The sequence below is a fragment of the Ambystoma mexicanum genome, chromosome 13, assembly GCF_040938575.1.
Source record: "Ambystoma mexicanum isolate Mex_15411 chromosome 13, UKY_AmexF1_1, whole genome shotgun sequence".
NCBI classification, from domain to species: domain Eukaryota; kingdom Metazoa; phylum Chordata; class Amphibia; order Caudata; family Ambystomatidae; genus Ambystoma; species Ambystoma mexicanum.
The window spans coordinates 25928329-26000417 of NC_090938.1; the positions used below are offsets into that span (position 1 = coordinate 25928329).

Genomic DNA, 72089 nt, shown 5'->3' on the forward strand with positions numbered 1-72089 from the left:
GCAGGGAGCAACGAGAGCAGATATATCAGGAGGAACAAGAGAAAAAAGAACGGGCAGAAGAACAAAGAAAGTACGACAATAGACAGAGAGCGATAGAAGAAAAGAATAGAAAGGGAAGAAAGAGGAGGAAGAAGCACAAAGATTAAGAGATTAAAGATTACTGAGACAAAGGGAGGAAGATCAAAGAAGGGAAGGAGTAAGGAGAGGAGAAGAACAAAGGCAAGAGGAAGAAAGAGTTAGAAGGGATGCAAGAAAGCCAAGAGAAGTAGATGAAGAAATAGAACAGAAAAGGAGACAGCAAGGTCTTGATGCCAGTCTAATTCCTAAAGAACAATTGAGGCCGAGCCCAGAAATACAAAGGGACAGAGTGGAAGGCATTCTTCCGATAAAGGAAGTCTGCCAGCAGCATCTAGAGTAGCATTAGAAGAAGAAAGGTTTGATGCAAAAACATTGGAGAAAGGATCAGTAAGGTCTATCAACAGTTAAGGTGATGTAGTGAGTTTGGAACTTGAGGGAACGGTGATCGATCCCCAGTACCTCAATCACAAAGTCTTGCAGAAGTGTTCTCCTGTGTGTCATTACCAAGGGAAAGCTGTGTTGGAGCGGAGCAGTCTCGTCTTTTTATTCTGCTGGTTTGTGCCATGGAGGAGCGGACACTGCACATTTAAGAAGGCAGGCCCTAAAAAGCTACGTGCTACGCGAAGCATAGCGAAGTGTTGCAGAAGTGTTCTGCTCTGTGTCATTACCAAGGGAAAGCTGTGTTGGAGCGGAGCATTCTCGCATTTGTATCCTGCTGGTTTGTGCCATAGAGGAGTGGACACTGCACATTTAAGAAGGCAGGCCTTTAAAAGCTATGTGCTACACAAAGCATAGCGAAGTGTTGCAGAAGTGTTCTGCTCTGTGTCATTACCATGGGACAGCTGTGTGGGAGCGGAGCATTTTCGTCTATTTATCCTGCTGGTTTGTGCCGTGGAGGAGCGGATACTGCACCTTTAAGAAGGCAGGCCTTAAAAAAGCTACGTGCTATGCAAAGGGTAGCAAAGTGTTGCAGAAGTGTTCTGCTGGGGTCCGCGGTGGAAGCCAGCCAACACCCAGTAAGTCTTGCATCATTCTATCTAACAGAGCTCCCTTGTTAAGAACTGTAGACTGCTCTCCGTCGATCTTAGACTGTGTGCAGCGACTGCTCGTTGATTGGCATGAACCGTTGGGTTGAATGCGGGCACTAGTTGCCTTTGAGCCCCAATGTGAGTGAAACTAGTGTGCAGATTTCAGTCCTAGAGGACCTTTTGTAATTTGCTTTATTGCCATATCAACATCTCGCCAGCCTAGGGGTTCACCATGTTCATCGTGATCGCAGCCAATTGTGGAATATTCCCATCATATAACGCTGCACCGCGCTCCCAACGCGCTAAAGAATGAACAACTTCAGAAGTACAACCCTGAAAGACGAGTTCAAAGCTCCTGAAACGGAATATCAAATCTATTCCAACAGAGGCCGACACATGGAACCAGTCAATTCTACTTGCTTAGCTTGTTATGAGACTCATATTCAAATTGATAAATATGGAATGGACAAAGAGGGCACCTCAGGTATGGCAACAGTTGCCTCAGCCATGGAAACTGAAGAATTACTAAGACTGCGTGCTATCCCAACTCATTTAGTCAAAAATATTCTAAATCAGAATTTAGAATATACTGTTACTACTTCAACTATGAAGCGTCATATTAACAAAAAACAAGATCTCGTAGCGTAAATGCTTTAGAGAATCTGTCATGGGCAGCAAGCTCAATTCAGCAAAAACAACAGAAACATCTTGATATAAATATTTCACATATGTGTGAAAACACATTCGGTGAACTACATGAGATCTCTGATCACATTCAAGATATTACTCAAGATGCGTAAACTAATCGATATGAAGATGGCATATTTTCTCCTCCTGTGACAACCACGCCATTGTGATGCAAATCAGGTCTAGGTCAGACAATTGGCAAGAGAAGAGGAAGTCCGAACCCTTGTCTCAGCAATAAACCAACTGAGATAATTACAAATACCGTAGCACACAGACCTCAAGATCCTACTCTCTCAGCTCTGAGCTTTGTGCTCAATTCATTGGTAAACGTTTTTGGATCCTTGAAAGAAGAAATGGCAAATTAAAACTTGCGAGCCATGGGAAAATACAGTGGCATTATTTTATCACATTTTATGTCAGGGATTGACTGAGCCAGTACAGAGTCAGATGAAAAAACATGTAGGGATGGAAACGGAGCCATGGGCTCAGATACAGCTGTCAATAGTACACCATTGTCAGTTATTACAAGAGAAAAACAAAAAGAAAGATGAGAATAGAAAAATAGAGGAAGCCAAATCAGTCCAGAAAAAATTGTCAAATGTGCCATAGAAGTGGCGGTATTGATATGATATGATATGGCATTTGTAACGCGCCTATACACAAGTTTTTCGAAGCGCGACGAGGCATGGGGGGGAACACGGGGAGACTGACAACAATCCTACTAGGCCAGGTGTCATTCAGATTGCGCAAGTGCAAGGGTAGAAGGGAAGTGAAAAGTGCAGGGTGCGAGGGAGAGAGGAAAGTGCAGTACAGGGTTAATAGCATACAGGATAAATAACAAGGGCCAGCTAGTGGCAAGTGTGAGGTAAGTGCAGACAACTGCTGGGAAGGGGGGCTGTAGGGATACAGGCACAGTCCCGCAGTGCAGGGGGTGCCAGGGAGGCAGTGCAGGGGAGAGTGGCTGGGCAAAGGACCGAGAACGGTGAGTGGTCCAGTTGCAGATTCAGTGCAGTTTCAGTAACTTTAGCAGGGGAGAGAAAGCGGAGGCGAAGAGGAAGGTTTTGAGGTGCTTCCGGAACCAGAGATGGTTCTCCTCAAGTTTCAGGGAGGCAGGAAGGCTGTTCCAGAGGGAGGCCCCTGCAGCAGAGAGAGATCTGCCCCCAACTTGTTGTTTGGAGAAGCGGCTGACCCTGAGGGAGTTGGAGGCGGATGAGCGAAGAGCTCGAGAAGGGAGATATTTAGGAAGAGAGAGTTGAAGGTATTTTGGCCCAAGGCCCCAGAAGGCCTTGTGGACAATGCAGAGGGTTTTGAACTTGATCCTCGCAGTCACTGGGAGCCAGTGTAGTGATTTCAGTCCTGGAGAGATACGGTCCCTGGGCTTGAGGCCAAGGACAAGTCTCGCAGTCCTGTTCTGGATGAGTTGCAAAGGGCGGAGAGTAGAGACAGGCAGATTTAGATAGAGGCTGTTACAGTAGTCCAGCTTCGAGAGAACCAGGGCTCTAGAGACAGTGAACCTCTGGGGGAAGGAGAGGAAAGGAAGGATACCTTTGAGGAGGTGTAGCTGGTAGTGTGACTTCTTAGAGACGTCGGATATTTGAGGAGAGAAGGAGAGTGTGGAGTCAAAGATGACCCCGAGGTTTTTTGCCTTGCATATAGGAGCAGGAAGAGGGCCAAGAGAGGCCGGCCAGAGAGCTGCAGGGAAGGAGGGAGTGGGCGTGCCGATGAGTAGAATCTCAGTCTTACTGGCATTAAGGCAGAGGTCATTGGTGGCACACCAGTCCTGGATAACAGAAAGACAGTCGGAGATGAGGGAAGGAGAAGAGGAGGCTGAGGGTAGCCTGAAAATGAGCTGGGTATCATCCACATAGCACTGAAAGTTGGGGCAGAGAGCGGCGATGCGGTGGGCGAGAAGTGCCAGATACTGGTTGAAAAGCCAGGGAGAGAGGTTAGATCCCTGGGGGACACCACAGTAGAGAAAAAGATGTCAGAGAGGACGGACCCCCGTTGGACCTGGGAGGGTCGATTGGAGAGGAAAGAGGTCAGCCATGCCAGAGCCTGACCAATGATACCCAGGTTATCACGGAGACGATTGAGCAGGATGGTATGGTTGACAGTATCAAAGGCAGAAGAGAGATCAAGCAAAATAAGAACACATGGAGTGTTGGAGTCAAGGTTCGAGAGCAGGTCCTCACGGATGTTCAGGAGAGCAGTTTCCGTGCTTCTGGCAGCTCTGAAGCCAGACTGATGGTCATGAAGACTACCAACAGATTCAGCATGGAGATTAAGCTGGGAGATGGCCAGTTTCTCCAGGAGCTTGACCTGTTTTGACGAGACTTTCATAGATCGGACTTGTCTCGAAACCTCGTCAGCAGAAAAAAGGGGAAAGGCAGAGAAGGGGAGAGGAGGCGTGGCTGCAGAAGGGCCAGAGGAAGAGCAGGGAATAGAGGAGGGGAGGTGATAGGAGGAGAGTGAGGACAGGATGTCCTGAGTTTTTGAAATGAAGTGAGAGGCCATGCAGAGGGCCTGGGAGGGGACAGGAGCGGTAGAGACTGCAGCAGGATTGGCCAGCTCCATGCAGATTTTAAAGAGTTCGGCCAAATTGTTAGATGTCGCAGAGATGCGGGCTTGGATGAGGGCTCTCTTCTTGGAGAGAACGGAGAGCCGGTATTGCCTTTGGAGCAGGCGACAGGCCAGTTTGTCAGAGGATGAACATGAAACACGCCATTTCCTCTCTGCCACCCTGCACTTGCGTTTAAGGGTGACGAGATCCGAGTCATACCAGGAGTTACATTTGGCTTTGGGCTTCAGGTGGATTCTCATGACAGGGGCAAGAATATCAAGAGTATCAGATATAGCAGAGTGGAGAGTGGAGAGGGCTGTGTCAGGGGGGGAGTCAGCCAAAGGGGGAAGAAGGGGCAAGAAAGTGGCAACGAAAGCCTCAACTGACACGCGCTTCATGGGCCGGATGACCGAGAAGGAAGGTGGCAGTGATGAGGGTGGCTTAGCTTGTGGGGTAGGGAGGGTGAGGTGGGAGGATAGGAGAAAGTGATCACTCCAGGAGAGAGGAGTGGAGAGAGGGACAGAGAGGGGAAGGTCAGAGGAGATCAGAGCATCAAGAGTGTGCCCTGCAGAATGAGTCGGCACAGACGGGAGAATAGAGAGTGAGAGAGAGTCGCAGAGGTCGCGAAAGAGTCCAGAGGGGTTACAGGAGGTATGCAGGTGGATGTTGAAGTCTCCAAGAAGGAGGAGCTGAGTGGTTGAGGACAGGAGTGAGGAGGAGAGGTCCGCCCACTCAGAGAGGAAGGAGGAAATTTGACCAGGTGGCCGATAGATAAGAGCCAAAGTAAGGGAATGGCTAGCAGAGAGAGAGAGTCGGCAGACAAGACATACAAAAGACGAGTAGATCTGCGTGGGAGTAACAGTGGCAGGAATCCACTCAGGGAAGATAAGGGCCACACCCCCCAGCACGGTTGGGCCTGGGCACTGAGAGGATCTTGTAACCGTCAGGTAAGAGTGTGTCAAAGCTGGTGACAGAGCTGGCCGTGAACCATGTCTCAGTGAGACCGAGTACGTCAAGGTCCAGTTCCTCAAGAAGGCGGCAGATATCAGAGGAATGTTTGACGGCAGAGCGAGAGTTAAGTGTGTCAATGTGGAAAAGGTTGCCATCTTTGAAGGACTTCCAGGGAGGAGTACAGATCAGAGGTACGCCCTGCAGAGGTGAAGAGGGAGAGCGAGAGGGGGCAGGGAGGAAGGGTGGAGGCAAGGTAGCTGAGGAAAGAGGAGGGGGGACAGCAGGAGAGGACAGGAAGTTGATGAGGCACGGGAAGCGCCTATCAAAGAGGTGAAGGTTGGCCTGAAGAACGGGTCCATTAGCATAGACATTAATGATGGCCTTAGAGGAGTGGAAGGAGGCCAAGAGGACATCCCAACGGGATGACAAGCAGAGAAGGATTGGGAATGCAGGAAGCAATGGGTGCATCGCAGGTGAAGAATCTGCGCCCGATGGATCAAGGTGGATGTGGGTTTACACCATGAGGCAGAGTTATAGGCTATAGAGGAAGAGGAGGAGGATTTCAAAATAATGAAGGTGGGTTTCAAGGTACGCAGAATGAGAACCAGAGTACTCAAGGAGGATATAACCAAGGAGGGACTAATAGGAGAGGTCCTCCAGTATGTTGGAATTGTGGAATGACAGGACATATTGCACGCGTATGTTGGAGCCAAGAGAAATTACAGAATGGACAGTTCTCAAGAGGCGGGACAGCTTATCCTCCACCATTCAGCACACAGACCAGAGAAGGTTTTGCCCAGGATCACCTATTTTATCAGACACAAGCACCGGAAGTACAACAGGTTCCACAGCAGGGACAAGTATAAATGAATACGCTACAAGGGCAGTCGTAACAAGCTCCTATGCAGACACAGCAATATGCAAACACACGACAAGTATTGACACCCAGAATAGGCGGTGTCACTGTGGTAGGAGGAAATCCTTTCACAGGGACGTTGATAAACCTGTATACATAATAGGGCAGCACACAGGGTGACCTGATGTGTTCAGTACTATCATTGACACCAGACCCCCAAGTGGAACAAAGGGTCGATGTGACGATAGGAGGCACATCTTTTTCTTTTCTTGTAGACACTTTGGCAAACTCGTTTGTGTATAGAAGAGGGAAAATATCCAATGTGAGGTATTGCCATGAATGCTCAAGGGTTCTCTGGAGCTAGAAGTCGAGGTCCTTTTACTGATAAATCACCAGTCTCCATAGGAGAATGTGACATGTCCGTTCCATTGTTATATTCACAACAGACACCAGTTATTATTTTGAGAAGAGATTTAATGACTAAACGTAACATGACAATTTCATTTACTGACCAAGGAATAGTGTGCTCCATGCCAGGAATACACTATATAAACGTGGGAGAGTTCATACTGGTGTTTACAGGACAAGTGGCTTTGGGAGGTGTTCCGGTAGATCCAGAGATTTTTCTATATGGAGTGAGCATTTTACTGACATGGCTATCTGGCCTGGTGGGAAAGCTTGTGAGAATATCTGATGAGTTTCTGGGTAGACCACAAATACCTATGGATGAGGAAGGTGGACAGACTATTCCTATAGAGTTAGAAGCAGCCATAGTATGAAGGGAAATGTCAATGCTCAAAGGAATAGATGATCAGGGTAGACCATGGAGAACAGTGATAGCTCTTGGGGAGGGGTACAGATTGACTGACATAACTGATGATGATATGTTCAGGGAAGACCGAGGTGATGATGAAGTGGTGTTCTTCATGAGCATTACATACTGGATAAGGATAGAGAAAAGGGAAGTCCCACAGCAAATGGCGATAATGCGGCAAAGATCAGCATTTTTTCAGCAGGATCTTGAAAACGTACCAAGTGCCTTATGGACCACAGACCCTAATGACATAGGTTTATTGAAGGGGATAGGAGAGGTTAAAATAAAGCTTAAGCCAGGAGTGATTTTACCTCGAGCAAAACAGTACCCCATGTCTTGAGAAGCTGATGCAGGTATATTTCAGACTATTTCTGATGAATCAGAGGATTCTTGTGTCATCAGAATTATTGGGCCTCATTACGACCCTGGTGGTAGGGGGTTAACGGCACGGGGATGTAAACAACGGGCCTGTCATTAACAGGCCCGTTGTTAGCATCCTCCCTATTCCAATTGAGCCCTATAGGGGATCAAATGGGAATGGGGATGTACCGGGTCCGGATTCCCTGAATGGGGAAATACCGGGCCCTCCAAGCTCTGAATGGCCCGGTATTTCCTGATTCAAGGAACCCGGACCCAAGTTTGGGGGTAGCCATGCCCTTGTTAAGGGCATGGCTACCTCCAAACTCGTAATGAGGCCCATTGTGTTATACCGCAGTGTATCCAATTAAGAAATCTAAACGGGGGTCGTTGAGATTTATCCTAGATATCAGACCTCTTAACCAGATTGTAGATGCAGAGTTTCCTTTAGTTCCTAACCCGGCAACAATATTATGCAGTTTCCCAGTAGAAGCACAATATTTTACGGTGATCAATTTGAAAAATGCTTTTTTCTCAATCCCTTTGCACAAGGACTCAGAAGACTTGACCTAATTTACATTTCACCAAACAAGACTGAAACATAATAGGCTGCCTCAAGGGTAGTCTGAGCAACCATCAATATTTAACAGAGACCTACACACGGAACTTGGTAATATTGATGTGAAAAGTGCAGTGATACAATCGGTAGATGACATCTTGATTTGCAGCACCACAGAAGATGAGTGTAGACTGGATTAGGTTCAGTTGATGACTATTCTAGCAGACAAGGAACATAAAGTAGACAGGGAGAAGCTACAATATTGCAAAGAAGATGTGTTATGTATATAGGTCAGTTGATTTTGCATGAAGCAAAGAAAGTGACACCTGAGAGAGGTGAGGCAATTATGAAAATCTCAAAACCAAACACAGTGAGACAGATGCAACAGTTTTTAGGTTTATGAAACTATGCTAGAGCCTGGGTGTTAGATTATAGCACATATACAAGGACACTTCTGCAAGCATAAAAGAGAGCGCAAGTTGGTAAACCAAAACTAGAATGGACTGAAGAAATGGAGGAAGGATTTGAAGAGTTGAAAAAAGCAATTTGTACAGCTCCTGCTTTAGGAATTCCCAATTATGCTGATGAATTTTATTTGTTTTCACACATAAATGGGACCGTCATGACAGCAGTGCTTACACAGAGAACTACATTGGGGTAGAAACCTTTAGCATATTACAGTGGAGTTTTAGACCCAGTTATGAGAGGAGACTTCCTTTGCGAACAATCTTTGGCAGCTGCTGCGTTGCAATCGAGAAGTCTATAAGTATTGCCATGGGCTGCTCTATGACCCTCTTCGTGGAGCATGTTCATTTGCCATTTTAGAGAGACCCAAGGGAACATTGACATCCCAAAGAACTTCAGCTTATGAGATAATGATTTCTAACGCAGCGATTAAAATCGTAAAATGTAAAATAGTGAACCCTGCCACATTTATAGTCGAAACAGTAGAAGAAAGCAATCATGTGCATGACTGAGCTAATTATGTTGAATTTTATGATGATATACCCCGTGTAAAAGAGAATGCTTTGGTGGGAGGTGAGATTCTCTTTATTGATGGTTCTTCAAAAATTGATCAGACTAGTTAGGAAAGGCATTCAGGCGCAGCAGTGATAAGACAGAAAATTTGAAGTAGTGGCGGGTGCAAGGCTACCATCTAATTTTTCAGCGCAAGCAGCAGAATTAGTAGCGCTTATTGTCGCACTTGAGAAACATGAAGGGCAGGAAGTGACAGTGTACAATGACTCCGCCTAAGTGACATCAACCGTACATGCAGGATTGTCATGTTGGAAAAGGAGGGGCTATATCCGCACAGATGGCTCTCCGGTGCAGCATGCATCCTTTTGTTTTTTAATTCTTTATTGGGTTTTTAGATAACATTACAAACAAACAAACTAACACTTCATAAACAAACATAAACAAAAAACAAGGCTGGCTGTCGGCCCCAAGCGTGGGTATTCCTCCGCCTGTTCCGTCTTTGAGTAAGCAAGGAATCTCTTTGCTTTAAACTGTTTCTTTCCCCGCAGTGGTTTTGAAAGTGTCTTAGTTCATGGCCACCCATGCTTGGAGGTCTGACCTATGTTTTTCCCTTTACCGCTCCTCCTCACCTCCCGACTCTTCCTCTCCACTCTCCTCCCTGTTTTCGAATAAGCTCTGCATCAGTGAGTTCCATGCCATTATTTTTGTCCTGTTTCCCCTTCACCTTTCTGTACTGCCCTCATCCACACTGCCGTTTCAGTCATCACCCATTTCTGAAAATCTGCCCACCATGAGTCTATACTCGGGCCCTCTCTCGATTTCCAAGCCATTGCTATCTGCCGTTGGACTAGTATGCATATCAGGTCTTTCATTTTTGTGAGGTGTGACCTATTTTTACCTCCTCTTGGGAAGAGGCCCAGCAGGTACATTTCAGGATTTTCCGCTTGTATTTGGAGTCCACTTCCCGCCACTTTGCTTCTGATTCCATCCCAAAAGACCTGTATCACTGGGCAGGTCCAGAACATGTGTATCATGTCTGCGTCCTCTTCCAGGCAGCGGGGCAATGTGCGGGGATCTCCCAGCTTCATCCTATTCATTCTCTTAGGTGTGAGGTACACCCTATGTGTAGTGTATAATTGTGCTTGCTTGAACCTTACAGTAGAAGAAAGCAATCATGTGCATGACTGTGCTAATTATGATCCTTTTTTGGGGTATCTCAGCGCCCTAGCCCATTCATGATCACTGAGGGGTCTTCCTAGTTCGTCCTCCCATCTCCCTCTTGTTTGTAGGACTTGTGAATTCTTGGATTTTAGCAACTGTTCGTATAGCCTGGAGGTTGTGTCCCCCTTCCGATATATCGTACCATGCATCTAGTTCTCCTGTGTCCTCTTGTTCTGGCCACTCCGGCCACCTCTTCTTCTCCTGTGTCCTCTTGTTCTGGCCACTCCGGCCACCTCTTCTTGATTGTCAGCATCATTCTATTCTATAGGAGGAATTGGCCTTCGTGTATGTCATATTCTTCCACCATATCTCGGAACTCCGCCCATTGTTCTTCCCTCCTCAAAACTCCTATTTGCGCTATTCCTTTGGCTTCCCAGTGGGATCTATACATTGCTAGTGTATTTGTGTCCTTCCTATTATTCCCGCAAGTGGAATCTGCGGCGAGCAAGGGTCTTTGGTCCCCTGGAGTCTCCATGCCCTCGACCAGAGCTCTGTTGCTAACCTAAGCATGTTGGGTAGGGGCTTGAGCAGAGGTTTGCCTATCCATGGGATTTCCCATAGGTAAAAGGATCTCAGTGCTGGTTGGAAGAGTATTTTGTCTATTGATTCATCTTCTCCCAGTCATTTAACTACGTATTGGAGTTGACCTGCCAGGTAGTATCTTTCGAAGTCCGGTACTCTGATGCCCCCCTCCTCGTGGTCCCTCTGCAATGTTGTCATGGCAATTTTACACCTTCCCCCTCCCCATAGGAACCTCTGTGTCATTGTATTCAACTTCATGAAGAAAGCTCTGGGTATGGCATGGGGAATGTTCGTAAAATAGTATAATAGCCGTGGGAGTACTACCATTTTCAGGATGGCCGTCCTCCCTATCATCCCCAATGGGAGTGTCTCCCAGAAACCCATGGCCTTTTGTATTATATCTAGGGCTGCCTGTGTATTAGATTTGTGTGACTCCGCAGTGTTGTGGTGTATCTCTATTCCCAGATATCGGAAAGAGCCCTGAGCCCAAGCTAGACCCATATCTGGGAGTCTGTCTCGGGGGACCTGTTTTAAGTCAGCCAAGGGGAATAAGACCGATTTCTCTCTATTGATGGCTATCCCTGAAAGTCTGGCGTTTGCGTCCGCCGCCTCCAGTAGGTAGGCTAGGTTGGCGCGTGGATTTTCTACGAAAAGAAGGATGTCATCTGCGTACAGCGAGATCTGATGGACCACCCCGTCTATGTCTATCCCTGTGTCCCCATACTCTGCCCGGAGGAAGACCGCCCACGGCTCCAAGGCCAGTATGTACAACATCGGTGACAGTGGCAGCCTTCTTTGGTTCCCCTGTATATCCTCCAAGCTTTTGAAATGTGCCTTCCCATTTTTACTCTCGCTCTAGGGTCCCTGTACAGCAGTCTAATCCATCTGAGAAATCCCTCCCCCAAGCCAAAGTGGGCGAGGACGTTCAGCAACCACTTCCAACTCACAGAATCAAAGGTCTTAATGGCGTCTAATGACACTACTGCGCATTCCCCTCACCTCTGATTCGTCTGTTCTATCACATAGTGTAATCTGTGGAGTTTCCAGGACGTGTTTCGCCCTGGGACGTAGCCCGTTTGGTCTGAGTGGATCAACGTGGCTATAACCGATTTCAGATGGTTCGCTAGAACCGTTGTAAGTATTTTGGTGTCTTGGTTGATGAGGGAGATCAGCCTATATGACGTGCATTCTAGTGGGGATTTCCCTGGCTTTAGGATCGGGACTATTATCGTTTCCGACATGCTATTTGGCAATTGTACTTCCTCCTGTGTCTCTTGATATGTTTCTAGCAGTTTTGGGGCAACAGTACTTTTGTATGTCTTTTAGAACTCCCCTGGGAGCCCATCCGGGCCCAGGGTTTTACCCGAGGGGAGCTCAGAGATCACCATTTCAATTTCCTGTACGGTAATTGGGGCGTCCAATAGTTGGCCCTGGTCTGCTGTTAGCTTCGGTAACCTAATCTCTGCTAGGGTGTCTGGGATGTCTTCCGGCTCCACTTCCGGATTAGGAGCATAATGCCGCTCATAGAAGCCGGTGAACAGGTTTTTTATATCTTCCTGATTCCTGACCTCTGTTCCTGTATCATCATGTAATACTGCTATGGGGTCCCTCATGTTTTCCTGTTTGTTAAACCACGCTAGTAGTCTACTGGGTTTATCCCCTTCTGCGTGCAATCTCTGTAAGTATTTCCCATAATTCAGCTTCCCCAGTTTCTCCCAGAGTACTATGCATCTCGTTCTTAGCTCCAGTAGTTCCCTGGGTTCCCGCCACGCCCTTTCCGCCTTTCGTTCCTCTGTTTTAACCTCCCTTTCTATTTCGTCCTGCTCAGCCACGATTGCACCCTTCAACCCTGCCGTTTTCCCAATTGCCGTCCCCCTTATCACTACTTTGAAGGCGTCCCACAGCGTGGCATTGTTCTCCACGCTCCCCTCATTTTGTTCAAAGTAATCTTCTATCACCTCCTGCAGATATGCCTCAAATTCGCTCTCTCCTAGTGCTTCTGGGCCGAGGCGCCATGTTGGTATTGGGGTTTTTCTGTGTGTGTACGCCCATGTTGCCAGTATCGGGCGTGATCTGAAAGTGTACGTGCTTTAATGTCAATTACCGTGAATTCTATCAGAGAGTCACTGCCAGTGAATAGGTAATCTATTCGTGTAAATACCCCGTGGGGTGCGCTATAATGTGTGTACCCTCTCCCATCTCCATGTACCTGCCTCCAGACGTCCACCAACTGGCAGGGGGTGCTGGCTTCCTGTGCTTGTCACCCGACTTGTCGAGAAGCGGATTCAAGGTGCAGTTAAAGTCTCCGGCCCAGATGAACGTGGATCCCCTGTACTGAGCCAGTTTGGGTGCTAGATTCCTGAAAAAAACGGTGGCGTCGTGGTTTGGGGCGTAGGTGTTGATCAAACATATTTCCCTGCTTTCAAGCATCCCGTGCACCAGCACCATTCTCCCCTCCTGGTCACTTTCCTGCTTTATTAGCTGGAACGGTACTCCCGGTGCAATCCATATTAATGCTCCCCTTGCATAGTTCGAGTATGTTGTGCTGTATACTTGTCCTCCCCATTTCTTGTTCACCCTGGCCTGTTAATCCGCGCAGCATGCATCCTTATTGGATAGGCTCATTAAGGCACTACAACTCCCAGTGGCCATAGCAGTCATTAAATGCGCAGCGCATACCAAGCAAACAGATTTTATCTCTTGCGGGAATGAAGCCACAGATGAAGAAGCTAAAAGGGTTGCATATTCCCCAGAAATGTTGAGTTTTGACACTAAGATTATTACAGAAAATTTAGTTACAACAATGCTAGTTCAAGAGGGGTTTAATAAATTGTCGATAACCCAATTAATAGAGATTCAAGGAAGTGCACCACAGGAAGAGCAAGAATTATGGAAATGAAGGGGGTGTTCTTTATCCCCACAGAAGCATTATGGTGACAGGACAGCACTGGAAACCCAGCGATGCCAGTAACATTATTAAAAGTTGCGCTTCAACAGCTGCATTACGCCGCGCATGTTACTCGGGAAATTCTTGCTGCCGGTATTGCAGAAGACTGGTTCATTCCTAATTTGTTGGAACACATTGCACTATTTATGGTGAACTGCATCATGTGTCAAAAGGTTACTGCTGGGCAAACAGTGAGAATGATTAGCGGAGTAATACCTCGACCAAATGGACAGTTTCAGTATTTACATGTTGATATGCTGCAGACATGTAATGAATTTAGCCATATATTAGTGGCGGTGTGCCCCTTCTCTAGGTAGATCGAGGCAGGTCCATGTACACACCATGATGCCACTTAAGCAGCAATGTTTTTATTGTGCAATGTATTCCCGAGGTGGGATGTGTGTGAGGTGCTAAGATCTGATAATGGGTCGCATTTGGTCAATGAGCTATTTGAGTAAATAGGGCTTCTATGAAACATAAAGCACACATTTTCTTCTGCTTGTCACCCGCAAGCAAGCAGGATATGTGAGAGACTCAATGGCCACCTCAATGAAAGGATTTCCAAGATCAAATTGACTTTGAAAAAGGGGTGGCTGTATTGCCTACCCCTAGCCTTAAATGCCCTTCGGAATCCGCCAGGATAAGACCACCACCTCATCCAGCACGAGCTAGTTGCAGGGCGTTGAATCCGCCAGGATAAGACCACCACCTCATCCAGCACGAGCTAGTTGCAGGGCGTTGAATGAGAACGCCCCTTACATCTCCTTCTAGGAGTAGAAGTGATGCTAAAACTTTAGGTGATGAGCTGCATGATTATTTGACATGTATGACCTCTAGTATTTCTTTCATTTCAGATCAAGTCAAGCGCCAGGGGGGTCGGTCTAAGAACACAGAAGAAGATCATTCGGCAACCAATCCAAGCAAACTATTACCATCACATAAGTTATATGTTAGGGAACTAGTGGTAATTACATTTTTTTTACCAGGAAGTAGCATGAGCCACATTTTCATTGCCCTTTTATTATTGAAGAAGTGTCGCCTTCCGCTGCCAAGGTACAAGGAAGAAGAGCGTGGCTGCACCTGGGTGATGTGAAGATTTATGAAGGCGAGACCTTCCCTCCCGCCGTTGCTGAGCCAGAAGCAAGACAAGAAGAAGAATTTCAGCTTGTGCAGACCCGATAGAGGACTGAGAAGAAGGACAACAACACAATGAGTGTTTAATGCATTCTTTATTTGGACTGGAATTCAATAAGACACTCTTATTAGATATCCTTAGATATTCTAGCAGAGAGTGAAAAGACTTGCAGAGAATTCCAGGAATTTTAAAATGAGCCTTTAGAAATAGAGATTGAAGCAGAAAATAATGCATCAGAGTTATGCCTAAATGTCCGTTTTTGATCAGAAATTGGAAACGAGATCCGTATCCAGATTCATTTCGTGGAGAATATCTGTTTTAAGTGATCAAACATATGGTACCTGCCGATAGTGACGTTTATTAGCTTGTACTTGCTGTCTTTGTGTTTATACTAGAGTCATAACCTGCTCTTGTTAGAAGAGACGTTAATATTCACACTTTCTTGCAGGATCCTAAAAATAGTCCAGTGATAAGAAGACTCATTGCTATAATTGAACACATTTTACAGTTGCAAATATAAAGAAACTCGATGATTGTATTAAAAATGAATAATGAAGAGAGTGGCATGGTGATAGAGAATGAACAAATTCAACAAGTAGTAGTGTTGCGCGAGAGATGGATGTCCAGATTCTTATGTATAATATATATTTGCATGATTGTTCTCATTGTCTTTTTGTTCCTCATCTTTCATAGTCTCTATCATCTTATCACTTACACTGAAGGAGAAGTCTCTATGGTTCTCCCTACTGTGAAAATGACTTTTTACCTACTCTAGGAATTCTGGGAGACACAAAAGAGATGCAGAGGAAGACAGTGAAGGGACAAATACCTATCTAGATAACAGAGCTCACCAGGGGAATAACATGTGGTACCAACACATGAGAAAAGTGGGGGGACAGTGTCTAAGGAGGGTTGCTGTGTCTGCTCTCTCATCCCCTATGCCATGAATACAGTACGAACTTTCATTGCCAAAGAGGTTCCAGAGCACAATGCAAAGTGCCTCAGTCATCTTGCAAGATGTACAACTCGAGGACAATTTCAAGGAAGTTGGGCAACCTTGCAAGATCGAAATGGTTGTTTCCATACCAGGATGACTATATCAAAAGGCTACAAATGGAAAAGGAGCCTACATGGAAGAGCAAGATGCTGGTATATCCTGCTGCTGGACAGGATGAGGTGATAATTGAAGAAATTAAGAGAATGAATTGCTCTGATGTGACAGAAATAGCAGGATCACCTGGATGTTGGGAACAAACTCAATTATTGATCTATGGATGAGGAATTCCAAGAAGGGATGGGAAGAAGGAATGATGACCTGTGTAGCTCATCTGCTGAAAACGGATTACGTACAAGAGGTGCAGAAAGTGAATGATGTGTGTTTAAAGTCATGGGCCAAACACTCCAAATTACTGACATGGGTAGAAGACGAGACAGGCCCAGAAGTTATAATTCCATTGGTTAATGCGACATTGTGCTTCCAAAAGACACAGGAAGAATCACTTGGGATATAACAAAGAATGCAAAACCACAATTGATGTTCCTAGGATGGGAGACAGAACAGTTGTCCTTATGGATTGATATTGGGCTTGTGAATCTAGAGCTTATATGAGGTTGTCCAAGGATTGGGGCGGAGTATGTTCTTTGGTGCTCATCCATGTTCCAGCATTAGAAATTCCTCAAAGTGACCTGAACATTGGTGAATTTCCAAAGGTGGATGCCCATTTGAGAAAGATCACTTGAACTTCTTCATCGGACAAAAAGAGAGAATTATTCCAAAGCCAAATCAATAACAGTATATGACTCAATTCCTCAGGAACACCGGTTGTTCAGCAAGACTGCCACAATATTGACGACTATGTTCATGCCTGGAGTCCAAACAGTGGCAAGTGCCAAGTGGCTACAGATCACAAGATGGGAGCTTCTGCAGACAATTAATGCTATCATAAAGGGAAGAGCTGAGAGCCATACGATTGATGACCCTCCAGAAGCGATATGCCATTGATATTAATGCAGCAATGGAAGGAGGAGTTTGTGCCAAAATCGGACCATCATGTTGCACATTCACATCTTCTCATGATGAACAAAGTGGGACCTTGACAGAGGCCATAACGTTGTTGACAGACCTGCATAACAAGATGGAAGTTTAGACAGATGACATTGAAGATAATAGTTGGTTTGCCTCCCTGTTCTCGTGGATTCGGCAGTGGTTGGCAAATATATTCAAAATTCTTTGAGCAATATTAGTGTTGGTGATGTTCGGATTCTGTGTAATCAGGATAGTGATTGCCAAATGCAAGAAAACGGCAATAAAGGTGGTAGGAATGAAGATCATGATCGATGTCAAACCTGAACATAACACCAACGAGCTGACTGATAAAGCTGTCAGAAAATATATACAGGCTAGCAGCATAGCACCAGAGGGAACGAAGTTCCTGTATCCAAAGAATCACAAGAAGTATGTGTCCCACATATAGATGGGTTTATTGTACCCTGAATGGACCATGTAACTACATGACCTAGAGTGTAGATGAACATGTCAAGTCAGCAGGCACCCTGAGGGGGGTGATGAAGGTATGGACACCAAAGACACACTTCTTCAAGAGGGGGGAGTGTAGAGGAGCAGCTGCATGCCTCTGTAGGAAATGTCGTCCGCTACCTCCTATATGTTGTCAGCCTGAGATTGTGCCGTGTTTGACACCAACAGTTGTGCCAATACTGCAGCGTATATTCGAAAGAAGGTACCCATTGAGAAAACCCTATCGAATGTATCTCTGACAGGACGATTATCTGAAGGAGGAACTCCCTAAAGGAATATTTTTTAAAAAGCAAAGAAAGAAGTCTGTGATGTCATAAGAGAGTATGAACGACATCTTAGGATATTGTCTGAAGAGAATGTTTGGATCCTTTCAGAAACTAATGACAAAGTAAAGAGTCAAGTGAACTTTTGAATATGAAAAAAAAGATTACACGTGCACGAAGTGCTGCAGAGAATCAACAGTTCAATAATTGAACAGACGCTGAAACGCAAGGTATTCTAAGTCATCATAGAAGCTGGCTAAATGCTGTGAATAGAATGCAGGCGGAGCCGCCATTGAATGGATCTGGACATGGGTATGATGAATTTTAGTAAGCCAGGACCCATGAAGAGGGAAGAGAAAAACTATGTTGCAGCAAGAGTACGCTAAAATTGTGGAGCTGCATGGCAAGGTTGTCTGGCCTGGAGTCAAGACCGAAGCAGCCATGGTCAGCTATCTATTCTGGAAAGGAGCGAACGTACAAAGGATGAATCATCCCTTGTTAAGGTGCAAAGAAAGAACACCAAGAGTACCAAGTTTAATTCATTTATGACATTTAAAAGTTGCAAAATGGACCAAATTCTGGTCCCCTGTCACGTGAGCCAAGGAAGAAAATAGAGTTTGACCTCGGAGTGCCTGCACTCCCATGTATTCTCAGAGACAAGGATACTTTGCAAGCCCAAGTTCAAAGACAATCTTCATGGCAGAAGGCATGTTCAATGAGAGATGCTGGGCTAACTGGGTGGGGAGGTAGGGTCAGGCCCATCTCCTTGCACCTGGGTATGGGCTTGCATGCTGCTAAGTGAACCGAATGTACCAGAATGGCACAAGTGTGCCAACCAATTGTACAGTTCCATATAACATAGGACTTTATAGTTTGAGAACCCAATAAGAAACTGTACACCTAATGTTTTTTAAAATGACATGTTTTAGAGGTAGGCATATGTAGTCCACTTGACAGTGGGCAGCCAATTGCAATCCCAGTTCCTACATATAGTTTACTTAGATGTTACCCTTAAGCCTATCCCATTCTCCAGTAGGTTTTTCATTATTTACCACGTAGTATGACGTCACTTCTGACAGATTTTTAGTATAAAGTCTTTGTTGTGTGAAAAGATTGCTGAGAGAAATCAAGCGTATGTCTGTTGATGTTCGTTGTAACTCCCTGTTTTAAATAATTGTCAATAAAACAGTACTTTGCCATCTTCCTGAGTGGGTTCATTTGTTTGGGTTTGGGGTTATTCTGTGAACCCACCCATTACATGCACGTTCCTGAAGGGCCATAAGCTCACTGGTATCTCCCACTGTTCCCTAGGAGATGTTTAGGGGAGGAATCTTGGTTACCTCTTGGAACTCCTGGCCTTCCTTCAAAGGCAGAAACTGTAAGGTAGACTGTAACTTCAGCTCAGGTCCAAATGAGTCCTTCTTCTTACTCCTTTCAAAGTCTTCAGATTATTTGCTAAGTGAGGGGATCAGACCTCTTTTAAAGCCACATGGGCCCCAGTGATTGGTGCTAAGCCTAACTTTATGAACCAATCCTGGGTCCCTGTCAACAATCTTCTGTTATGCTTGAGGTCAGGACCAGAGTACTCTGCAACAGGACAGACAAGGGGGTGAAAAAATATACCTAAGTCCCACCCATCTTCCTGTCTGTTTTGTATATCAAAGTGTCTCTCTGGTAAATGAGCACCCTGTGACTCGTGATTAAAGCACAGGCTTCCCTTGAAGTATGTGCTGGGAACAGACTTCCTGTCCCTCCCAAATCACATCCTTCGTCCCTTTGAAAGGGGTCTGTTCTGCAGGCACACCTGCGATAACTGCTGGACCCAGACAGGCCATTCACTGCCTTTCATACAGAGAGGTAGGAACTAGCTTCAAGTTGACACATTGCATACCAAAGGGGTGTTAGTCTTACCTCCCTGTTGCCTCTTCCGGCAAACCAAGCCTCTCCTCTAGGCTTGCTTCAATTATCTCGTTAGTATACACTGGCACCAGCCGGAGTACAAAAGAAATGCAGATCCATGTGGCCGTTGATATTTAAATGAGGCTGCCCATGCTGGAGGGAGGTGTGCCTGCCCCCTCCTTGGGGTTGGCTGTTACATTCCAGCTGAATATGACAGGGGAAGACGGCGCCTGTAGGCTATGTCTTCCAGACATGTGGCTATGCGTTTTGTGTGGGAAGCAGATGGACTGTGTGTGGAATGGCCTCACCCAGTCCTCGGAGGTTGGCCTCCCATCATTACTCTTCATTATTACAAAATCAAAAAAGCCCAGGCGAGCGCACTCTCCCTGTGCATATGGTCAAAATCCTCACAATTACGCTTAACTGGCAGGCTGGCACATTGCGCTGAACATCGCCATATTCAAGAGAACCATGGGGAAATATAAACATTACCGCAGGCAGCCTGGAACATTCATGAGTAACTCCCTAATTGAGCAACACAGGTCACTAAATTGAAAGCACCCTGCATCATTTGATCAACACGACGATGTACTTTGAAGTAACGTGGCATTTGGTACTAACACCTTTAAACTAATTCTGTTTTTTTTATATTCTGCCACAACCGAACCCAATGCTGTGCACTGCATGTTCTCCTGGGTCAATATTAAAACTGGTGTTATTTCTACTAACCCACTATTCATGGCATTCTGCTTGCAGTTGTTCAATTTTGAAATTGCTTCCAACAGAGTTGCTTGCTGTATGAATGCATGAGCTTTACCTCCCCCGGCCCACTTTGGACTACTTTGCCTGCGTCAATTTGAGAAAAGCATACACATTTCCCTTTTATAGGTCGGGGGCCCTACTTTTGTCTGTGGCTCCCTTGGTGCCCCCCTTAAATTTGATTCCTGGAGATGCCACTGCACCAATCGTGTGTCCTCTGGGTGACCGCAGCAACCACTACTGCACTCCAGATTCTTCTGTGTGCTTTTCTGGCCCCGCCATGCGATACACAACTTACACGGGGCAAAGACAGGACCAAAGGGTGCACCAGAGAACAATCTGTGTACTCAGTTCTTTCCATATATATTAAAAAGCGCTGTTATAATGACCAAAGAACTGGCCAAAAGCCTTGTGGTTGACCTTTCTAAGCAAACGTCTGCCACATGTATGATAACATTATTTTTAGAGTTATTTACAGGTATTAATTACACAAAGAATTTAGATAGCAGCCTATCAGTTCCGTAACTAATCAGAAATTAAACTTTGGTCAATGTCACAGCACGAATATTAGGGGATGTGGGCGGAGCCGTGTGGTATATAGGACGGAGTCGCCCGGCTCAGGAGCAGTACAGAGGCAAAGATGGCGAAGCTACTCTTCCTAACGGGTAAGTCCCTCCTTTCTCTGTAGTCTCTCATGAGTGCCTCCTTCCTCTGTAGTCTCTCTTGAGTGTCTCCTGCCTCTGTAGTCTCTCTTGAGACCCTCCTTCCTCTGTAGACTCTCTTGAGTGCCTCCTGCCTCTGTAGTCTCTCTTGAGTCCCTCCTTCCTCTGTTGTCTCTCTTGAGTGCCTCCTGTCTCTGCAGTCTCTCTTGAGTCCCTCCTTCCTCTGTAGTCTCTCTTGAGTGCCTCCTTCCTCTGTACTCTCTCTTGAGTCCCTCCTTCCTCTGTGCTTTCTCTTGAGTACACCCTTCCTCTCTAGTGTCTCTTGAGTCCACCTTTCCTCTGTAGTTTCTCTTGAGTCCCTCCATCCTCTGTAGTCTGTCTGGAGTCCACCCCTACCCTGTAGTCACTCTTGAGTCCACCCCTCCTCTGAAGCCTATCCTGAGTCCACCCTTCCTCTGTAGTCTCTCTTGAGTCCACCATTCCTTTGTAGTCTCTCTTGAGTCCAACCTTCCTCTGTAGTCTGTCTTGGGTCCACACTTCCTTTGTAGTCTCTCTTGGGTCCACCCTTCCTCTGTAGTCTCTCATGAGTCCACCCTTCCTCTGTAGTGTCTCTTGAGTCCACCCTTCCTCTGTAGTCTCTCTTGAGTGCACCCTTCCTCTGTAGTCTCTCTTGAGTGCACCCTTCCTCTGTAGTCTCTCTTGAGTCCACCCTTCCTCTGTAGTCTCTCTTGAGTCCACCATTCCTTTGTAGTCTCTCTTGAGTCCAACCTTCCTCTGTAGTCTGTCTTGGGTCCACACTTCCTTTGTAGTCTCTCTTGGGTCCACCCTTCCTCTGTAGTCTCTGCTGAGTCCACCCATCCACTGTATCCTCTACTGAGTCCACCCTTCCTCTGTAGTCTCTCTTGAGTCCACCCTTCCTCTGTAGTCTGTTTTGAGTCCACCCTTCCTCTGTTGTCTCTCTTGAGTCCACCCTTCCTCTGTAGATTCTCTTGAGTCCACTCTTCCTCTGTAGTCTTTCTTGAGTCCAACCTTCCTCTGCAGTCCCTCTTGAGTCCAACCTTCCTCTGCAGTCTCTCTAGGTGCGCCCTTGTTTTTAGAATCGAACATCACTTCTTTTTTTTATATTTTTTTTTTATTGAGCTTTACTCATTTAAAACTAAGTTTTGTCAAAAACAGTAATCTCAGACCTTAGATGAGTCTCAAAAACCGGAGCAAAGTGTCCACGGAAAACCTCACTTCTTAAAACAGAACATGGGTCTTCCACTACTCCACTGATTAGAATGGAAGACCCTCAAGCATTGCAGCGTTTCATATGGTTGCAGTGGCCACCATGTCAGTCTCAATCAGTTATTGAGGTTGGTTGGTCTTTAAGTGTGGCTGGGCGTCAGGGTTAAACTGAAATGACTTGGGTTGTGGTATGAGGCTCTCCGCGTATCCTGGTGTTTGGGGGGGTCTTTAGCTATTGTAGTAGGATGGGAGGGGATGGCAGGGCATTACGGTCCCAACTGGTATTTGCTGTTACACAATAATGCCCCGGCAGTTCCCAGTAGTTTCTATGGCTGGGCCTAAGCAACACCCACCCATGTGGCCACGGGTTTGCAACTTCAGGGTCACATGATGTGAGCTGGAGGCGTGCACCCAAGTAGTCTTCCCACACCAAATCCCTTTAGTATTAGGGTGGGCTTTTAGACACTGGCAAAGGCCAAGAAAGGGCGGGAAGGTATACTACCACCCTGAGGATACAGCGATTTGCTTCCATCTTCCGCTCTCCAGAAATACGTGGGTTGTGCTTCTAGATTTCATAGCAAACAGGAGGATCTTCAGTAGAAAGACAAGCCTTTCCCTAAGAATTCATGTCTTTATTTTGGGGAATGTTACCGGGGTCTACGCCACACACGGCTGCCGGTGGCATCAGCTCCAGGCGCTCTGGCCATTTTGAAAGGTATGGGGCTGTTAAGTTAGTGGAGAGGGGGAAAGTGCAAGACAGCGTTGCCGCTGTCATTGTGGCATGAGTCCCTGTGGCATGAGTCCCTGTGGCATGAGTACCTGTGGCATGAGTCCCTGTGGCATGAGTACCTGTGGCCTGAGTCCCTGTGGCATGAGTCCCTGTGGCATGAGGCACTGTGGCCTGAGTCCCTGTGGCATGGGGCACTGTGGCATGAGTCACTGTGGCATGAGTACCTGTGGCATGAGGCACTGTGGCATGGGTACCTTTGGCATGAGTACCTGTGGCCTGAGTACCTGTGGCATGAGTACCTGTGGCATGAGGCACTGTGGCAGGAGGAACTGTATCCTGAGTCCCTGTGGCATGAGTCACTGTGGCATGAGTACCTGTGGCATGAGGCACTGTGGCATGAGTACCTGTGGCATGGGTACCTGTGGCATGAGGCACTGTGGCATGAGGCACTGTGGCCTTAGTCCCTGTGGCATGAGCCCCTGTGGCATGAGGCACTGTGGCATGAGGCACTGTGGCATGAGTACCTGTGGCATGAGGCACTGTGGCATGAGGCACTGTGGCAGGAGTACCTGTGGCATGAGGCACTGTGGTATGAGGCACTGTGGCATGAGTCCCTGTGGCATGAGGCACTGTGGCATGAGGCACTGTGGCATGAGTACCTGTGGCATGAGGCACTGTGGCATGATGCACTGTGGCATGAGTTCCTGTGGCATGAGGCACTGTGGCATGAGGCACTGTGGCATGAGTACCTGTGGCCTGAGTCCCTGTGGCATGAGGCACTGTGGCCTGAGCCCCTGTGGCATGAGGCACTGTGGCCTGAGTCCCTGTGGCATGAGTACCTGTGGCATGAGGCACTGTGGCATGAGTACCTGTGGCATGAGTCCCTGTGGCATGAGTACCTGTGGCATGAGGCACTGTGGCATGAGGCACTGTTGCCTGAGTCCCTGTGGCATGAGTCCCTGTGGCATGAGGCACTGTGGCATGAGTCACTGTGGCATGAGTACCTGTGGCATGAGGCACTGTGGCATGAGTCACTGTGGCATGAGTACCTGTGGCATGAGGCACTGTGGCCTGAGTCCCTGTGGCATGAGGCACTGTGGCATCAGTCACTGTGGCATGTGTACCTGTGGCATGAGGCACTGTGGCATGAGGCACTGTGGCCTTAGTCCCTGTGGCATGAGTCACTGTGGCATGAGGCACTGTGGCCTGAGTCCCTGTGGAATGAGTCACTGTGGCATGAGGCACTGTGGCCTGAGTCCCTGTGGCATGAGTCACTGTGGCATGAGTCACTGTGGCATGAGTACCTGTGGCATGAGGCACTGTGGCCTGAGTCCCTGTGGCATGAGTCACTGTGGCATGAGTACCTGTGGCCTGAGTCCCTGTGGCATGAGGCACTGTGGCCTGAGTCCCTGTGGCATGAGTCACTGTGGCATGAGTACCTGTGGCCTGAGTCCCTGTGGCATGGGGCACTGTGGCATGAGTCTCTGTGGCATGAGTCCCTGTGGCATGAGTCCCTGTGGCATGAGGCACTGTGGCCTGTGTCCCTGTGGCATGAGGCACTGTGGAATGAGTCACTGTGGCATGAGTACCTGTGCCTGAGTCCCTGTGGCATGAGGCACTGTGGCCTGAGTCCCTGTGGCATGAGTCACTGTGGCATGAGTCCCTGTGGCATGAGGCACTGAGGCCTGAGTCCCTATGACATGAGGCACTGAGGCCTGAGTCCCTGTGGCATGAGGCACTGAGGCCTGAGTCCCTGTGGCATGAGGCACTGAGGCCTGAGTCCCTATGACATGAGGCACTGAGGCCTGAATCCCTGTGGCATGAGGCATTGTGGCATGAGTCCCTGTGGCCTTAGTCCCTGTGGCATGAGTCCCTGTGGCATGAGGCACTGTGGTGTGAGACACTGGCATAAGTCCCTGTGGCATGAGTCCTTGTGGCATGAGGCACTGTGGTGTGAGACACTGTGGCCTTAGTCCCTGTGGCCTTAGTCCCTGTGGCATGAGTCCCTGTGGCATGAGGCACTGTGGTGTGAGACACTGTGGCATAAGTCCCTGTGGCATGAGTCCCTGTGGCATGAGGCACTGTGGTGTGAGACACTGTGGCATAAGTCCCTGTGGCCTTAGTCCCTGTGGCATGTGTCCCTATGACATGAGGCACTGAGGCCTGAGTCCCTATGACATGAGGCACTGAGGCCTGAGTCCCTGTGGCATGAGGCACTGAGGCCTGAGTCCCTGTGGCATGAGGCACTGTGGCATGAGGCACTGTGGTGTGAGACACTGTGGCATAAGTCCCTGTGGCATGAGTCCCTGTGGCATGAGGCACTGTGGTGTGAGACACTGTGGCATAAGTCCCTGTGGCCTTAGTCCCTGTGGCATGTGTCCCTATGACATGAGGCACTGAGGCCTGAGTCCCTGTGGCATGAGGCACTGAGGCCTGAGTCCCTGTGGCATGAGGCACTGTGGCATGCTGCCATTTGTAATGCCACCTTCTTCGCAGTGCCCACTTTCTATACTCTAGTAATGTCATCATGAGTACTTTGTACTACTGAAGAAATGTAAACCCACTAATGAGACTAAACGACTGAGCTCAGTGATTTACAATCACTCTCTTTAAAAACAGATGGCTTTGTGCACCCTTTACCACACAGTGGAAACCATTAGTAAAGGCACAAAAGCTGCAGGTGCCCTCACTGAATATATATGTGAACTAGCAAAAAGTTCCCGCACTCTGCATGGGTTCTGTAGACAGACATGATAACACTCTCATCAATTGTTGAAAATCAATGATCCTGTAGGTGGCTGCCACGCGTCGCTTATCGCTTGATGTGCTTTGCAAACTGAAGTGAACTGCACTGAGAATGGGTGCGTGTGGCACGCGGACATACACCGGAGCAGACGTTGGGGAGAGGCGGGAGTTGGATTGATGCAGCATACTAGGACTTTCTATGCACTGTCCCCACCTATCGCCTTACCGTGGCTCGGTGCAGTGCAATGCGCTGCAAATATCTCAGAAACGGTGCATCCTAGGGCCTTGAAATATGGTTTTCAAGGAGTTCAAGTTTTGTTCCTCCCACTGAGACACTTAAAAGTAGCTCTGTCCGGTCCTTGTACGACCACATTGATGTTTCGCCGATTTCAGGCAATCTCCTCTTGTATGAAATGGCTGGAAACCAGAGAAACAGGTGGGATGTCCAAATGTCATATAGCCATTTATGTCCGAAAGATAGATAGACAGGAGATAGATAGATAGATAGATAGATAGATAGATAGATAGGTCCATAGATAGATAGATACATAGACAGACAGCCAGGAGATAGACAGGCAGCAGATAGAGAGAGAGAGAGAGAGAGAGAGAGAGAGAGAGAGAGAGAGAGAGAGAGAGAGAGAGAGAGAGAGAGGGGCAGACAGGAGATAGATGGATAGATGGATAGACAGACAGGAGATAGAGAGATAGACAGACAGACAGAAAGGAGATAGATGTGTGCAGCATCCGCTGCTTGCACTGCAATCAGTTAAAGCTCTTCCCACACTCCCTCAGCAGCCTAGGGCTGGGCACACACTAGTGCCACATTCTCTGGTAGATTGTCGCCACAGCACAGCCACTGCCACAGCACTATTAAACCTGCCTGAATGTCATTACTTTTGAATGTATTCACTTTCTGATCTGTTTTCTTGCTTCCTTAGGTCTGGCGCTCCTGGTCAATGCTCAGCTGGGTAAGTTTCCCCTGTGAAAATGTGCTTCCATTTCCCTGGGCAGGTTTTGGCCTAGAAATCTAACCTAATCAATAAACTCAAAATAAATGAATAGCAAACCATTGTGCAATTAAGTGCTCTGGTGTAATCTGGGCCGGTAGATCCTCCAGGAAGACAAGACTCTCGCGCTAAATGAGGAGTTGAGCCAGACATGCACCACAATCCTTGATGATGTGTCGTGCAGGGGAATCGGTGGGTGGGCTTCTGCCTGGTCCCCAAGAGTCAGGTGCTGCTTTACAGGAACTAAAGGTTGGCAGGATAAGGCTCCTCAATGAGGACGTGAGGGTAATTCCAGGGGACACCTGCTGCATTACCAGTCGAGGCCCCAAACCACAAGCTCTTGGCTTCCAGATAAAGAGTTCTACGGCTGGTCTGCGGCTGCTTCCCCGGCTCTGGAGAGACTGCTCTCGGCCGTACTGCTCCACCGGGCATCTACACTAGCAGTCGAGCGAGAGCGCTTACATCTGCACAGATGTGGCCCCTTCTTTCCCATTACAAGTGTTTTGCCACCAATGGCTTCATCACAACACAAAGGGGAGAAGAGCAAGACGTGTAAGGGTTGTAGCGTGTGGGTGGGTTCAATGGTCGCGTAGAAGACGTGTAATTAGAATATATACCTCTGAGAGGAATATTGATCCACTCACTTCCTTTTCCCATCTCTTCTATCCTATTCTGGGAGCAGAACTAAGTCAATGCTTAAACCTTGGAGAGCCGGTCTTCGAATCTAGGATTCTAACTTTGCCGTCCAATAACTCTCTCTGCTTCTGATCGCAGGCTCCGCCTACCAGCTGACGTGTTACTTCACCAACTGGGCCCAGTACCGGCCCGGCCTGGGGAAGTTCAAGCCCGACAACATCGACCCGTGCCTGTGTACTCACCTGATCTACGCCTTCGCCGGCATGTCCAACAACCAGATCACAACCATTGAGTGGAATGACGTGACCCTATACAACTCCTTCCAGAACCTCAAGAACCAGTGAGTCCTCCCTCCTCTTCTACTGCTTGCCATTTGATATCAGCAGAATTGCCTTTCACAATCATGGACCAATGCACCCTCTAAACAGGGCTAAGAAAGTCAGAACCAATTGGGTCTCCAGAACAAAACAACATCTAGCAGGCAATGGGTGGGCCACATTTTCCCATCAACCCACATCCAATGCTTTCCCTCTACGGCATCTGATATGTATAGAAACCCTACCTCCTGACACCAAGATGCCCTCCCTTCCTACAGATATGGGAATGCACTCCTTGGAAGCCACAGATACTATCCCAATTTGCATACCCCCCTCTTAGATTAATTTCAGACATTCCCTATTTTTTTATTTCGCAAAAAATTAATTTCTGGGACACCAAACATAGTCATCACTGCAGTCAATTTCCACCATAACTACCCTTGACCTCCAGCTGTTCGTACAATCAAGCGGACAACATGTGCAGGAACAGCAGCACCTCAACTTCTACTGCCTCAAGACCCTGATAAACGCCCCAGTCCCCAATAAGCTTGACTATATTAACAACACTCTGCAAGGCCAACGGCTGCTACTCTCAACCTTTGAGAAAGTCCTAAACGTAGCCACCGCCACCGTGATCAACGTTCCCGGCCGACATCCCTCCCTTCCGTAGACACCAGCCTGCTTACAGTGCAGCCACGATACTTACAGACGCTCCACATTCACCCACAGTCTCAATGGCAGAAATCAGTCTGCAGCATCCAACACAACTACACCGCTGGCAACCCCACCTGAAACACAATCTAACACTGTTTATCCACCGCAAAACAGCATGCACCTTATACAGGGGCAGGCATTTCCCTTCCTAGCACCCTAACATTGGAATACCCTTCACATAAGTCTCACAGCTGCCACTCCCCGAGTCCTTTGGAAATAATCCTGACGCAGCGCCAACACCTGCACCTCTGCAGAAAAACACCACTGCCTCCTGCAGAGTAGGACATAGACTTCCAATCAAAGTACAATGGGTAACTTTCTATGGATGGCAAAACCTTTGCAGAAGTGATGCTAAATTCACAGCCTGGCACAAGTACCCACATGAATGGCTCGGCCCTGCTGGCAAGCATGAATGTCAACAAGGCAAGCTCTGGTTTGATTGGTTGCTATTTTTTCCAGGAACGGAGCACTGAAGACGCTACTGGCGATTGGAGGCTGGAACTTCGGCACGGCACCGTGAGTACCCACTGTCTGGAGACAGACCCTCAGGCTATTTCTAAAGACCACTCCTCGCGGTGGGCCTCCATGACACCATTGTTCTCCTCCTTAGATTCACCGCCATGGTCGCCACCCCTCAGACCCGCCAGACCTTCATCACGTCCGTCATCAAGTTCCTGCGTCAGTACGAGTTTGATGGGTTGGACTTCGATTGGGAGTACCCAGGCTCCAGGGGAAGCCCCCCTCAGGACAAGCAGCTCTTCACCACCCTGGTCCAGGTGAGAAAGCAGAAGGGCATGGAGAGGGTGTGAGAATGTTTCAAGTAGGGCAGGGACATCCCACAGAAGGCAAAAGAGTGGTGCTGCAGCCCCACCCCCACATGTAGCCGGAGCATAATGAAGGATGTTAGATAGTCCCAATGTGACCTGGAAAAACCTACATGCAATAGTAGGGTCTTGGATAAAAGAATGGATCAAAGACAGTTCCTCTGAACAGAAAGGGGTGGGAGAGGTACAGGTAGTGGATGGAAAAAGCATAAGACCAACCACATAATGCAATGCATGGGTCGACGACTTGCAAGCCGAGCGGCCATGACATTGGAACACACAGTCACTGTTTCCAGATGTTTGGGAAGCTGAGGGATGGCAGGCGGGGAGTACTTTGGGTACAGCTGCCTACAAGGCATATATATTTGACATTTGATTGGTTATTTATAACACACTTAATACCAGAGGTTTCTAAGCGCAGACCCGGGGATCGAACCTGTGTTGCTCTGTGTCGTCTTGCTTCCAAGGCGAGCATGTTGCCCCTGGGCTATCCTCCCGAGACATATGGCTACAGTTTTTGTAGTCTGGACGTGTTCTGGACGAGCAAGAAACTCTATATATTATATAACAAAGGAAGTTTGCAGCTGATTTTGAACATTGCCTGCACCAAGGGCTAGTTTACATGAATTGGACCAGTCAAAGTTGCTCTAAGATAATACAATATTGTAGATTAGTACCTGGTGAGGGACAAGGCGCTTGTAACAAGAGAGCCCATTGGCCCATGCCAAGTTGTTACCAGCTCAACAGAGCGCTTCCCCGGGCCTCATTCAATGTTCGAATGGCCGCCATGAAAAGGTAGAAGGGGATATGTGAAGTCCCTTCTTTCTGTTCCATGACGGCCATCTTCTTTGTTTACTTTTTTCTCCACTTTTAATGGACGGCATGGAAAGGGAGAAAGGACTATGTATCCTGTTCCATGTTTTTTTTCTTTTCTTTTTTTAGTTGCTGAACGCTAGAGTGTCTGACAACTGAAACAAGAAACTATAAGTACCCCGGTCTAATGTGCGGGAGTACTAACAGCAATCAGGCCCTCTCTGGGGGCCTTTACCGCTTCTAATAATGTCCGGGGCCTGTGTTAAGGATGTAAATATGGGCCCCAGGGCATTACCAGAAGCGGTAATGGCCTCCCAGCGCGGGGCTTGTTGCTTAAGTGGGAGACAGATCAGGAGCTTGCCGCAGCGTCTAGGACATGCTCTGGACAGGCAGTCATATGGATGTTCTTGTCGCCTTTCACAGGAAATGCTGGCCGCCTTCACACAGGAGGCCTCTCAGACCAACAAGCCCCGGCTCCTGGTGACAGCTGCAGTGGCCGGGGGCATCTCCAACATCCAGTCCGGATACCAGATCCCTGCGCTCTCGGCGTGAGTATGGCTCAATGTCTGGGCAAGGCTTTATCTGGCCGCCGCGGGCACGGGGGGGAGGAGGACTCTTAACAGTAGACCAGAGAACAACAGCAATGTAACATTGTTTGGGAAATGTCAATCAAGCCGCAGAAAATCCTCTACAGCACATAAAATATACGGAATGACACTGCATGGCAACGCTGGTCACCTAAGTGGACATTAAAGAAATAAAAAAAAAATCAGCACCAGCCCCACCCTCATCCAAGCACTGCTCCAAATATCACGTCAGAAGTTACATCATAGATGACATCATCAGTGGGTTTACAGACAGAAATACTAACACGCAGGACCTCCTTATTAGGAATGTACCGAAGGCGGTATAACACATTGACTGTTTTCAATGTCACTTGTTTTTTAAGATACCACTTAAGTGTGAGTTGGGCTGGAACGGGACATTTAATGTCTGAGGCCCAGAAAGTTCTGCTGGGGAAGATATAGGGAATTTACTCTATACAGAACTTTCTATGTACCCCATGCTGTGAACATCCCATGAGACCCCAACTCATGATCCAGTGGTATTTTAAAATAGGAAGTATTTTAGTTGCTCAATGCCTTCCTGTGTCCCTGGGCACTCATAATGAGGCCGTGATTCGGGGGCACGGGCTTGATGCCCACCTGGGAGCCGCTGTTCAAGTCTATTGACTGTTGGACTTATTGAGTAAATAAAATCAGACAAGCTCATGGAGAAATGGAGAGGTGTAAGAAAGCCATTTGGAGTAAGTCACTGTGCTTGGTAAGAGCATGGGCGCCCCAGCAGCAAGTCTGCTCCTCCGCCTGTCCAAACACATTCACACCCATGGGGAAAGTTCCACATTCAGATTCCAATGTTAGCTCAAAACAGATTCATTTCCAGAGCAAGTGTCATGAAAGGTTCTGCCGGAGGGGAATTCCCAACACGCCGGCCTTAGATGCACGTTTCAGAGCCGAGTTGCACATGGTTAATTGCTGTGACAATAGAGGCGTATTTCCTGCACAGGGCTCTGGACTACATCCACGTCATGACGTACGACTTGCACGGATCCTGGGAGGGGTACACCGGCGAGAACAGCCCCCTGTACACCAACCCCGCTGCCACCGGGGCCAACGCCTACCTGAACGTGGTAAGTGTGATGTTCGCCACCAGGTCGGGGCACGTGCAGTGGGTGGCGGTGCCAACTGTCACGCACCCCCAGACATGTCTATTACATGATACTGACATGTCCCCTGACATGGAAACTGACGCGCGCCACAATGCTGTCTTTGCAGGATTACGTCATGAACTACTGGCTGAGCAACGGCGCCCCCGCTTCCAAGCTCATCGTGGGGTTCCCCACTTACGGGCACACCTTCATCCTGAGCAACCCGTCCAACACCGGCATCGGGGCCCCCACCTCTGGAGCGGGTCCCGCTGGACCCTACACCAGGCAGGCCGGATTCTGGGCCTACTACGAGGTAGGTGATTCAGGGTTAAGTCAACAGCAGACTCTGGAGCGATTTAGAGGAGGCCCTGGTTATGCATAAACACCAGGAGCGCCTGAAGGCTCTGAGCTCGGAGCAATGTATAAGAAGCCTGTACCCCAACATAACACCTGCCTGACATGTTCGCCCCTCTCTCTAATAACTGCCAGGCTAGCCATTTAAGGTTGCTGATTGAACTCTAGTTATTGCTTCACCCTCAATATGGGAGCACTTCATTTCAGAGGTTGTTATAAAAAGCAGAACTGGACGCTCCTTATCTTCCTGGTATTTTGAAACCGTTCACTGGTTTGAGGGTTGTGTCTGCGCCAGGCGGTCCTGTGCTACGTGGTAGGTGCGGTGCTGCCGTGGGGTTTTTCACCATTTTAACCAGAGGTGTTTCCAAATTCTCCAATTCCTGCAGATCTGCACCTTCCTGAAGAACGGGGCCACTGACGTCTGGTCCTCTGCTGAAGAGGTCCCCTACGCCTACCAGGGCAACCAGTGGCTTGGATACGACAACGTCAAGAGCTTCACCCTCAAGGTGCGCTACATCGCTTGACCAGCTATCGGGATATCTGTGTTAATGGACTGTTTCTTAAGGTCGATAACCAGTAACATGACCTAACCCTGCCCCCCTTCTTCCCACAGGCTCAGTGGCTCATGAAGAACAACCTGGGGGGCGCCATGGTGTGGGCCATCGACCTGGACGACTTCACCGGCACCTTCTGCAACCAGGGCAAGTTCCCGCTCATCAGCGCACTGAAGGCTACTCTCGGCGTGCAGGCTTCAGGTGAGTGGGAATTGAAATATAGCGTATTCGCTCCCTCGGCCCAAATATTTCTAAACAAAAATATCAACCTTTAAAACCCTAGGAAGTTAGCAAGGTGACGTCCCCTTTGCCATGTAGCTTATAGCATGCCAAGCCCTTTCATGCCAACAGAAGTATGTGCCTCAAACTTCATGATTCCCTCCATAGCTCCCCAAGGTCAATCACCCTCCATCGAGGCGCTCGACTTCAGTGCCGGAGGGTAGCATATGGATGATAGCTTTTAAAAGTCTCTGTTATGGACCAGCCTCCAATCTGCTCCTTTAGGCAGAGGAGACAGCCAGCTTCTGTCCTGGTGACACGCCAGTGGCATGCCGTAAGAGGAGGATAGCTACCACCCTGAGGGCAGAGTGCCACAGGTCTCTGGGAGGTTTGCTGATATATCGCTCTGCGTGCGCAGGAAAAGACCTAGGGGGCAGTAACTGGCTCCCTGGGCACTGGAGACATAACCCCATCATAAGAGTTTTGGGATCCTTGTGCTTGATAACCAAAGACATTACTGAGAGGGTCTTGCTTTCTTGCAGGTTGCTCCGCTCCTGCGGTTCCAGTGCCTCCAGTCACAGCCGCCCCGGCCCCTCCAGCCACAGCAGCGCCCTCTGGTGGTGGCAGCGGTGGCAGCAGCTCCGGCGGCAGCGGATTCTGTGCAGGCAAAGCCAGCGGACTCTACCCAGTCGCCGGGAACAAGAACGCCTTCTGGCACTGCCTGAACGGAGTCACCTACCAGCAGCACTGCCAGGCCGGCCTCGTCTTCGACACCAGCTGCCTCTGCTGCAACTGGGCGTAAACCCACACACCCACCAAAGCGAGTGAGACCAGTGGACTCCAAGGTTCTCTGATTCAACTGTGACCCACACACCCACCCAAGGCAGAGAGACCAGTGGACTCCAAGGTTCTCTGATTCACCTGTGACCCACACACCCACCCAAGGCAGAGAGACCAGTGGACTCCAAGGTTCTCTGATTCAACTGTGACCCACACACCCACCAACGGCAGAGAGACCAGTGGACTCCAAGGTTCTCTGATTCAAATGTGATGTCACGATGGAAATGTCTGAAATAAAGCAATGCAGCATCCATTTATGGCTTCCTGTTACTCGGCACAGGGTCAGGCACTGAATACTTTGCTTGTGCATTATATTTCTGGCTTTTATCAGGGCGAAAAACACTCCAGCACGTTCCAAGGTAAATGGGAGACCCATTTATAAAGGCACAGACACAGAGTTCATTTTTACAGACAAAGGGGTACTTTTACCAAGTCTCCTGCCTGACTCTGGGACATCGAGTGGGTGGCAAAAGGGCCCAGGGACTTCCCAAGCTAGGGAATGTTGGGCCCTGGGGCTATAATGGGGGGGAGGGGGTGGCCCCTCTGTGCCTGTCACTAGGTCCACCCCCTAAGGCAGGAGAACGTCACATGGGCAACCACCAGGAAGCTGGGTCTTTAGATATCTCAGGGGCAGCCAGGTTTAAAGAGGCCTCACCCACCCCATTACAGCAGTGCTAGGAGGCCCACTGCCAGGCACTCCCTTACTGTAAGACAGCTTTGTGATAGGGTTCGGCCCCTTTAAGAGATACATCCCAGGCCGGTAGGAATGAAAGGCACCCTGCCCGCAAAGATACAATGCTTCTCACGACCCTTTATCTCCTCCCAATGTCAACTTTGTTTATAGTACTGCCCCTTCAAGGGACTTGAGCTTTGAAGCTCTGGGGGCCCTCATAGACCCCAGAGATGCGTTTAGAATTTCTCTACATGCACCGGGAAGACCTTGCATTGATCCAAACTGAAAAGGTAAATCTTTCATGCCGCCAGCTCCAGGAGCCCACGCAGGATTGTCTGTCAGCACAACTCTGGGATCTTGGACATTAACTCGCAGCCATTTCCTCCAATACTGTTCCCCTGGATGTTTCTTTTAATGAAGCAGCTTCCTAAATACATATCCTCAAACCTCACCTACATTTTTGTGGTAAAATGTCTTAACAAAAATTGAGCAGAAATTGCGAGCAAAGTGGGTAATACCATCAGCTATACCCTGATCAGGTGTATCAAATCCAACTTCCCCAGTGACTGCAGGTGAGTTGCTTAAGCCCCACTAATACCAGCCCTGGAGGCGTCACAGGGCTACACAAACAGAGGTTCGGGGTCTCACTCAGTCAGGAAAGGTGTTGGGAGGAAGAGGACGAGGATGGGGGGCTGCAAGGAGCAGGAGGGACAGCTCAAACACCACCAAGAGACCACGCAGTAGACCAGAACAGGAACCAGATCCAGCTCAGGAAATAATTGAACTATTTCTTTATTTATTTATTGTGCATTGCAGTTTAGAATACATGTTTCACACACATCAACAGCTATACATCTTCACACAAAACACTTTCATAAAACTTCTTTTAAATATTCAATTACAGCAATAATCCTAGAAATCTCACTGACATTTGAGATACAAACCCAAAGCCACTCAGTCGAAATATTATCTGCGACTGCACAAATCTAATACATTTTCTCCATTAAAACCCAACAATCAATACATGCATGTTTTAAAGTTTCTATTTTCATGTTACAGCAGCGACACCATTTATTTTCCTTGGGAATGCAAAGTCTAGCCCCTGCCACATCAAAAGTTAAAAACAAATTTACTTTAAATCCTACAACCCTAGTTCTAAAATCACGAGAGGGGTGCTTGGCTAAATACGGCGCAATTACATTATATGATTTAATTATCCACATAAATGATCATTAAAACTGTATTTTATTAACATTTCTCTACTTAAAATCCAGACTGCTCTAAATAATGTCTGCTTAGCTTTCCCTGGGGCCGTCCACAATTCTTTGGTGGGTGGCCCAATTTGTATCAAAAGCATATCACATTTTTCTTTGCATGTTTGCACCCCGTTACTAGAGGCCTCAGCTAGCCGATCTGAAGCTTTGTAAGTAAGGTTGCCTGTCTGTGGTGGTGATGAACTACGCTCGTACATTTGCACTGCTTTCCAATCCACCCAGGGTTGCAGCGAGATAGTGCCAAGCTCGAGCCGAATCGCAGCAATTGGTACAGAATCCGGCAGGGACCAGACTTTTCTCCAAATGATGGCTTCTAGATTAACCCAAACCACCCCTTGATCAGCTGTTTCTGAGCCAAAAAGCAATTTTGGCACCAACCTTTGATTGTAGTAGCTTAAAACTGGTATAAATGAGACGTGACCAAATTTAAAGTCAATTTGTCCTACCTGCCTAGCCGCCACTTAGAAGGATGCTCGAGTTGCTTTAAAGAAGAACAATTTCCCCCTCTTAGAGTCTACATAACTACCCAACTATTTGACTTGGCTGACAACTTCAAGGTATTGACCCCAAATATACCATGTCATCTTTTTGCTTTTTGGCTTTACAGCATTCAAAAACAAAATTATGGATTTTACAATATTGAAGTGTAAATCCAAATCTAACACACATTAAGGTCCTGCAAAGACCTTTGCAGCGCAGCGGGGGTCAAATCACAGAGATCCACGTCAGCCACGCACTGTAAGGACTGCACGTGCAGGTCCCCCAGTCTTGGTGGGTATGCCTGCACCTTCTGCAAAATGTACCCTCAAATATAAATCCTAAATAAAAAGGGGGGCCAGGACTCACCCCTGTCGCAGTCCAGGATTATCATTAATCCAGCTTGTACCTCCCCCCTGCCTATTTCGTCAAATTTTAATTTGTGCCCCCTTGGCCAAGCCAACAGGACCGCCCAAGGCTAACAACTTTTACCAGAGCCTGGTCCGGATCACACACTCAAATGCCTTCGAGATATCTAAAAAACGCTGCATGGGTGCGTCTACTGTGGATTCCATTTACTAAAGAGACATACCCGGCATCAAATTCTTGCCTAACTTGATATCCTCGCTTTCGTGGGGTCTCCACATTCACAATTATAATCTCAAGCAATCATTACATTTGCTCCCTCATCGGGAGTTTCTGCCAATAGCAAATATGAGATATTAGCTAAAAACATAAGTAAATCTACATCTTTGGGATTAAAATACACATTAAACAATTGACATGTCTGCACCCCACACAACCTTTCATTATTCACTCTATTTTTACCAATAAAATGTCCCTTCTATCTGTGGAGATTCTCTGCAGTGAAAGAGCCACACCCCGCTTTAATTGCACACAGTAGACCACCGAAGGATCCCCACCTCTTTATTTTAACATGAGACTTTTCAAAACCTTGAATAATTGGGCAGTCTGCCGTCTAGGTCTCCTGAAAGCAAACAACAGTATATATTTCAAATCATTCTTACTGATTGATTAAGTGATGTGAAAGGTCGGAAATGTGAGGCGGACAACGTTGTGGGGGAGTTTTCAAAAGATGCCATTTTATTAAATAAAAAGGGGTGATAAACGCCTCACTATCCCTACCCTGACGAGGATTTCCCTGCCTAAAATAAACTAAAGAACACACTCTAACAAAAGATATCTGTCCCTCACATTTGTACATACAATAACTAAATGAAGTAATGCATGGTAGTTGTTAGGAGCTCCTGGTGGCAACAGTAAAGACAGACATAAGTGATCACAGGTCAAGGGTGTTTATTAAACTGTAGGCAGGGTGGAAAAACGTCTAACCTAAACCAAAATCTAAGATGGGAGCAAGCTACGACCATCAAATGAAAAATAAGGCAGTCCTAGTGGTGTTGTGTCAAATAAAAAGGGCTATACTAAGAAAAGCCTATTGCCAATACTTACAACTAATACAAAAAGCGTGTGGGATAGTTTTCAAGGAAAAAAAAGAAGTGTTCACAAATAATATGCCAGGTCGCGTTAGCCTGAGACTCCTTCCCCACGTTTTGAGCACGGGATAAGGTGGGATCTTGGAACACAGAACACACCTTGAGCTTTCCCAGCACAAGATGACAGTTCCATTACAACTATCAGGACCGTCGATGGCCAAGTTTAGTTTCTCTTGAAAGTCTCTTGCCTTCGAGGACCTGACGTACTCAAAATAACAAAATAAAATTCCTTTCAAAGGTTCATGGGGTGATGCTCTTCACCCCTGGATTCCCCCTCTTCCAATCTTGGTCTCGAACCAATTGTTTATCGATATCTGGACCTTGCATCCAGGGAACTGATAAGTTTAAACCAAACCAAAAGTTCCTTTTATACAATAGTTTAAGGTGATAGTGGCTCACCCTGGGTCCCCCTCTTCTGGGCCCTGACCCTTCTCCTCAAATCAAATAACAGTTCCTTTTCTCAATGAACTTTGGGTGATGGCTTCAACCCTGGATCTCCCTCTTTCGGGCTCCAAGCTCTCTCGACTGTTGGCCTTGCTCTGCCGGGTTCACTATGGCTTTCAACACAATCTTCCTCTGCAATACTCACAAATCTTAAGGCCTTTTTAAACAGCTTATTATGTGGACATCCCTCTGCCAGGTTCATGCTTGTCAACACACTGTTCTCAGGGACTTCAGGCTTTGCCCCTTTTTGTCAGCACAGCTCTGATGGGTTCACTCTTGCCAACTTCATAAATCATGCCTTTCACAATCATCTGTCGGTCAAAGTCTTTCTACTGTACAGAGGATTTTGCAGGTCCCCTGTATGACCAGTTTAACCATTCCATTACATCTTCCCAAGGCCTCCTGGTATTTGTAGTTTCAACAAACGTGGGCTTGACCAGAGTCTCTCAAGTTAGCACCCACGTGTTGCTTGATTGTTCTGTAGCTGGTCTTCCCTTTATTCTTAGAGTTCTTTGAACTTCCCCTCAATTGCTACTTTGTGGTTCTCATTCAAGACAGTTCGGTTTTTATCGGTTCTCCCCTCGACTCACCGACTGTGGTTAACTGCTTGGCTTTTCAGCGTAGCTGGAGTCAAGGTTGGTACCACAGTAGTAGGTGTCTTCCTCGGTACTGCTTATCAGCGTGGGCATGCTCTGTGTACCGTTGACATCTGTTGCAACACACTTGGACTATTGTCCATGGCCTTACGATCCCTCAGCAGAGGTTTCGTGGGTCTGAGTGGAAAAGGACAAGGTCATGTCTCTCCTTGTCCGCCTCTCGATATTTGCCGCCTTTCTCCTCCTTTTGAACTGCCGGCGCTGGATAGCTGTCTCGTGCTGTCTGCTGCGCTCTTGTGGAGGCAGTGTTTTTGAATGCCCTGCATGGTAGGATGGAGAAAAGGTGTTGAAATAAGGGGGATACCGTGTCTCACCCATCAGTGTCCCACTCCCATTCCCCAAGGACCCCCGACCCAGGTGATCATCCCTCACTGGCCCACCTCCAGGAACTGGATCCAAAAGCAATGGCCGTGTCCTGGCCCCCTGGATAACAGATACTCAGGGTTTAGCCAGGGAGACACCTTCAATTTCTCACATAGTTCAAAGACATCAAAATTATAACAGTTACATTCACAATATAACAACAGTCTCTCCTTATAATGGTATCCAGTCATTTTACAGAAAGAATTCAGAGTGGTAAGTTTCACCGAAGAACAAAATACCAAAACATACTGAAACTTGTAAATATATGTATGATATTGGGGTAAGGGGTTAAAATGGGTGGGGATGGGGTTAAAAAGGGTAGGTTAATGGAGGGATTGTGGAGGGACCCCCGACAATGAAAAAAATAAATAATAATTCGGAATTCTTTTGGTATTTTGTACCTCAGTGAAACTTACCACTCTGAATTTTACTTCGGTAAAATCACATATAACTATTATAATCTGGGTGCATTCCACTTTTCCAGATTCAAGCAGGAGTCTGCTCCACGGTTCCAAAAAGAAACAAGGAAATCCTAGTTTGCAACAAAGTTCCAACACGGTTCTTTGTGACTCCAACTTGGCAACAGACTGTGCCCACACAGTTCTTGGGGGTTCCAACTAGATAACATTAAGTCTTCACAATAGAAAGTTCCAACACTCTAGTGGTTCAACAAAAAGGTTCTTTCTCTTCCTCATGCCATAGTTAGATTCAGAATTATCTCCTTTACATAAATGATATGTTCTTAGTTCATCAATAGCAACATAAATTGTCTTCATCAGGGTGTTTTGCCACAACCTATTATTTATGAAGAACTATAAGTCCCCGCTAGCAGTTTATGCACAGTTCTTTCTTCAGCACCAAAAGTCTGTCAAAATAACTTGCTAGCACTACTTTGCAGTACTTCATCAACTTCTACCTGGTTTACTCCCATGCCTGGCCTACTACTTCAAGCACACCTGGTGTACTCCCTTGCCAGTCCTACTACTTAAATGTTTTGCCATTCGGGTATACTTCCCTGCCCGAACAGCGATTCAAAAACATCAAGTGCCTTTGTGGTTAAGATCAGCTTACAACAGCTTCAGAGTGTTCATTACTTTGCACCCTCAGGCTTGTAGCAATTCTGCAGGGAAAACAAGACTCACATTGGTGCTCTTTAGTACCCTTTTTCACTTTCCAAAACTTATGCAAGTTATGCTCACAACCTTTTGAATAATCTTTTCCAGTAGCAAAGCCTTCTGGCCACTCTAATTTCCCCACTGCAGGAGTGACCAAATACTGACAAGGATAAGGTTTTATTCTGCTTCTTCCTCGGCTTTGGCAATGTGAGTTTATACCAGCTTTTATTATATGCTTCTTAAAATATGGGCAATAAGCTTCACAACCTTTGGACCTTTCATTAGTCCCCTCCTGCCTTTGGCAATATCTGTTGGTTTTAGATTGTCTTGCATTTGCTGTCTCTTGGCTTGGGCAATGGTTGTCTGCATTAGGTTCTAATAATATTGCCCCATGTTGTTGCTGGGTTCTCAGCGAACGCACACGCCTAAAGTTATATTAATTTGGTTTTGAAAAATACTGTTTTTGCTGTTTTCAGATAGTTTGGTATTATAAATTGCCTTTACCATTACTTCCTCTCATACGTGAGTGTTTGCTGCTCTGTAAACGCCTGCCTGGATCAGGGCCATCTTAAGCACTTTTAGGGCCCTGGGCGCGGACATCTTTGGGACCCACCTCCACCAAACCAAATGAATTAAGGGATCAGGAATACTGGTTGCGCCCCGCACCCCCCACCCGTCACGCTCACAACCTATAGGTTGATATGCTGTCTCTCAGCATAATAAGCACGTTTACTCCCTTTAAGTCCTCTTACCCTCTTCATTCCTGCTCTAATGAGAATGATAAACAAGTAGCATTTGAAGACCAACATTAGCAGTTTACAAAGGGGTTACTATTCTAGTACATACAGGATACGTTTTATCAATAGCATCCAGGAAGGTATGCAGACAGTAGTATTAATGCAGGGCTGTATGTAAAAGGTCATGTAACCCATTATAGACAGAGAACTCACATCATCCTTCCCTATAAGCCTCTTCCTCGTCATCGTAGTAGCAGCCTGCTTTCTATTAGACTTAAGTAACTCCAGTTTCAATTTTCTCAAAAACGTATGTGAAGCTTTGTTATGCTGTTTTGATGTTGACTTACAGTTCATTGGCTTCTTTACCATATTACTCGGGCACTTTATTTTTGGGGCCTTCGAAGCTGCATTCTTCTACCATACTACTATTTAGACAGCCCTTCTGCGCCATCACTTTTGCCACGCCCACTCTTGATACAGTGAATAAAGATCCATTAGCTATTTCCATATCATCAGCCAACAAACTTTCCGACAAGTTTTCACATGAAGAAATAGGTACAACCTCCTCCTCCGGTCTGGGGGGGCTGATTCCAAACAGCATGAGGTGGAGCTGAATCGGAGGTATTACCCAAATTGACCTTTTACAATTGACCTTTTGCACAATTGACCTAATTATAGTGGTCCTAATTGACCCTCTGCACAATTGACCTTTATATTATTTTAGTTATTTTATATATGTATTTGGTTCGTTTTGGATTATAAATGATATAAAGGGATTGGGTGGGGGGTTTGAGGGGGTTTTGGATTGGGTGGGGATTGCGGGGGGTTTCCCCCTGCATACATGTCCTAATTGACCTTCTAAATTAGGTCAATTCTCCCAAGGTGAATTCTCCCGAGGTCAATTGTGAAAAGGTCAATTAGTATACAACCGAATCAGAGACACCGTAGTCTAAATTCATGGGCTTTGGACCCCCCCCAGGCAGGTATCTTTTGTAGGCTTTAATTGACCCTTGTGGTCTTGCTCTACTGCTGTAATATAACTTTCCAAAAAATTCATTTTAGCATATAATCTTTCAAAATTTAGCGAACTTCACGCATATCAAAATGTAACGCATCATTACACCTGTCCGTTAAAATTCTTGATAACACGGAAAAGAAAGTGCATCCACCACTTGCTACGTTGGAGCATTGTACGCAGGATTATTAAAAGGTCCAATGCCCTCCACATTCGGTGGCAACAAAGTTTCTCTAATAGGTGAAATTGGAGAGCTTGCGGTGCCATTCATCCTCCTCCCTTCTCGAGACCAAGGTCTTCCCCTTTCCCCGACCAGTACAGTATTAACAGAATAAATTGGTGAGGAGACCTTTAAATTTAAACATTAAGGGAGATGTAACAGTAATTCTGTTTTATTGTCAGTATCTAACAGAGTAAATCAGCACATGAACCAGATACAGCTCAAGAAATAATTGAACCATTCAAAAAATATTACAAACAGGAATTGATAATCTATGGATTTCTGAAAACACAAGGAAGAATAAATTAAGTTTCCAACCAACAACTCCAATCTTTTCTGATTGCCCAAAGTCCACAAAGGTTTGCAAAAAACGAAAGGTGGACCACTTTTTGCACAGAATTATTCTTTTCTCAAGCAAATTGTATATACTGGCAATACCTTGCAACCACCAGTAAAAACAGTCATGAATACGGCACCACAGTTTTTGTCCAGAAAGTGGTGTCATTTTCAGACAAAATTGAAAAGTGTATACTATCAATATTGGATGTTGTTGGTTTATATTTTGAATGTTCTTTACACAGAATGTATACAAACAACTGGAGAACAACACAGCAAAAAAGCACTGCAATCAGGGGTTGCCTCGAACCTAGTTACAGAAATATCTTCATGCAACAAATTCAAAGAACCGCAGTTGGACGGTAGGAGGACCTCTTTAGTGGATGACTTGGTCATAATCTGGCAGGAGATTGAAGATCTTTCGAAAACAAAATTAATGAGAGAAATATTGAACCCATTGATAAAACACAAATAAATTATATGTACACGGCTGTTTAGTGAATAATCAGTTTATTTCCTAAGTGTGTCATAAGCCAAAGGATTACCCCCTTTTCTACAAGGGGTGTCCATTCCATCAAAAAGATCTAATTAAGTCACTGCCTTATTCTCATTTCTTAATTGTTCTATAAAGGTAGATTCCTACATTGAAACACAATTACAAAATATCATGGAAATCCTGAGTCAGTAAATTCAAGACATGGATGCATTAATATTTATGATCACATTTGGACCGAGTTTACACACTTTGAATCAAAATACAAAGACGAGATCATCGATTCAGGTTTAGATAATATTTCCAAAGCCTCCACTCATGACGAGATGCAGACTCATAAATCTCTAGGGTGGCTATAGTAAAAAGTGCAGAAGAATGAAGTGCGAGGGACAATCAACTGGATCGACTGTATCCAACGACAAAAAGAGGTACTTATCCATGCGGAATGTGTACCCACTGTAACAACGGCATAAACGGCTGATTCATCCCGGGATAAGAAACATCATTGAAACATTCTGCAACATGTACCACTAAATGTACATTGTATCACTTCCTGTGGAAAGGTTTATGTAGGAAAACCAGAAAACCTGCCAAGGACTACATTGTTGAACAGAGTAATGGTCTGAGTGCTGAACGCGATAGCACTAGTGGCAAGGCATTTCATCGAGCAAAGCATCATAACACAGTCACATTCACAAAGCCTGGAGTGGAAACATCCTTACGGAGGGGATATGATATGATAATGTATGATAGTTCATTTATATAGCGCCTATACACAAAGTGTTTCAAAGAGCTTCACGGCAAGGGAGGGAACAATGGAAAATACAATGACATTCTTACAGGCCATGAACAGTAAGGATGTGAAATTAACTATTGTACTTGGCCTGACGACATTTCAGATAGTGCAAGAGCTATGACATAGATAGGAAGGAAATGGGAACAGACAGGTGACTACAGTACTAGTCCTGATGACATTTATGGTAGAGCCGGAGAATTACAAGAGGTGCGGGAGAGGGGAGGAGAAAGGAAGGAGAGGAGCAAAACAAGTGACTATCGTACTAGGCCTGACAACATTTCAGATAGTATATAATGGTTGTGTTGAGCTATCCCTTGATAGTGCGCCGAAAAATAATGGAATGGCAAGTAGTGATGATTAATCAATTCCTGTTTATTTTTGTGATGTTAGAGCCTTTGTGGATGACACGTGTTTCGGCAGAGCTGCCATTATCGAATCCAGGCTATATAGATAGCTCATAAGTCACTGCATAATGCATAAAGGTGCTGAAGTTCACAGGGATGAATCCCACCTGATACAAAGAAGTCCTCCGTATGTACATACGGAGGACTTCTTTGTATCAGGTGGGATTCATCCCTGTGAACTTCAGCACCTTTATGCATTATGCAGTGTACATACGGAGGACTTCTTTGTATCAGGTGGGATTCATCCCTGTGAACTTCAGCACCTTTATGCATTATGCAGTGACTTATGAGCTATCTATATAGCCTGGATATACGGAGGACTTCTTTGTATCAGGTGGGATTCATCCCTGTGAACTTCAGCACCTTTATGCATTATGCAGTGACTTATGAGCTATCTATATAGCTTGGATTCTATAAAGGCAGCTCTGCCGAAACACGTGTCATCCACAAAGGCTCTAACATCACAAAAATAAACAGGAATTGATTAATCATCACTACTTGCCATTCCATTATTTTTCGGCGCACTATCAAGGGATAGCTCAACACAACCATTATTTATTGTCACAAACGGAGTGGAGGGACTCTAAGTCTCCGTAGTAGCTAAACCTGGTGCGACGCAAGATCTTTAACATCACCTCAACTCTCATGGACAAACCCTTTTAATTTAACGGGGCGCGTAGGTACTGCAGCAGGTGTCATCACAAACAGTCCCTCACCAAGAATGCAACATTTCAGATAGTGCTGGAGGGAGGGAGGAGACAAACATTTGTTGCTATCATACCACGTCCAGGGACAATTCTGATTGAATAAGTGCATAGTACGAAGTAAGTAACTGATGACCCCATATGCATGCATACTGTAGGCCGAACCCCGACCCTCACCCGAAATGATTTGTCTCACAACGTTTTGTCAAGTGTTGCAATAAAAGGCCGTAGGATTTTATTGTACAGATATGGCTATGCAGATACACAAATAATCACATATCATAATAATATCATACTTTTGGGCACCGGGTCCCGAGGTTACCCCCTCTGGCCCGTGCCGCCACACAAAGGCAGGTTACCGGCTGGCCATGTTCCCCCAAAAGTATCTCCTAATAACAGCCTCTAGATGCGAGAGTTGCTGTGATTTCTCGAGAGAAATGTTCCATGCCTTGGATTGATAGGTGGGTGCCGTCTTTGTGAAAAGGATCCGGGTCACCCAGGGGGTTACCAGTCAAATGGTCGAAAACATTTGGTCGACAGTCAATTTGGTCGATACCATTTGGTCGAATGCCAAATGGTCGAATTTTTTTTTTTTTTTTTTACCCTTTTTTTCTTTTTTATTTTTTTTCCCCACACGAAAACCCACAAAACACATATATATAAAAAAAAAAAAATTCGACCATTTGGCATTCGACCAAATGGTGTCGACCAAATTGCAGTCGACCAGTTTGTTGTCGACCAGTTGACTGGACACCCACCCAGGGTAATGGGCGGGTGTTTTATGAAACCCATTCCTCTCGCTGTACAGAATTTCTCTAATCCCCTGTTGAGCTTTCTTCTAGCAATGTCTACGGCTTTGTAACAGTGGGCCCCGAGCCATTTCTTTCTGGGAAGAATGGCCGAAATATATATTTCTGTTTCCCTCCAGTTGTGGGAAATGCCCGCCAATGAGGAGCAGATTTCCTCGAATAGGTTTCTCCTTCCTGATTTCACCAGGTCATTACCCCCTAAATGTATAATGAGAAATTCGGGCAGGTCTCTGTATGCGACCAGCTCTGCTAATGTTTCGTGCATGTCGGTCCACCGTAGGCCCCTGTAGCCCCACCATGAAGCGATGGTGTTTCTAAAGGCGGACCTTCTTTGGTTTCTTCCGCCCATCGGCCTGTTCTTAAAACGAATGAGTGGCCGACAATCCATGCTGAGTTGAGCGAGGTCTTCCTGGCGCCTGTAGGTTCTGCAGGGGGGAGGGAAAGGAAGAGAAAAGGCGGGGATGGATATATTAGCTGTGGTCTGATGTATCTTTTGTTGCAATCTGACTTCCATCCCCCTATGTTTTTTAGTTGTAATGGAGCCAGGCATCCTTGCCATGCTGAGGTGGCTGCACCTATTCTGAAGGAATGGGTGCCAAAGTCCTTGGGGTCCCACCCTGCGGTGCTGATTGCTTTCATCAGTACACCTTTAAATTGGTAGCGGCTTAGTACCGGGGCATCCCTGTGGATCAGGAGCCTCCCCCCAACCTTGGGCCTTTGTGCGTAATAGTGGTTGGTGATGCATACAGGGCAGTTTGTTGCATCGTCGATACAACAAATGTTAATGGTTCTTTTGGCCCCAGTTTTTGACTGTTGGATTTCTATGTTGACGCTGTCTTGTCTGACCCTGACCTCCATGACACCTAAACCGTTTGTGGCCTTGGTGCTGGAGGCGATAAGCTCTCCCACCTGAAAAGCCCCGAAATAGGCCAGAAAAAATGCTGTTTTGAATAATATGATCTCATAAGGGTGCCAGCATATGCTTTCTAACTGGTCACTGGTCTGCTATTTTTACCAGTTTGTTGAAATCAGGGGGGCGGCGGGTGTCTAGCTGGGGCCCTTCTGCTTTGGCCCCTCCTTTCATGGCGTGGGAATTGAGGGTGTTCTGAGTGGGTTCTGAGGCACCCCGTAATTTTGAGAAATATGAGATTGCCACTAGGTGTCTTTTAGCCCAGTCTCTTTTAAAGCCCTGCTCGTGCGCCCATTTTAAGAATGTTTCTATGTCTTTAATCGTTATTAACTCGACATGGTTTAAACCTGTGGCTCTAAATACTGTTTGCAAGCACTTACTTTACTGAGCTGCTGTAGTGCTTGCCAGGGCCTTCTCTGCCATCTCTATTAAGAAACCTGGGCCAGGGTTCTTATTTTCTATTGGCAGGGAGTTGTTGGCACCCGTCTTAAAGGTGCCTGTATCACGTTGGACATCCTGACCTAGGCTCTCTGGCGCTGGCGTTGATGTCGGTATTTTGTTGGCACCCGTTTTTGAGGTGCCTGTTTTTTGAGCACCCCGGCCATTGCTCTTTGGTGCTGGAGTTGATGCCAACATTTTTGAGGGCCCCATTTTTGAGGTACCTGCTTTTTGTTGAGCACCCCGGCCATTGCTCTTTGGCGCCGGCGTTGATGTCCAACTTTTTGTGTCCCCCATTTTTGAGCTACCTGCTTTTTGTTGAGCACCCCGGCCATTGCTCTTTGGCGCCGGCGTTGATGCCCAACTTTTTGAGGGCCCAATTTTTGAGGTACCTGCTTTTTGTTGAGCACCCCGGCCATTGCTCTTTAGCGCCGGCAGTGATGCCCTTATTTTGTTTGCACCTGTTTTTGAGGTGCTTGGTTCTTGTTGAGCACCTTGGTCATTGCTCTTTGGCGCTGGCGTTGGTGCATTATTTTTGAGTTCCCATTATTGCCCAGCCTTCTGCTGGTATTGGCGTCATCTGTTCCTGGGTGTGCGGCACTGGCTCCCGGAATCTTGGCCACTGAAAGTCAGATAAAGCATCTGTAATATTATTTTCTGCTCCTGCAATGTGCTTTGCTTTCACCACAATGTTTTCTTGTAGTGTGACCGCTGTAATGGCTCGTAGGACTTTCAGCACTAAAGGGCATTTAGTGGATCTTCTGTTTATGGAGCCTACCACGGCCATGTTGTCGCACCAAGAGTTCCAAGTTCGCTAGCTCCCTGCCTCAGATGTGTAGAGTAAGCCAGATGGGAAATATTTCTAGGAGGGTGATGTTTCTTGTCCACCCTGCAGCTTGCCATGCTATGGGCCAGTGTCCTGCCACCCATTCTGCTTCAAGTATGGCTCCAAAACCCCTGCTCCCGCTGCATCAGTGAAAAGGACCCTTTTTGTCAAAGTGTTCAATGGCATGTGCCAAAGTGTTGTCCCATTAAAATCTTTAAGGAAATTTCCCCAAATTTCTATATCTTGTATCACCTCTGCGCCTAGTCGGATGTGTAGGTGGGGTTTGGTGTAAGATTTGATTTTTAGTTCCAGACTTCTGGAGAATACTCTCCCTTGAGGGATAATTTGGGCTGCGAAGTTAAGGCTTCCGGCTAGTGACTGGATTTCTTTCACTGTGCCTTTTTTTTATGTCAAGCTTTGTATTTTTTCCAGGAGTTCTGCTATTTTTGTTTCTGGAATTTTGCATAGGCCTTTCACTGAGTCTATTTCAATGCCTAGAAAAATTATGTTGGTGGCTGGTTTGGTCATTTTTTCGGCTGCCAGGGGTATGCCCCATTGCGCGGCCATTTCTTCTAACGTTGGCAGGGCTCTGCTGCATTCGTCAGAGTTTGCCGGCCCAATCACCATGAAATCGTGGAGGTAGTGTATTACCTTGGACCCCGGTCTCTGTCTTTGAAAAGCCCATTGAAAAAAGGAACTGAATTGTTCAAATAGGGCGCAAGATACTGCACATCCCATGGGGCGGCACCTGTCTACATAGAATTTATTATTGAAAGTGAAACCTAGTCATTGCTGTGGGTCTGGGTGAACCGGCAGCAATCTGAAGGCAGATTCCATGTCCAGTTTGGCCATCAGGGTGTTCGTGCCGCATTCCTGTATGAGTCTTACCGCTTCTTGAAAGTGCGTGTACGATACCGCTGATTCCGTGTGCGGAATGCCGTTGTTTAGTGATCGGCCTTTGGGATAGGATAGATGATGAATTAGCCTAATTTTCCCAGGTTCTTTTTTGGGGACCAGACCTAGCGGTGATATTATGTAATCATTGAGGGGCATGTGGTCCCAAGGTCCTGCCTAGTAATAATTCCTTCTCAATTTTGCTTTCGACCATTTGTGGGTTGTCCCTGACTGTCTTTAGGTTGTTTGGGACATTCAGGGATCCGCTGCCCTTAAAAGGGATGACAAAACCCTGGGTGAAACCTTGCCAGATTGTTTCACTGGTTTCTCTGTCTGGGTAATTCAGGAGAGCCTCTCTAAAATTGTCTGGATTGATGGGTGAGCAGCCCGGGGTTAGACAAGGGGTTGGCGAGGTGCATATGATGTTATTCTTTTGTATTTTTGGCTGGTAGTTTGGTGCAGTTAGTCGCTGCATGGTCAACGTTGCAGTTTGTCCACCTGTGCTTGTACCAGCATGCTTTTCCCCATGTGCACTGGTTTCTCCCAAAGTTTTTACAAGGGGTGTTGGCTTTCTGAGAATGTTTTTTTGTTCTGCCTGTGGGTATTAGATTTAGCCCCCCATGGCTGGTTCTTCCGAAAGGGCAGCTCCCCTTTTTTGTGGTTCTCATTGTCAGGGGGTCTCGGGCCCTGTGAGTTTTTGTTATTTTTGTGGGTTAACTGCGCAGCTCTTCTTCTGAAGGGGGCTCTGCGTTTAAAATGTGTTGTTGGCACCTGTGCTATTGGTGTTGCTGGCAATGGTGGTGCTGTAGCTGTTGTTGGTGGGAGGGTGGTAACTGTGATGTCTGGTACGAGTGGTAAAATGGAGTCTGCCTGCCTGGACTCGGCTGTGGGAGGGGTTTGTTTGCCCCTACTTTCTAGCAATAATTGCTGCATCTCACTCATGTTCTCGTACAGTTTAGACCGTTTTTTGTTACCTATTCCCATGCCTTCTGCAGACTTCCTTTTCTTTGCCGGTGTCGTCTCGTCCTCATGCCCGGTTGGTATGGGGACCCCTTCTTTTGGTAAGCCGTACATATTTTCTCGGACCCAGGGCCAGCCGTAGTGCTCCGCTGCTTCCATAGCTGCAAGCAAGTGGGGTGATTTCGGTTTCTGTGCCGGTGCTGGAGGTTCCTGTGATTTTCGCTTGGGACCCATGTCTTTTAGGTCTGCAAAGCTGAAAAAGACACGGATGTCTGCGTCTGTGCACTTTGTCTGTTTTTCCTCCGCGCCCGTTCGTGCCGGCCTTGGATCCTGCTTCTACCGCGTTCTCCCCGGGATGTCCTCTGTTTCAGCGCGGTTTCTCGCCGCTTGCCTGTAGTTGAGAGTTTCTGAACAGGACAATGTTCAAAGGGGGGAGAAAAGACGCTGCGTAAGCAGTGAACTTTTAAAGATTGCTAAAGAAGCAAAGTGTGGAAGACGCTGAGTGAAAAGCAAACCTCCTGTCAGTTTGGGTCCCCGTTCAGGGTCCACAAACAGATTGTGTTTTCTTAGAGCATTCTGCTCTTATTTATCAGACCCAGGGAAGCCCCGGGTCTTTGATGTGTATAGTAGTGGGAGCTGTGCGCCAGCCCCGGCCGGATAGCCGACATGTCTGGCCCCCTGAGGAGGGGGCAGGTCTTTGAACCTGGGCCCTGCGTGCCGGTTGGTTTTCCGTAGGTGCTTAGCACCTTGTTGTTTGGAGGAAGGGCGAGGTGCATGTTCGCACCTCACCCTTCCTCGGGCATTGTGTGACAGAGACTGCATGTCTCTGCATTTGTGGGGGAGAGGAGCAGGCATGGGGGCGGGAGTTGCCCCTCTCCTGGCCTGCTGAATGGTAACATCATTTACTCTGCCTCGACTTGGGCGGCCCTGCGTCATTGCCCAGGAGGGTGGGAGGACAGAAGGAGAAGGGAGAACGGAGAGCAGGAGAGAACAGAGTATAAAAACAGTGAAAAAGAGCAGAGAAGAAGAGGGGAGAGCGAATACAGTTGCAGAGGTCAATAAAACACATAGGGCCTCATTATGAGGTTGGAGGTAGCCATGGCGCTATTAGCACCATGGCTGCCTCCAAAATCGTTCCGACTCCGGTCTGGTGGATGTAGCAATTACTGGTCCATTCCGAGGTTGGAGGGACCGGTAATTCCCCATTCACCAGAGCCATTCCCCATTCCCATTTGAGCCCCCATAGGGCTCAATGGGAAGGTGGCAATAACGGTACCGCAAATTGCGGTACCGTTATTGACCCCGGTATCCCTTTGCGGGTCCCGTCCTTAACGCCTGGTAAGACCAGGCATTAAGGAAGGACCCGCAAAGGGAACTCGTAGTAGGGCGGTAAGGGATTACCGGCACCTCGTAATGAGGCCCATAATGTTGCAGGGACAACACATGTAGGAAGGGTTCGAGATGACGATGGACACAGCATGATTCAGGGCCACCCTGAGTACGAGATCCAGGGGAGGAACAGCATGAGGGTTGAGAAGGTGAGGCACCAAGAGTCGATGTGTCCATAAAGTCAAATCCAAGCGTTGGCAACAGGTCGGTGATGGTGAAACCAGAGTGAGTCGAGACAACTCCTGCAGTGATTAGGTTTAGGGGGATTGGACGAAAGGGATAGTGGGAAGGGGAAGTGGGAAAAGAGATCAGGGAAAGTACAAGGGGGGCACAGCAGGCTTCAAGGGGGACAAGGGAGGGGGTGGTGGGCACAGAGAGACATCACAGGGGACCAGAAAGGGTCTGTGGGGGGCACAATGGACCTCACAGGGGACCAGAGGTGGGAGGGGCACAGAGAGACATCTAGGGAGCCAGACGGGGGGCAAAGAGAGACATCACGGTGGACCAAAGGAGGGGTGGGGGTGGGGGGCACAGAGAGACATCATGGGGGACCAGAGGTGGCACAGAGAGACATCAAGGGGGAACAGAGAGGGGGTGGGGGCACAGATAGAAATCACAGGGGACCACAGAGGGGGGCATAGTGAGACATCACGAGGGACCGGGGGGCAAAGAGAGATATCACAGGGGATCAGAGGAGAGGTGGGGGTCACAGAGGACATCAAGGGGGACCAGATAGGGGGTGGGGGCACAGAGAGAAATCACAGGGGACCACAGAGGGGGGCACAGAGAGACATCATGGAGGACCAGAGGGGGAGGCACAGAGAGACATTACGGGGGACAATAGGGTCTTGAGGGGAACAGAGAGACATCACAGGGGACCAGAGGGAGGGGACAGAGAGACATCACAGGGACCAGAGGGGGTCTGTGGGGGGCACAATGGACCTCACGGGGGACCAGAGGTGGGAGGGGCACAGAGAGACATCACAGGTGGCCAGACGGGGGCAAAGAGAGACATCACGGGGGACCGAAGGAGGGGTGGGGGTGGGGGGCACAGAGGGACATCATGGGGGACCAGAGGTGGCCCAGAGAGACATCAAGGGGGACCAGAGAGGGGGTGGGGGCACAGAGTGACATCATGGGGGATGAGAGGGGGGGAACAGAAAGACATCACAGGGGACCAGAGGCGGGTAGGGGGAACAGAGAGACATCACGGGGGGCAAGATGGGGGAACAGAGAGACATCACAGGGACCAGAGGGGGGTCGGGGGAACAGAGAGACATAAAAAAGGAAGGTAAGTGATGCACACCGAGTCACAGTAGATGAAAACTTCAAAGAGTCGATCACAATCCAGCAATGCTGGTTCAAGAATTTTAAGGAGCGGAGTGGAAAAAAGGCCTTGGCACAAAGCCTAAATCAGTAAAAAGAAAGGAACAGAAAGACATCACAGGGGACCAGAGAGACAGACATCATGGGGGACAAGAGGGGGCAAAGGGAGAGGGCAGCGTTACAGCAGCAGACAGGGAGTAGACAGGGGCCTTAGGAATGGGCCTTGAGAGGAGGGCCGGCCAAGCCTGCCGGCTCTCCGATAGGCCAATAAGACCCTGGCCCCAGCCATTCCAGAGACGATCCAATCCCAGCACCGTGAAACAAAGGCCCAAGCACTCCGGTGCATGCGGGGAACGACCATCATGAAATGGCCACAAACCACAGCAAGCATGAATGTGGCAGAGAAAAGGACAGCAAGACAAAAGATTAGGGCATTTCTGCAAAGGGGCAGCAGCTCTTTTCTGCTTCGGCACAAAGTTAAAGTCTTTTTTTGAAGAAATTTGATTCCCGCGCTCAAGCATGCTTTTGCAGAGTAAAAAGATGCAGAAAAGAGCACTAGGAATAGATGCGCATTGGATGCACACATTAAATTGTATTTTTCCTCTGGGAATTGGCAACGAATTACCATTAATGTCTGTTCTTATCCTCATTAAGCAGGGGATGATCAGGGGAACTTTTTGATATAACAATTTGTATGATAGTTTGAAATATAAAAGTAAATATGGGAACTTTGATTCAAAAGCACTAATGGAAGGAAGGTTTTACAGCGAGTTACAAAGAAAATAAAGAGTTCTGATGCAGATGATTGTGTTGACAGCGCAATCACCATGTGTTACATTTGAGAACTGCAGCCATCACTCAGTGCGCGCCACCTGAAAACGCGGCCATGGAAATCTGTGTTTCTAATTCTAATCCACATGAGATTAACTCCACTTTATTCCACCTTTCTTGTGATCAATGCATGATTGTCAACACACCCTTTCAATACTGTCGCCGAATACCAGTTCAAATGAATACACAAACAGAACAACCCTAAGCTAAAAGATAACCTTTAAATAACATCAAATCAACCATAATACCCAAAATAAAATATAACAAAGTCCACCCTCAAATTCCTCCTCCCTCCCTGCATCAAGACACCACCAACAATACTTTACACAAGCTGATGAAAGGCAACAGTGGTTCCAATTCTGCACATCGCCCCAGTCCATAGGAAGGAGATGATGGCCTTACTTCCTGCTATTTCACTAAGAATGAGAACCCTGTTAACTCTATATTCCAAAAGGCTTTGTGAATAAGGTGAGTTCATCTTTAGTTTCGATATATTTGATTTTTGCATTTATAATGCACACGTGACTGTTACTCACCGGAATGGAGAGTACGTAAACAGGCCGGACCTCTATTGCTGGGGAGTTGCTTGAAGGAGCTAGGGTTGGAGCCTCCTACCCAAGCCTCCTCTCTGTGAGGGAATGAGCTCTTTAAACCGATATGACCACCTGCTGAACTGTACAGACAAGGGGACCGATCGATCAAAAAAGCGGGGAGAACAGACCGTCTCAAACCCAGGCTGTAAAGGAAAGGATAACAAGTTAATAATCTGCCAATAATGAAACTGGTTTATTCCCAAGACTATTCCCCTTTAGTAGTACCTGGTTTAATCTCCCCTTAAGCCAAAGGAACCGGAGTAACCTATAAAGTAGAGAGGTCTTAGTATATGGCTAATGTATAATTCTGCAGTATGGAAAAACCAAGAAAAACTATACTTTACCCCTGATGGAAATAGGATTGACGTAAAGAGTCCTGGGAAACAACGAAAGTATAAAATAAAAAATAGGGAGGTTAGTAGGGTAGCTATCCCCGAACGGAACGAGGGTCGCACTGGTTTCGGGATGGTGCACCACAGCAAAGCGTTCAAAAGATGCACTTAGGAATGAAGTCGAATTCCACAGAATAAGGGATTCCAATTAGAGTCTTTCTTACCGGAGTAGTTACTATCTCAGAGTCCAGGAAGCAGGCAGGGGTCTGGTACACAGGCGGTCACGAAACACAGCAGAATCAGTGTCCAAGAGTTCCGGAAAGCAGGCAAGGGGTCTGGTACACGGGTGATCAGAAACCAGTTCAATCGGGGATTCAGAAGAAGGAGTCCGTGTGCAGGCAGGGTCGGTACACGGGAAAAAACAAGGACTTCACAATTCAAGATACAGGGAGAGCACTTCGGAAAGTATGCCGGTTGTAACTTTAAACAGAAGCAGCGTTCTGTATGCCGCTGTGGAATAAATAACAACAAGAGGCGTATCGTTTGAAAATGAGGCTCCCCTCTCAACGCCGAGAACTACAACGTAGCAGGTTTTCTGGATGCTGTAGTTCGTGTAGAAATTTGCTATGGCAGCTGCCAGTGCGATAAGAAGGGCGCATGCCGGCGCCGTAACCCTTTATGAAGGGCGATCACTTTCCTGTCCCTTATCTTGGTTTTAACCGGAATTCCCCAATTGTTCTTGCTCATACGAGAGCAACGAGGCAGAAGCCTGGAAACGTGGCGCGGCCGAGGGCGAGGTGTAACAGCGACGGACTAAACCGTATAGCGGCACAGATAATATATAGCATGCATACATGACAGAACTAGGTTCTAAAGGCCAACACATCAATAGATGTTTAGGTAAAAGTACTTAAAGAAAACGTTTTTGAGAGCCCTACAAAATTGATATAATTAATTCATAGTCCTTATCTCGATTGGCAGCAGGTTCCAAAGCCTCGGTCCAAACACAACAAAACGTCGGTCTCCTCTCATGGTATAAACTGAACGGGGAATTGACAGAAGATTGCAGTCCGGGGATCGCAAATCTCTGGTAGGCTGATAGCGGTGAAGCAGGTCACTCAGATAGGCTGGAGCAAGCCCATTCCTACATTTAAAAACAAGGCAGGCCACCATAAGATTTAATGCGGTCCTCCACCCCTAGCCAGTGTAAAGCATGGCGTGATGGAGACACGTGGGCAGCTTAAACACCAGCCTAACAGCTGCATTTTGGGCCCTCTGCAGTCTCTGAACTTGCTCAGACGGAATGCCCATCAACCGCTATGACAATAGTCTAGATGAGCATTCGTCAGCGTTCCTACCACTGAGGCATAACTCTCCTCAGGGATATAGGGGAGTACCTGCCTAAGGAGTCTCAAAGTACAATCTACTGCCTGGACCTTAGCACCAACCTGGCTATTATTGGTGAAGTCATCCTGCCATACGCAGCCGACGTTTTTAACTTTAGAAACAAACTTTAGGTTTGCACCAAAAAGTGTGGGAACAGGTCGTTTCTTTGCTGCCTTAAGGAGATGTTTTGGACCAAAAAAAGTCAATTCAGTTTTTCCTGCATTTAATTGCAGCTGATTGCTGGACATCCTATGGTCATCGTCATCCAGACATTGGCGTAGCTTATCCAATGCTTTATCATGCTTAACAAACCTGATGAAGATCTGCGCGTCATCAGCCTAGGTATGAAAGCTCATACCGTGGCATCTCAGAATCTCTGAGAGAACCCACATGTATAAATTAAACAATACGGGTGAGAGTGATGATCCCTGTGGGACACCACAATTCAACCCAATCGAATCAGAAAGGAATTCACCCGAATTCGACCTAATTTCACCTGTTGATGACGGTCCTGCAAAAATGATCGAAACCACTCTATGGCATGCTTGGAGACACTTCCCACAGACTGTAATCGATCAAGAAAGTTGGGTGATTCACCATGTCAAAAGCTGCGCACAGGTCCAGCATCACCGGTAGGGAGAGCTGGCCCCGATCCGCGGCCACCAGTAGCTCATTCTGAACAGACAGGAGAGCAATCTTTGTTCCATGTCTTGGTCTAAAACCAGACCGGAATTTATCCAACAGTGACTCCTGCTCCACAAAACCCTGCAATTGGACAGTAAACACCTTTTCGAGGATTTTTGCTCAAAGGTATTCAGATACTTCCAAGATCACTGGCCGACTTCGGGGCAGAGAGCTCCCCCCCTTACGCAGAATGGAGTGAAAGGTTTGACAAGAGGTCAAACTAATGCTCGGTTTCCATTTGGGTGGGGATTAGAAAGTGGCATCCTACCCTAACTGCATACTCTTTCAATTCCTGCCTCAAGGTACTGTTGAAATTCAAGGGGTTCTATAATATCACCTCTAATCAGAGAATCCCCGATACAGCATAGTGGCGTAGGCCGTAGGCCATGTAGAAAGGTTAGTAGTAGTATTTTTTATCTTTCCCATGGGGTGTTAATTGACTCTACGAGGAAGACTGTCACTCCGAACCTACAGCCACTTACACCCCTCTTCCTAGGACTAATGATATGATATGGTATGATATGGCATTTATAACGCGCCTATACAGAAGTGTTTCAACCATGCCTGGTTTTCCAAGACAATCCACTTCTTATTGTCCTCAATCCTTAAATTGTCTACCATAGAAGTGTGCCGCACAATGGTGGGCAGTTTGCACCATTGAGGTCCTTCATGGATAAGGGCAGCTGAATTCCTAATACCTTATAGAATCTATGGGGACTTCAATGGAGAGAGAGCTCAGGTTGTTACTTATGCCCTCAACCCTATGGCCCAAGGCCATCCCGATAGGGTTTCCATATGTGTCAATGTCCTCTAGTGGGCTTGAAATAAGAGGACACAGGATCTGAAGTGTGGTGGATTGAATCCCTCTGCATCTGAACTCTTTGTCCCACGCGCACCTGGGCACTGAGAACCCGACTTGCCAAGGTTGGTGTTGTTTTGACTGGGGTCTTATTGGTAAAGACATTGAATATCCAAATCATCAAGAGATATCATGCGTAAGATGCAGATTATGGAAACTCTTTAAAGTTTGTTTGTTCGGAAGTCGTCTTGCCATACACATACAAGTGTCCTGCATTCACGTCCCTCCCAACGTTTAGCCCCTGATGAATGTCCAGTACAGTTAGTCTATGTTAGAGGGAACGAAACATGTCGGGCCAGCGAACACGCAAATGTGGACAGTTGGACATATTTGTATTCCTATTGTGTATTGTTATATGTGGTATCAACTTCTTTTTGGATGTACTAATTAATGTTGTGTTGTTGCAATGTGTATGTTGGACTTATGTTTTGTGTAAATATTTGGAGTGGCTTGTATTAGTAACTATGACTTTTTTTTAACCAATTTATGAATATTACATTTTTTTAAAGTATATTTGTTCATGATTTATATACCTGGTCTAGTCCATTTCTTCAGGACTGGAGGTGTAAATGGTATAGAGGGGTCCCCTATCCTTCATGATCATTGCTTTCATTTCCTCTTGTTTGTTATATAGAAGTGTTATTTACTGCAGCCTTTAAAAGACGCCACCCAGCGGGTTACCATGTGTGATACGTCACTCCGCGAAGTACTGCCACCAGGGTCTGTGTTGGAATAATAACTATCCAAAATAGTAAAGGACATTACTGGCGATGCAGAAACACACAGTGGCAAAGACAAAAAACAAGCAAAGGCCTGTCGCAAAAAACAAACAGTAACACTAAGGAAGGTGACTGAGCACAGGAAGCCGTCTCGGATACACACAGAGCATACACAAGAAAGCGAATGTGTTGATTTCTCACATTTTTGAGTGACAAAGGAAAAAGGAACTATGAAAAAGTACACAGGAACTTTCATTGGGTTTTTAAACAAAATTCTAAGGGACAAGAGTAAAAAAAGTTCGAACAAGAGCTGAAAAAACACACAAAAGGATGTCATAAATTAGGGATCAAGAAACACCACAAATAGCATAAACAACTAACAAACTCCTTCAAACGTTCTCCATAACTCTGCAGCACTCACCAAAAGCCACCCAAAACTCCCCCGATACAACACCAAACTGTGCGTCTACCCTGTACCGCTCTTCGCACAGCCAAACATAGGCCACCAGGTAAGCAGGAAGTAGGCCTTTTCTAGCCCCTCAAACGTTTTCTAGTTGGCTTTACTCCTCTGATTGGTGGGTTAAACGTTTTTAACAAGGCTCTAACTTCCAAGTTAGCCCACGGTACTCAACCCCGCCTCGATAGCCAATGCCAAATTCAATCCCACAGGAAATTCCCTCAGGAATCACGTGGAGGAGGTCGGATCCACCCAAAAACGATCGACTTTCTTGCGAGGGAAATCTTGGGGAAATTGTAGCACCCTTAACTCAATTACTGAAAACAACATGTCGTTAATCAGGGCATTTCCTGACACAGTTTAAAGAAATCTTTCTCAACTCCTACTAAATTACTTTGTAATAACAAGACACAACCCATGGCTTTAAATAAACTAAAACATCCTTTGAATAAGAGTGGTGTCATTTGTCCTGACTTCCTGCAGAGAAACAGTTTGGTGCAGTGTTAGTCCACTCTAAATCCAATTTGGATTCCTTTTATTGCACTAACTGAATATATTATGCAGAGATGGTTGTTTCATTAGCTTTCAAGTCCCAGAGACGTCTTCATGAGATAGTGGTCAGACTATAAATGAGCGATAGAGAAAATCACACACGTTGCTTTTACATAGAGCGCCTGGAGACCGCCCCAGTGGTGGTAGCGTTGCGCAGTATAAGCCAACATAACATAGCATAGGAAGAAAACGAAGGCAGGGGATTCTGCCGCTGGAAACTCCATTGGCTGTTGGAAGAGGTACGCAAGGACTTCAGTCCTGTATAGCCCCTCTTTCCAAAGGGCCATAACACTATAGAGAAACAGACAGATACTCAAACACTGAGAAGCAGTCCTCGCTGCTCAGAAATTACAGGTCACACAGTCTGAGAAGGAACGCAAATGCTTTTTAACACCTCCCCCGCAGAGTCTAAGGTTTTTCACATGTGCAGGGGTCTTACATTTCCAATGTTTGAACAAGCATCACCTTTGCCAACTAGAATGTGTGTTAGCATCTTCCTGGCAGCCACAGCCAAATAATTGGTTGCAGCCATTTTAATGCCCAACCAGACTAGGAAAAGCACCCTGCTAGCGTCTTAAACAATCAGTGCATTAAGTGATATGTTACTGACACCCCGTGACCCCCCCCCCCGGCCAAAAACAGGGGCTCAGCTAGAGGGCACTAGATGCTTCTCACCCAAGGGAAAACCTAGACTCCAGGGTTTAATAAAAGGGTTTATTTAATGTCGTGTGAGTGTGTATCTATGGTTATGTGTGGACTAATCCATCCACCCACCACAGGGCTGGATGGAATGGTGAAATGAGCAAAAGAACATAGAACAAAGGGCCAGAACTCCCCTGCCCAGGAATGGGCTGAGCAGTAGAGAAAAGAACCCAAAGGGATTTGAAAAGAAAACAATTGAAAGATAGTTAAAAAGTCAGGGGCAGACACGTGGAAAGAACAAGAAACCAGAGGGGAAGCAGAAAGAAAATAATAACCCTCTACTGCATCAGTCTCCTCAAGCGGCTCCCCATGGCCCACAGACATTGTTGAACCAGTCGGTGCGTGGGAAGCGACCCCGCAAATGAACCCATGGTCCTTAACAGGTGTCAGCCTGTTCGGGGAACAGAACGGCCAGGCCCAGGCAGCGTGTGTGGGGCTGCCCGAGCCAAAGATCAAGAGCCTCCCAGTCCAGGCTGCATGATAGGGGTTGCCCAGGAGGTGAAGGACACTAAATCTGGTGAAGGAAAGTCCCAGGATGCCCCACAGTGCAGTCTTGGTCAGAAGAGTGAGTGGCAAGACCCTGGTGAAGAAAAGCCCCAGGCTGCCACTGCGAGTCAGCCCGGGTGACACCGAGTGGGCCACCACCGGCGTCCCTCCAAAACAAATCAGAAGGGGCGGCCATGAAGTATCCAGTAAGCCGCAAACGCTGAGGTGACTGAGGTAGTGTACCCATGGTAATGGGGACGACGTCTAGATTGAAAATCGCTCCAGGGCACGGCAGTGTGACCAGTGTCAGCCCCACAGAAATGGGATGCCGCCTGAAGCAACAATGGCACTGCAGTGACGTGTGCAACCCTCATCACAACATGCTACCCAGAAGAGACAACCGTGGCCACGGAGTGCAGCAGTGAGTGAGGGTGGCCGCCCAGGGTATGGGACATGTCAAATCATTAAGGGTGCCTCAGGGAACAGTGGTGATGTCGGCAAGGCCAAGAGCCTTCAAAGAAGCATTAGCCGAGAGATCAGTCTGGTTGGTGTTATTAATCCAATGCACAAATCACTGATACCCCGGCAGTGACCTCCTCTCATGTGGCCAGGGGATGGCAGCCACTACCTGACTCTGACCCTGGGGGTGGCTTTATGAGGGAGGATCACATGGGAGGAGACAACCTCTGGGGTGACATCATGGCTCCATTGCATGAGACATGATATCCCCCATTTGCCCTTGAAGATATTCATCCAATACCTAATACCCTCATGGCCTATTGCCATACCTCTAGACCTCCCCCTTGCAAGAATAGAAAAGGCTCTTCACCATAGCATATCAACCAAACTTCCAACTTTGGTCTACCATGTGAAAGAAACAAGAATGCATTTATCAGTTCCATCTATTCATCATCCAGAACTCCTTTACCATCCAGGCATGTTGAAAGTGAATATGCAAACTCTTTTCATCAAACATCAACAATGGACTCCTTTTCCCAGAATCCCCTGAATACTGGGACGAGGAAGAGGAGAAGAGCAGTGCAGAGTTGAAGAAGCTTCCAGCCCAGTGAGCGATGTAGCTGTTGTCCGAAACCACCTATGCATGGAAAATGTAAAGACCTACAGCCCAGAGTCAAAGGCTGCTGCTGTTGGCGAGAGAACAGTCCGCCTCTCTGTGAGGTTTTAGGTCCCGAAGAAATGTGGCAGAGCCACGTGGTTCAGAGCAGAGGGAGAAGGGAAAGAATGTGAGAAGGGGACGCGCTGCAGAGATGCCAGGAGACAGGAAGAAACTCCTGGGCATTTACCAACTGCGGAAAGCAAACCATTACATGCGACAGCCAAAACTGAAACCGGTGTGCTGAGAGTAAGCCACGGGAGACTAAAGGACGCTGAGATAGCAGTCACGAAGGGAAAGCAGGAAGAGTACCTTCACCGATTGGTACAAACGAGCCTAAGAACACCAACAAAAGCTGTTGAGTCAACACAAGGACAGTGGGGACACGGTTTTAGACTTTGAGCTCACCTTTTGTTTTCTGGTGGTCTTGCTTTTTGTATCATGGAAATAAGGACGGTCCTTTCTGGCTGCCAGGATCCCTAAGGTGATACAGGGTGAACCGGCCACCAGCGAGACCAGTCCCCCGAGGTGGGTAGGTGAGCTGTAGATAACACTGGAGATATGGAGATTGGAGTTGGAGCAGGAATTCAAGGCAGAAGAATGAATGACTGGTAGCAGGATCCAAAGGAGTGCAAATGAGATGGAAGGCAAGGAAACCCAAGGCAAAGCAGCCACGGGTAAGCTCACAGGTAAGAGGGCAGAGGGAAGCTGAGCAGCAATAAAAGGAATGAGGAGTGAAGAGCTCTGAGGAACAGAGCGGGCAATGAAATAGTAGAACGTGCAAAGCACTGGGTATACACAGACACAAAGTTGCAACACGTAGAGCCGGCGTTCTATCTCAGTATTTGGTTGGAATAAATAGGCCCCTCCTTCCAATATGTAGAGTACATGGCAGCCATCTTGGGATTGGCCAATCCATCTCTGTAGATGGTTATGGAAAGGTTGGCAAGGCTTCCTCTGGAGCTCTGCAAACTCTGATTCCTTTTCCTACGGCAAAGAAAGGACCAGATGTGACGCCGAGACATTACAGTATACCCCCTTCCAAGTCCAGCACCACCAGGTTTCCAGGGGTGTAGACGATGAAATCTTTTAACAAGAATGGGGGTGTGAACATGTCTTGCAGGTTCCCAGGTGCGATCCGCAGGCCAGTAGCCTTTCCAATCCGCGAGGTATTGTAAAATCCCCGATAGTAACTAGAGTCACAGATATGGGCTACCTCGTATTCTGGTTCCTGATCATCATACACCAGTGGTGGTTCTGCAGCACTTCGACTTCTTCCTGTAGGCTTTTGTTAAGGATTTCAATCAGGTGATACACTCTGCTCCCAGCCTAGTGAACAGCGCAATGGAAAAACCTATTTGATATATAGATTCAATTATTTGAAAGATGCACCACTCGTATCACACCCCTTACTTTAAAAATGCCCCGGGTCATGCTGGACCAGGAATTAGGCTGGTTTGTAAAAGGGATTATTTATTTATATATTTAAGATCAAAATCACAATATGTATATTTTAATAGGTAAACAACAATCACCAATGGGTGACAGAACACAGAATGATATCTTTAATACACTAGGACTAAGTAATGAGCAAAACAATGCAGCACAGAAAATAATACTTTTGTGTTGGTTTTAGATCAGATAGCACAATGGTTAGAAATTCCCCCTGCAACACCCCTCAACCCCCAATATGCAATGCAAAGAGATGGAAGGAGAGAGCAGGTATTCAGGAATAGTACAGATCAAACAGTGTCTCACTTCCCCCCTCCCCCCTTACACAGAAAGAGAAAAACAAAATGGGCTTTTCAACTGTCAGGATGAATTTTAAAGTGGCTGAGCAAGAACTCTAAATGTGTGGAAAAATGCTTAAATTATTATAAATTCATACGGGAGCCGCTTTGCACAGTTGCACACAAGCATAGGCAATGATTTAGTCAGCAGAAAACATTTGCAATCTTAAAATCCAAGTCGGAAGCAGTTTAAATCTATTTTAGATGTGTAAAATTTCTCCGGATTTTAAAATCACGGCAAACTTTTCGGTGCGCGAAATTCGCGATAACGGGAGAACCACACTGTTTTGAAATGTGGTTTTGGATTCTATGGATAGCTACAGATGTTAGCTACAGATAGGAGTTGAAATTCTGTTTCTATCACAAAAACTAGGGAGTTATAGCGGTTATAGTAAAGGTCGTTTTTGCAAGATAGGCGCGAGAATGGAAAGAGGCTTCAGTTTTAAAATCAGAAAAATATTGACTATGGACTAGAGCATCCAAGCTAAGCCACCAGGACGGCAAAGGTAAGAGTCAGGAGTGATTCGCGACTCAGTCCTGGTTCCTCGCTGTCCACCCTGGAGCGCTAGGCTGGTCACTCGAATGAAATTAATAGATCAAAGTTGACAAAATGACTATGAAAATGATGCTTTTACAGACAGAATAAGATTTCACTACAGATTTAAACAATATCACTGATTATGGAAGTCAGGATAGTTCAGAGGTTAGGAGGGGACAAGATAATGCACAGGAATCAACAGTTTCTAGCTTCCTGTTAATACTCACAAAGCAAAATGGATTTAAGATTTTGGACCGTCAGGATTATGGACCATTGGATTGGATCTATCAGGAACTGACAGCTGGGCACATCGGACTGGACAGGGTCAGCAAGGCGCTCTGGTCACAGCACGGCACAGCACAGCACGAGATCTGCCCTTCTTGGTTCTGAGGGTCTTTCAATTCAGCAGGCAAGCAGCAACAGCACAGCCCGGCTGTATTATGATGCTTCCCTTAGGCTTTTTGGGTTTCGTTCTAGAATTTGAGGCCTAGCTGAGAATGGTTCAGCTATGCAATAGGCCTTTGCTTTGCCAAGTTTCTGGGGTCTGGAACAAGGAAGATGTAGATTTCAGCAGCAGGGCGCTCCACCAGCATCAGGAGGGTGAGTGGATCTGTCTGTCCCTATGTGCTCTCTGCTGTCTCTATTTATGCCTTAAAATGACATCACAAAGGGGTGTATGGGCCGGCTTAGCTAAGCTTGCCCCTGTGAAAGGTGATTGGGTCTGAGTCTACTCTCTGCCTTGATTGGAGGATAGAAACAGAGTGTCATCCTTATGGTGTAATTTTATGATGCTGAGAATCCACCCCTAGCCACTGGAACACAAAGTCTAACTTTGGCAAAATACATATTTACACATGTGCGACCTCTATAAAGTTCTCATACACAGATTGCATATTTTACATAGCAGCTATTCCTCAAAACCCCATAGCTGTGGGATCGTGTCTCCGCTTTCTACAGAATTTTGCCCTTTTCACTATGAACACAATGTCCAATTTATTTGTTTTCAAGTATGTATTTATTGGTTTTTGCGCATACAAGCATGACAATACATCTTCAAGTTAGCCTTTTACAACAGACATGCATATAGGTAAAACAAAAAAACAAAGGAACCAAGAAAACCCCCAACGGTGGGCAAGTCATTGGTGGGTGGAGGGAGACCAGAGGGGGAGCATTATCAGTAGCATGTTGGGGGGAGCTGGATATCTTAGCTTAACGTGTTAGGGGGCGGAGCGATCCACTTGTGTCGGTGCAGGGGTCTGGCCAGGAGCCACTCCCCCAAGAATCCTGGGAACCAGAGGCGGCTGAGAAGGGCCTTTGTCTGCTTGCTGGTGACAGGGCCATGGCCTGTTCTGCCCTCCTTGGCCTGTGCGCTTCTATGTCTGTGGGGCCATACCTGGATATTTCCCTGTGTAGTCCAGGAAGGGGGACCAGATCTGTTCAAATTTGGAGGTGTTGCCGAATCATATGGCCGTAATTTTCTCTGCCACCACAGTCTCCCAGCATTTCGACCACCACATTTGTATAGCTGGACCCTCGGGATTCTTCCAAAGTCTGGCTAGGGAGATCTTTGCAGCCGTCAAGAGCTGGCTGCATAAATCCGCTATGCGGCCTGTAAGCGGGAGCTGTCCCTCGCCTGTGACCCCCAGTAGGACAATTCCTGGGACCCAGGGAATTGTGAGGTCTGTGATCCCTTAATTTGTTCAATGTCCTCCCTCCAGAACACAGCGGATTCCGGGCAGGACCAGAGCAGGTGAAACAGCATGCCTGGGTCGGGGCAGCCCCGCCAGCATTGTGGGGGTATAGCCGGGTTGAATTTGTTCAAGGCCTTTGGGGTGCGATCCCATCTATAGCACACCTTGTAAGCGGCCTCCCTATTTGTTTTACATTGAGAACTCTTGTGGGCGCGGGACCAGATCTGAATCCACTCCTCCGGCTCGATGGTTCTGCCAATGTCTATAATGTCCGATTTTTAAGCAAATTTCCACAAATGTACGTGTTTAACATAGGGATATGCGTGTACATTTTCACAATTCTAACAGTAATACATTTTGCGTAAAATCACATATCTTGCCATTGCTGTCCAGAACATGTCACACAGTTCTGGCGCCTCTTCTCCCATGCAGCTGGAAATTAAAAGAACAACTCTGTCATTTTTGTATTTTTCACCATTTTGACTATCAAGTTATAAGTCTTTTAAAAAGTGTTCTTTTTTTCATGTTCACCAACAGATGGTTGCTTAGGTTTGCCTCTTTTTGTCTCCCTGCAGTCCAGGAGCATGCTCCTCCTGGCTTTTTTCTTCTGGAGGCCATTTACAACCCCCTTCTCACTTCCAGTTTCCTGGGTTGGAGGATGTCCATTGTTTAGTCCTGGGCTAACAAGCAATTAGCACCTCCCCATGAGTTTCAGCTGAGAGGAAGGCCCTCCTTCCAGGAGGAAAAAAAAGCTTGTTTTTCAAGTTCTTTGCAGCTCAGCCAGGTTTAATTTCATTATTAAATTCTTTTGGCTTTTCTTTAGCACAAAACAAACTTGTATCAAATAACAGATAGAATACTCATTCAAGATTTTAAACCTATGGGATCAAAAACAACTACAGTATGGGTTACTATCAGTAACAGGGCTCTTATATTGCAAACATTTGACTTTCAGTTTATAACATGTTAAAGTTTAATCAGAAAGGCCCCTGACAGCTGTCATCACAGGTAGCCCTCTGCTGCACAGAGATTTTTTTACAGGTCCACAGGCAGGCCACTTTTGCTGTGGGGATCTCTTTATGCTCTTAGCCTTTCAGGACCTTGTAAGTTCACAGTGATTCCTTAAACTAAATGAATTGTAGCACCCAGTGATAATTTTGAATATTTGGAAGGTGTTCTGTACCGGCATTCTGAAGTTTCAGCAGCAAAGAAAAGGTGATTTAAAGCAACATTTGGAGTTTCATTTAGCCAAGCACTGCTTTTTCCTTCTGCACTCCACTTTCAATTGTTGTGGAGCCCAGTGACACATTTCAGTAGTGAGAGCTCTGTTCCACCACTGACAACATGCGTGGCAAATTGGGCAGCCCCCTTTTTGTGCATTGAAAAGCGCATTTTTCAGGGGTGTTGGCGCGTACAAGGGTTTTGTAGCCATTTTGCTGTTTCTGGCACCCCCACAACAGAGTGATGCAACATAGCAGAGCAAAAGTGGGTCAATACATCCCACACTTTCAAAAGAGAAGAGTGGAAAACTGGATGAATCTTGTTCCAGGAGAGGGGAAGCATTAAACAAAAAGCCATAGGGTTAATGACTCTGGTATCCTTAAAGGGTCCGAAGTACTTCGGTGCAAATTTGCCTGCTTTCAAACATGACAGTAGGAATCTAGCAGCCAACCAGACCTTGTCACCAACCTTAAAGTCGGGGTCTGGGTTGCGGTGTCTGTCTGTGTTTAGTTTAGCTCTCTTGCGAGCGATGTGAAGATGTTGCATCGCTTCATCTTGAATATTGTGTAGATTCTGAACAAGTTCTTCCACCGCAGGAACATTGGAGCTGTTTGGAGGTACTGATGGCAGCCATGCAGGGTGATATTCGTAGTTGCAAAAAAAAGGAGAAGTGCCAATGGCCGAATGATAGGAGTTATTTCGGCAGTTGGAAGAAGTGAGAACCAGTTGTCTTGATTCCCAGTGACAAAACAGCAAAGATATTGTTTGAGTGTCTGATTTGTTCTTTTAGTAAGGCCATTGGATTGAGGATGGTAACCCGATGAGAGGCACCTAGAAATGCCCAGATGAGAACACAAGGCAGACCAGAACTTTGAAGTGTACTGGCTACCACGGTCAGAGATGATGTAGGTAGGGAGTCCATGTAATTTGAAGACAGTAGAGCGGGAGATGGTTGCCATCTCGCAGGCTGATGGTATAGAATGACAAGGAGCAAAATGTACCATCTTTGTAAATGAGTCCACGGTTCCCATGATAACCGTGTAATTTTCCGAAGGTGGTAGGTACCACAAAGTCTGTAGCTATTGTTTGCCATGGTCTTAGAGGTAACAAGGGTTGTAGTAGTTTTCCACTGGATTTGCTTCTAGGCATCTTGGCTTGAGCACAGACTTCACAGGTTTGACAATAGAGTATGACGTCTCTGTGCATCCTAGGCCCACCAGAAGTGTTGCTGTAGTAGATGCAAAGTGGACTTTGTTCCATGATGCCTTGCAATCTTTGAATCATGAGTCAAACAGCAAGCTTTTGGTTCTGAAAATCATGAAACTTGAAACAATTAGCACAGATAGTTATGCCCTTTCCTTGTCTAAAAGAAATCACGCCAATTGCAATGCCAACCTGTCGCCACCTTTCGATGTGTTAGCCAATAAGATAATTAAAGCCTTCTGAACACCAGATCTTTAAACAGACACGCTAATGATGTTCATGTTTACATAACAAATAACAGCATTGACATATTATGTTTGACAGAGACCTGACTTAAAGACTCAACTGGGCCTAAAACTAATCTAGGATAACCTGAATGATATATATTCTTCTCCAACACCGTGAGCAGAGCAACGGGGGAGGAGTTGCCATTTTGGCAAGGAATGAATATAATTTTTTTGAAGTCCCTAGTACTTGTAATTGACTGCGAAATCCTTCTTAAATGGAACCCAACTCGTAATAGTTGCGTTAACATAATCCTCTTTTATAGTCCTCCACATGAGATGCCCAACTTCAATGACGAAACAGTGCAGTTGTTGGGACCATTAAATAAACCCAATTGTGTTATTTGGCGATTTGAATTGTTGGTGAGGTAACACCACCGATAAGGGGGCTGCAACACTAGAACAAAATCTTAACATCAAGTTCTGAGTTCACAATAATGAACCCACATTCAACAAGGGTAATATCTTGGATTGGGGGCTTCACGGAATTTGGAAATTTACTTCATTAGTACCATAGCATGTATCTGGTCGGACCGTTCCTATATTGAGTTTCATATATTGCTCCAAGACACACTATTACTTGTACCAACTGTGAAATTCTTAATCTTAAACGGAACCCACTCCATAATAGTTGTTTTAACATAATCCTCCTCTATAGTCCTCCAGACGAGATTCCCAACTTCAATGACGAAACGTTGCAGTTGTTAGGACCATTAAATAGACCCAATTCTGTGACTATATTCTTGTGAGATTTGAATCGGTGACGTAACACCACCGATAAGGACACAGTAACCCTAGAACAAACTCCTAATAACACAGAGTTTGGAGTTCACAATAATGCATTCAACAAGTGGTATATCTTGGATTGGGGGCTTCAGAAAATTTGGATATTAACATGATTAGTACCAGAACATGTGTCTGGTCGGACCGTTCCTTTATTGAGTTTCATATATTGCTCCAAGACACACTATTACTTGTACCAACTGTGAAATTCTTAATCTTAAACGGAACCCACTCCATAATAGTTGTTTTAACATAATCCTCCTCTATAGTCCTCCAGACGAGATTCCCAACTTCAATGACGAAACGTTGCAGTTGTTAGGACCATTAAATAGACCCAATTCTGTGACTATATTCTTGTGAGATTTGAATCGGTGACGTAACACCACCGATAAGGACACAGTAACCCTAGAACAAAATCCTAATAACACAGAGTTTGGAGTTCACAATAATGCATTCAACAAGTGGTATATCTTGGATTGGGGGCTTCAGAAAATTTGGATATTAACATGATTAGTACCAGAACATGTGTCTGGTCGGACCGTTCCTTTATTGAGTTTCATATATTGCTCCAAGACACACTATTACTTGTACCAACTGTGAAATTCTTAATCTTAAACGGAACCCACTCCATAATAGTTGTTTTAACATAATCCTCCTCTATAGTCCTCCAGACGAGATTCCCAACTTCAATGACGAAACGTTGCAGTTGTTAGGACCATTAAATAGACCCAATTCTGTGACTATATTCTTGTGAGATTTGAATCGGTGACGTAACACCACCGATAAGGACACAGTAACCCTAGAACAAAATCCTAATAACACAGAGTTTGGAGTTCACAATAATGCATTCAACAAGTGGTATATCTTGGATTGGGGGCTTCAGAAAATTTGGATATTAACATGATTAGTACCAGAACATGTGTCTGGTCGGACCGTTCCTTTATTGAGTTTCATATATTGCTCCAAGACACACTATTACTTGTACCAACTGTGAAATTCTTAATCTTAAACGGAACCCACTCCATAATAGTTGTTTTAACATAATCCTCCTCTATAGTCCTCCAGACGAGATTCCCAACTTCAATGACGAAACGTTGCAGTTGTTAGGACCATTAAATAGACCCAATTCTGTGACTATATTCTTGTGAGATTTGAATCGGTGACGTAACACCACCGATAAGGACACAGTAACCCTAGAACAAAATCCTAATAACACAGAGTTTGGAGTTCACAATAATGCATTCAACAAGTGGTATATCTTGGATTGGGGGCTTCAGAAAATTTGGATATTAACATGATTAGTACCAGAACATGTGTCTGGTCGGACCGTTCCTTTATTGAGTTTCATATATTGCTCCAAGACACACTATTACTTGTACCAACTGTGAAATTCTTAATCTTAAACGGAACCCACTCCATAATAGTTGTTTTAACATAATCCTCCTCTATAGTCCTCCAGACGAGATTCCCAACTTCAATGACGAAACGTTGCAGTTGTTAGGACCATTAAATAGACCCAATTCTGTGACTATATTCTTGGGAGATTTGAATCGGTGACGTAACACCACCGATAAGGACACAGTAACCCTAGAACAAAATCCTAATAACACAGAGTTTGGAGTTCACAATAATGCATTCAACAAGTGGTATATCTTGGATTGGGGGCTTCAGAAAATTTGGATATTAACATGATTAGTACCAGAACATGTGTCTGGTCGGACCGTTCCTTTATTGAGTTTCATATATTGCTCCAAGACACACCAAAGAAGCAAGTGAAAGCACCTAAGAGTGTTCTTAGTCGGAATTAGAAGAATATCCACATTTCTGATTCACGGTAGTGTCTTAACAACCTTCTGGCATCACCTTGGACTCTGACTCCCAGACGTTTTAGCTGCAGCATAGAGAACCTCTATGACACATATTTTAGATCATATCACCCCTATGAAGACGATAACAGTAAGAAATAGTGCCCATCACAAGGCTTGGTTCACATCAGACCTGATATCCTTAAAAGAAAAAGAGACAAACGGAACAGAAGTGGCAGAAAACCAACTCAGGTGCACTTAGAACAATTTGGAAAAATCATGAGAAATCGTATAAATTGGCCATTTATGAGGCTAAGAGAAACTACTTCAACAAGCAAATAAACAACACCAGGAATAACACCAAATAACTCTTTGAAATATTAAGAAAGCTTGAGAAATCTTAAGCATGGGCACAGCTTTTCAGTCCAGCTAATCTAAACTGTGAGGACCCAGCAAGCTTATGCGATTAAAATCACTACAGCACAGGAAAAAAGTAAGAAAGACTTAGTTACTGATTCCTTTACAAATGAACGTAACCTACGAGCTGATTTACTGAGTTACCTTCAATACTCTCAACAAAGGTTCAACTCCCCAGAATTTACATTTACCTCCATTTCTTGGACCAAAATGGAAAAAGCTTTCAGTGAGATGCATCCAACCTCCTGCTGTGGAGGCGTTATGCCTTCCAAAATGGTTTAGAAAACACAAAATGTTCTCACCTTCTCTTGTGGGATTTGTGAACCATGTTTCAGACTCCATGAAAGAAGTTACAGTTACCCCATTAGTAAAAAAAGCGGGACTAAATCCAAAAGAAGCAAAAAATCTTAGAGCCATTACTGACACCTACTTTTTACAAAAAATAGACACAATTGCCAAAGCCTAATTTCAAGCACAGTTGAACACTGCTACCAAGTTGCATGTAAGGCAACTTCCGTGCTGGCCATAGTACAGAGAGTGCCTTATTAGACCCTCCAACACACATGCTTGGTGTCTTAGACAAAAGCCGGGCTGCTGATACTTTTGGATTTATCAGCAGCTTTCGACCTCCTGGAGCTCGGGCGACTTTAAACACCTTGGCCTCTGTACGTTATTCTTCACAGGGTGCCATGTGTTGGAGTTGCTCTTTTCTAAATAATAGGAGATCTACGGTGTGCTGGGGTAACGCTGCCTCAGATCCTGCTCCCATATCTTGTGGAGTACCTCAGGGCGCCTGCCTGTCGCCAGCATCATTTAACATCTATATAAGGCCACCTTGGGACCTTCGAACTGAGATGGGAGTATATTTTACTAACTGTGCTGATGACACGCAGCTGTTACTTGAGCTTGACCGAGTCTATGAAACTGACACCAATAACCTTACCTGTACTTACAAAGCCATCAAATACTGGATGTCTACAAATTGGGTGTGCCTCAATAGCTCCAAAACTCCAACACTGAGCTTTACATTTTTGGTTCATCCCAGGCTCAGCCAAATCAGATTCTAGATACTCCAGTTTTGACATTAAGGATTGTAACATCCAAACACTTGGGCAAGTAAAACATCTTGGGGCCTGATTCATGGACTTTTTGGAACTGTGCAAGTGTCTTTTCACTGGTGCAAATTGACTTTGCACTGCCAACAAACACTCTGATTCATGGAACCGTGCAACGTGTCTTTTTGCAGTGCAAAGTCACTTTGCATTGCTTCACCCTGATTCATGGAACTGTGCATAGTGTATTTTTGCAGTGCAAAGTGAATTTGCATGGCAAAAAGACACTTCGCGCAATTCCATGAATCAGGGTG

General features: G+C 46.4%; 1 protein-coding gene across 1 annotated transcript; it reads left to right on the forward strand.

The window, feature by feature from the left end:
• The first annotated feature begins 28804 nt into the window (after positions 1–28804).
• Positions 28805–33753, forward strand: LOC138520063 (acidic mammalian chitinase-like). The gene is made up of 7 exons (XM_069632591.1): positions 28805–28964; positions 30249–30373; positions 31392–31515; positions 31661–31846; positions 32274–32393; positions 32501–32642; positions 33203–33753. Exons 1-7 carry the CDS (start codon positions 28809–28811, stop codon positions 33460–33462), a joined length of 1113 nt encoding a protein of 370 aa, XP_069488692.1. The 5' UTR covers positions 28805–28808; the 3' UTR covers positions 33463–33753.
• Positions 33754–72089: the final 38336 nt, after the last annotated feature.

Coding starts and splice junctions, on each gene's coding strand:
- LOC138520063 (XM_069632591.1), top strand. CDS start 28,809: ATGGTCGCCACCCCTCAGACCCGCCAGACCTTCATCACGTCCGTCATC. Junction 28,965..30,248: donor TCTTCACCACCCTGGTCCAG/GTGAGAAAGCAG, acceptor CGCCTTTCACAG/GAAATGCTGGCCGCCTTCAC. Junction 32,394..32,500: donor TCAAGAGCTTCACCCTCAAG/GTGCGCTACATC, acceptor TTCTTCCCACAG/GCTCAGTGGCTCATGAAGAA.